At 38.3% G+C, this 72,089-nt stretch overlaps 3 non-coding genes across 3 annotated transcripts; 2 read left to right on the top strand and 1 right to left on the bottom strand.

Annotated features, from left to right (window-relative positions):
- Positions 1-2,936: 2,936 nt before the first annotated feature.
- LOC112746654 (small nucleolar RNA R71) lies at positions 2,937-3,043 on the top strand. The gene has a single exon (XR_003174525.1). It is a non-coding gene; the product is annotated as a small nucleolar RNA R71 (small nucleolar RNA).
- A 45,105-nt stretch (positions 3,044-48,148) lies between these two features.
- On the top strand, positions 48,149-48,256 carry LOC112746274 (small nucleolar RNA R71). The gene has a single exon (XR_003174166.1). It is a non-coding gene; the product is annotated as a small nucleolar RNA R71 (small nucleolar RNA).
- Positions 48,257-55,413: 7,157 nt separating this feature from the next.
- On the bottom strand, positions 55,414-55,521 carry LOC112745965 (small nucleolar RNA R71). Its single transcript, XR_003173868.1, has one exon. It is a non-coding gene; the product is annotated as a small nucleolar RNA R71 (small nucleolar RNA).
- Between the last annotated feature and the right edge of the window lie 16,568 nt (positions 55,522-72,089).

Raw genomic sequence — 72,089 nt, 5'->3', positions numbered from 1 at the left:
TAAGGTGGGGTGTAGTGAAGGGAGTGAGTGAGAGTGTTTTTGATGGGGTAAGAGGTATTGGGTTCCGAGAGTTAGAAGTACAAAGAATGAGAATTTGGAATGTGGAAGGGTATGGAATAAGAACCACTTATATAGGGAAGTGGTGAGTGAATGAAAGGTGTGGATTGATGGAGTGGGTGTATGATGAACGGATGGGCTTTAGCATGGGATGGGCACAAGGATCATCACTTTTATGAAGGGTGGTTGGTTCGATTTCCAAGCGTGTCACTCTTCCAATGTTGCATGGCAACATTTCCCAATGCAATCCCCTTGAAGACACGTACATAGTCCTCTCTTTTTGTGGTGGCCGAACCCTCCTTCAATTGTCCCATCAATTTTCCTACAAAATAAAAAAAATGTGATTAATAAAATTGTGGAGAGTGGCGGCAAAATTTAAAAAGTGGGGTAACTACTTTTTAAAGATTTTTGTTTCTAATTACTAAGTGCTATTCATGAGTGCAAACCAACTAACCAACCAAATATCCATGTATGCAACATTGGTGACACCAAACTTAGTTTGGGGCTATGTGGTGTAAATGACTTGTTCAAGGCTCTAAGTGTGACATGATATGAGTTACATTTATGTTCTCTTAGTGTGCCTTGAGCACCAAACTTGTTCTTCACTATATGTTGCATAAAAGGAATCATTCAATTGTATGTCAAAGTTGATTTGAAATTCATGAACCTTGCTTTATTAACTACTTTAAAAGCATGTAAAACATGGATTGCCTCCCATGAAGTGCTTCTTTAGCGTCACTAGCTTGACGTTCTGCCTTTGTCAGGGTGTTTGGTAATGCTTCAGATCTTCCCCTCTTGCAGTAAACCTATATCCATTGGCTTCATCAAGGATCTCCACATGTTCTAGGGAGAGAACTTTGTTGATGGTGAAAACCTTAGGTAACTGAGATGGGATGGTGGGGAGATGAGGTGGGATGTCTAGAAAGTAAGCTGAGATCACTTTATCCCCTGGAGAGAAATCCTCTATAGGGATCTTCTTATTCCTCCATCTCCTTGGTGCCTTCTTCGTTGTTTCTTTTGTTGATGCCCTGCTCTTTGTGGTCTCTTTTCCTAGGGAGACTATGTTGCTGGTCTCATATGATTCTGGTGGTTTTGGCTCCACTTGAGTTTCCTTTAGCTGTGGTAACTGCTGACTGTCTTGTTCATTAACCAAAGGAATTCCCTGTGCTTCAATGCTTGTTTCTTCCACCAGTGCTTTGTCATGCCCTTTCCTTGGTTCCTTGTTTTCCTGATCTCCCTCTTGTGAGGGTTTGAAGATATTGAATGTGAGTTGTTCATCATGTATCCTCAGTATTAGCTCTCCTCACTCCACATCTATGAGCGTTCTGGCTGTAGCTAGGAACAGTCTTCCCAATATGATTGGGTGGGGGTGACTTTCTTCCATTTCCAATATGACAAAGTCTGTAGGAAGGAAGTAGTTCCCAACCTTTACCAACATGTTTTCAACCACTCCCACTGCTTGTTTTTGAGTTTTGTCAGCCAGCCTGATGACTACGTCTGTAGGTATTAGCTCATTGATCTGCAACTTCTTCATGAGAGATAAAGGCATTAAGTTGATGCTTGCTCCTAGATCACAAAGTCCTTTGTCAAACATTGTTTCTCCTATGGCACAGGGGATGTGAAAACTCCCTGGGTCCCTCCTTTTTATAGACAACTCTGGTTGAATGAGAGCACTGCACTCCTTATTCATCACTATTATATGCCCTCCTTTGAGTGAGCTTTTCCTAGTCAGCAGCTCTTTCATATACTTAATGTATGAGGGAATTTGTTGGAGAGCCTTGATGAATGGTATGTTTACATGGAGAGATGCAAACATATCAAGGAACTTTGAGTATATTCTTTTTTCTACACTACCCTTGAGTCTTTGGCGAAAAGGTGCATAGAGTTTCAGCAGCTCCTTCTGTGTGAGTGTGGTTTCTTGGTGATCCTCTTCTTGTGTCTCTACTGAGGTATCTCCAGGTTGTTTTAAATGTTTGTTCAGCTCTTCCTCCATACCCGTATCACTTATAGTGACCATCTTGCAATCTTCCCATCTGACCTTCTTTGCTTCACCTCTCGGGTTCTTCTCTGTGTCACTTGGGAAGCTATCAGTAGGTTTGGGAATCTTCTCAGAGAGGTATCCCACTAGAAACTCCAACCTCTTGATAGTGTCTCCCTGGTTTTTGATATTGGCTCGCACCTCCTCTTTGAACACTTTGTTATCTTGGATTTTCTTACATATGCCTTCAAGTAGAGTCTCAATCCTTGATAGTCTTTTTTCTAATGATGCAGAGTTAAGATTGGAGGGATGAGAAGGGCCATTTTGGCTTTGGTATGGATGTTGAGATGTGTTATTAGGTGAGTGCTGATATGATCTTTGTGTGGGATGTTGGTGAGCTGCATTGTTGTTGGGGTTGTGGCGTCTCTGATCTTGGCCTTGGTCTTGTTGATTTCTCCACCCAAAGTTTGGGTGGTTCCTCCAGCCAGGATTATACGTTTTGGAGTATGGGTCATGGTTCTGCCTAGGTGAATTTCCAATGTAGTTGGCTTGCTCCTGACTACCCTTTGCTTCTTCATTTACTCCTTCTTGAGTTGCTACTGAAGTGGTGATTGCTGCTGCTTGATTCCTCTCCATCTTCTTGGTGAGGTCAGCCAATTACTTGGTAATCATCTTGTTTTGAGCTAACAGTGCATCCATATTGTTTAGCTCCATCACTCCTCTAGTGTTGCCTCTTTCAGAAGCATAGAAGTAGTCATTCTTAGCTACAGTCTCAATGACATCTATGGCTTCTTCAATGGTCTTCTTCTTGTTCAGAGATCCCTCGGATGAGTGGTCTACTGCCTTCTTTGATTCATAAGAAAGACCTTCATAGAAAATGTGCAGCTACATCCATTCATTGAACATATCTGGCGGGCATCTTCTTGTCAAGTCTTTAAATCTCTCCCATGCTTCATATAGAATCTCACCATCTTGCTGCCTAAACGTTTGAACCTCAGCTCTCAACCTGTTGATTCTTTGAGGAGGATAGAATCTCCCCAAGAATTTGTTTACCATATCTTCCAAGGTTGTTAAGCTCTCCTTCGGGAAGGATTCCAGCCATTTAGATGCCTTGTCCTTGAGTGAGAAGGGGAGTAGTAGTAGTCTGTAGGTGTCAGGATGAACACCATTAGACTTTACAGTGTCACATATCCTCAGGAAGGTGGTTAGATGTTGATTGGGATCTTCTTGAACACTTCCTCCGAATGAACAATTGTTCTGAACAAGGGTGATGAGCTGTGGCTTTAGTTCAAAGTTGTTGGCATGTATGGTTGGCTTTTGGATGCTACTTCCACAGTTTCCTGGGTTTGGATTGATGTAGGATCCTAGAACACTTCTCTCTTGCCCAGCATGATGCGCTGGACCTTCTCTGCCATGGTTGTGAGCCTCTTCTTCATGATGGTTCTCCATGTTCTCATCCATGTCTAGTTCAAAGTACTCTTCCTCTTCCTTAGCACCAACTACTCTCTTCCCTCTTGCTTCTCTCCTTAATCTAAGGAAGGTCCTCTCAGGTTTAGAATCAAAGGAAGTTGAAGCCCCGCTTCTTCTACCTGTCATACAACCAACAAGGCAAAGGCAAGAAGGGTATTTGTAGACATTATTTTCTACAGAAATGCTGTTAGTATGAGTGATGCAATATATCAAACAGTTAGTGGGTCAGTGGACCAAATAGTAAAAAAAATTGATATGCAGATAGCACCACAAATGGGTGAGAGGTAAAGGAAATGAAATAACTAAAATTGAAAGTAAATTACTCAGATTGAATTAAATCATAGAAAAGAAAAGTGCTCAATCTAGTTATCCACCAATTTAATCATTGCTGATACAAAATCAATCCCCGGCAACGGCGCCAAAAACTTGATGCACGAAAACTTGTCTCTCAACAGATTTCCCTCGGCAAGTATACCGAATTGTCGTCAAGTAAAAACTCACAATAGAGTGAGGTCGAATCCCACAGGAATTGATTGGTCAAGCAACTTTAATTGGAGGAATGTTCTAGTTGAGATAAGTAGAATTTGATATGAGAATTGTAGGAAATTAAATGGCAGGAAAGTAAATGACAGAAACTAAAGAGAATGGGTAAGATTAGAAACAGGAAATTCATTGGGCTTAGGAGATGTTGCATTCTCCGGATCAAGTTCATTCTCATCTCTTCCTCAATCAATGCATTCATTGATCTCCTTGGCAATCTTAAGTAATTGAATTCCGATTTCTTGGTAACTCAATCTCTCAAATCTTGAGCAATAGCCAATTCCTTGGTCTAATTGCTCATGAGAAGAGATGAGGTGCGGTCACTGATTATACCACATGTATTTCCAAATCAAAGTATTGGGAGAATTATATGTCACCATATCCACCCAAACCCCAATTTGGTCCAACATGAGAAAGCATTTCTAGCATGATCTCTTCATTCCTCTTCCAAGGTTCAGAAGAGATCCAAGTATGAATAGTTTCTTTTCCAAGACAACTATCCAATTGGATGAAGATTGAAAGCTTTCAAGTAAAATCAAGAGAAAAGAAAGAAGAAGAATAATGAAAACTATTATTGATCCATCAAATTACAACAGAGCTCCCTAACCCAATGAAAGGGGTTTAGTTGTTCATGGCTCTGAGAATGGAAAGCAAAGATGGAGAGTACATTCTAAAGTAAAACTAGAAATTGCAGAGAAAGTAAAATGATACAGAGAGTAGTCCTCTCAATCTCAAAAGCTCCTCTCTAGTTCAAAACTACCCCTATATATACTACTCTTCTAATCTTCCAGTTGGCTCTTCAAGTCTTGGATATGGGCCTTTGGATCTTGAGTTGAAGCAGTTTGGAATCTTCAGTGGGCTTAGCTTTACTTGCAGAGAAAGTGTGAAGTAGGCATGGACTTTGGCTAGGACGTTAGTGGCGTTAACGTTAAGTGAAAATGTGGGTTCGAGAACATTAGTGACAATCACCTTTTGCACTAACGTTCCTAGCCCAAGATGAGTTACATTAACTTCAACGTTAGTGGCACTAACGTGATCGCTAACGTTGCTTCTTGATCCATCGCGAGCATTATTGGCGTTTACCTTTGCCAATAACGTTGCCCTTGGCCCCTTCTTCCCTACGTTAGAGTTCACGTTAGTGTAGCTAACGTGACTCTTAACGTGGGTATGCCTCAACTTCGAGAGCGTTAGTGACACTTACCTTTGTCACTAACGCTCCAAACACCCTTCTTTCCACGTTAGAGTTCACGTTACTTAGTTTAACGTGACTTCTAACGTGGTAGTGATAGCCATCTCCAATGTTAGTGACAAAGGTGAGTGTCACTAACGTGGCTAATAGAGGCTTAGTCCAACGTTAGTGACAAAGGTGAGTGTCACTAACGTTGGCTCTTTATTGCTTCTCCCACGTTAGAATTCACGTTAATGTAGTTAATGTGACTCTTAACGTGGCTAAGTGTGCCCCTCTCCCCAATGTTAGTGGCATTCACTTTTACCACTAACGTTGGAGCTTTACTTTTCTTCCACGTTAGCTTCCATGTTAACGTAGTTAACGTGGACACTAACGTGGGCTATGATGGCTCACGAAAGCGTTATTGGTGTTCACTTTTCTCATTAACGTTGTAAGCTAGCCTCCTTTCCACGTTAATGGTCACGTTAGTTGAACTAACATGGCTATTAACGTGGCATCTTCCTTGCTTTCTTTGTCCTGAAATCAAGCAAATAAAGTGCATCAAAGATAGGTTCTAACCCATGAGATCATGCATCATTCAATTTATCATTCAATTCATGCATAATTCTCATGAAATCATATAAAATTCACAATGTTTGCTTGAATCAAGATGTAAATGATTATTTACCCAAAACTTTATTTCCTAAGAAAGTGCATGAAACTTCCATAAAACCATAAAGAAAAGGTCAGTGAAACTGGCCAAAATGCCCTGGCATCACGTATCGGTTAGGAGTTTTGATTCGGTTTTTCGTAAATAGTCTCAGTTTGACAAACCGGACACGATTTATGAGAGAAGAGAGATAATAGGATGATATTATCATTATATTAGTTATAGAAGCTTCTTGAATGATATTATACGGTTACCTACTCAGTTTTAGTTAAAAATGGAAAATCGGTTTAACTGGGTTCACAGTTTACTGGTGCAGCTTAGCACCAGCACACTCTGATGACTTTAGCAATGCTAAGGCCTCATTATACATGTTTTATTCTCATAATATATATGTTACTAGTGTCATTTATGCTAGTATCTCAAAAAATAATTTTTAGAGATGTTTTTACAAGTGTTCTGATACATCTAGTTTTAGTAGTTATACACCTGAGATATTTTAATATTATTTTAATCCACCTCCAAGCCAACCAATCACAACTCACCCTACACCCCCCAAAACCCCAAGGCTGGCTCATTTTCACTTTGTGGCCGAAAATAGGAAGAGAGAAAAAGAGAGAAAAGTTCTTAGTTCCAAATGTTCAAAGCTTGATTTCTGCTGAACTAAAACTCAAACCAAAATTCCAATCCGACCAAAATGATCCTCTCTTCTTTCTCTACATGATCATATGACTTATCAAGGCTGGAATCAAGGTGAGTTGGCTACACCATCTCTCTTTTGATTTGGTTTCAAGGAAACATGCTTAAATATGTGTTTTCTTGACGTTCTTCCTTAGGAATCATGCTTAACTTGACTTGAGGGCCAAGAAACGTGAACTTTCAGCAAGTATAAGGTTAGAAATAACTTCCTAACATGCTGAGTGAGATTTGGTTAGTTGAGGGTTTTTGGATTTAAAGTTGTTCTTGATGTGATTTAGGAGGAAAAAGTGCTTAAGGACCACCTGAAAGTCTAACTGAATTAGGAGCAGCAAAACCAGGTAGGGTGTCATGAAATTAATCTTGATTATTTGTGTTTGAGTTGTGTGAATGTTGTATAATTTGGCTGTGCTAAAAATTGGTTGCATATATGATTGATTCTTGGTGAAAATTTGGTGAAATTTTGATGAAATTTGATAAAATTCAAGCCTTAAAGTTCATGTTCTTGGGGCAGCTGGAAAAACAAAAACCTAGGCTTAAATTGAGGTTCAATTTGTGTAGAAATTATGTAGAAAAGATGGGGTTTTAGTGGCTGCTAATTTATTATGAATTTTAGAAAAAATCGGTTGCTAAAAAGGCTGAAAAACGGGTAAAAACAGAGAAAAAATTTGAAGAATTTATGAAGAACAGGCTTTAGATCCTTAAAAGGGCAAGGAAATAAAAATTTTGGTGTTTAAGGGGTTATTTAGTAATTTCTGAAAGTTAGGGTGGTAAAAGTAGATATATTAAAAGTTACGGGTGGTAAAAGATAAATTTTAAAGGTTAAAAGTAAAAGGTAAGTTAATTTTAGAAAATTAATGATAAAATAATAAATAATAATAAAAATATTAAATAATAATATTTAATTAAAAATAATATTTTAATAAACATAATAAAATAATACAGAAAAGACAGTTTTTTGTAAAAGCTTTAGAAAGACAACTTTAAGCGCAGAATCTCATAATTACCTTCATAAAACACTTAGGGAGTGGTAAGAACATATTAGTGAGGCAAAGATAAATAAAAGATAAAAAGTTGAAGAAAAGATTAAAAAATCGAAGAAAAAGTCTGTAAAATTTTAATGACAGAAAAACAGACAGAGACTAGCGAACAAACTAGGTGATGAGTATTTTGGTGAAAAATAAATTTCTCCCAAAACACACAAATCTAACCGGCAAGTGCACCGGGTCGCATCAAGTAATAAAAACTCACGGGAGTGAGGTCGATCCCACAGGGATTGAAGGATTGAGCAATTTTAGTTTAGTGGTTGATTTAGTCAAGCGAATCAAGATTTGGTTGATTGATTGGTGATTTGCAGAATTTAAATTGCATGGAATTAAAGAGAGCAGGAAATTAAATTGCTGAATCTTAAAGAACAAGAAATTAAATGGCAGAAACTTAGAGTGCAAGAAATGTAAATTGCGGAATCTTAAAGTGCAAGAAATGTAAATTGCTTGAAATGTAAGGGGACTGGGACGTGGATTTTCAGAAATTAAACAAGGAAAAGTTAAATTGCATCAAACAGAAGAGTAAATGGGAATTGGGATTGGATCGGATCTTATAGCAGAAAAGTAAATGAATAGGGAAAGCAAGAAACAGAGAATGTAAAATTGAGATCTCAGGGCCCAGAGACTAGAAAACCAAGTCTAGATCTCAATGCCTTCCTAGATCCAACAAGAACAATTGCAAAGAAAATGTAAATTGCAAAGAAAAAGAGATGAAGAGCAATTAACAGAAAATTAAATTCAATTATGCAGTGAGTAAAGCAGAGAGATCCAAGATTGAGATTGAAACAGAATTTCTTCAATTCTCCAATCCAAGATCCAAGACAAGTGTAATTGAAATTGAAAGCAATAAAACTAAGAGGAAGAGAAGTGAATTCTCCTTCCCCAAGACAAAGAAATTAAAGATCACTCAATACCCAAAGCTCTCCGAAAACTATTATGAAAATTCCAAAAGAAAGCTCTCCGAAGAACTTGAATTCTATCTTATTTATACACTTTCTTCAAATGATCTTCAAGCCTTGAGTTGGGCCTTTGCTCTTGGTGGAATTGGGTTGAAAGAGGCCTTGGTTGATTGCTCTTGAAGTTTGAAGAAGAACCAAAGTGAACCAATTGAACCGGTTTTGAGGTTAGCAAAAGTTGGACCAAAAGTTTGAGCCAAAGTTAGGCTCCAACTTTTCATAGCAGCCAGCACAATTTGCTGGTATGAACGTTGGTGCCAACGTTAGGGGTCTAACTTTGACCCTAACGTTGGCAATGCCTTGTGTGCTAGTGGCGCCAACGTTAGCCACCAAGTTAGGGGGCTAACGTTGGCGCAAACTTTTGCTCCTTCCCCATTGTAATTCATGTGCCAACGTTGGATGGCCTGGGAGGAATTCATGTGCCAACGTTAGCCTCAAAGTTAGGGGGCTAACGTTGGCGCAAACTTTTGGTGCCCAGGGGAGAAATTCATGTGCCAACGTTAGCCTCAAAGTTAGGGGGCTAACGTTGGCGCAAACTTTTGGAGCCCAGGGGAGAATTTTCAAGTTCCAACGTTAGCCTCCAAGTTAGGGGGCTAACGTTGGGGCTAACTTTTCAACCAAAAGTTTGTACAAAAGTTTGATGCTAACTTTAGGTCCAACTTTTTGCTTCCTGGTTCAATTTCACTTATTCCATTGTCCTCTCTTCACTCTTAGCCATTCCTTCTTGCTTCAACCTTTCTCCAAGCTTTCTTCACCTATCATTAATCAACCAAACACATCAAAGCTATGCTCAAAATCATGAGATATTCATTCTTTCATAATATGCAACAAATATAGCATAAAACCTCATGAAATGGCATGAATTTATACATGGTTGATTCAATCAAGGGAAACATGAAAATCTACTCAATTAGCTTGCTTATGGTTCAAGAAAGTGCATAATTCTAATGAAAACAAAAGAAAAAGACTAGTGAAACTAGGCTAAGATGACTTGTCATCACTAGGGCAACATAGTTAGTTCTTGAGTTGCGACTAGGGTTAGGTATTATATGAAAAGTTAAACTGTTTCAGTATAGACTTAATGAACCTATACTTGGGACAGGCTAACTATTCTTACCGAAATTTACGTAAGCTTTACATACATACGTTAAACAGAAAAATCAGAACAGAATAAAGAAACACAGAGAATAGAGTAAAGTAAAGAGATAAAGAGAAAAAGAGTACTATAGATACAGAGGAAAGAGTAATTAGAGAAAAGCAAAGAGTTATAGAGAACAGAGTAACCAGAGCAGAGTAAAGGGATATAGAGAAAAGAGAAACCAGAACAGAGCAAAAAGATAAAAGAGATGAGTAATACAATAAAGAGATATTGTTTGCTTATTCGTTGCTTAATTCAACCCAAGAGATAATGTTTATTATCTGTTGCTTAAAGCAAACCAAGAGCTTCTGTAGGGAAACTAGGATACCTACAGTAATTTTCCGTTTACAAGAGCTTCTGTAGGGAAACAAGGATACCTGCAGAAATTTTCCGCTCCCAAGAGTATATTTCCTGCGAGTAGAAAATAGAGGCTGTCTCAATAGAGCTGCTAATAATTATATGAGCATTTATTTGAACGGAAAATCGTATCCGGGAAATCGGGATTACTCGTGACCGGATAAATGTTGGGATTGCGGGCAACTAACCGACACATGAGCTCATGGCCTGTACTAGGACTAGACATGCATCATTCTTGTCTGCGCATTATTCTCTGTTGCATTCCTACTTGTGTGTGATCTATTTCTTTATGTTGTTTGCTTGAGTGCTATGTCTGTGCTTTATCTTCTTGTATTCTTCTGCTTGTGTTCTGTTCTTTGTCCTTCTATCTATTTTTAACTTCTATTTACTACTTTACTGTATTCTATTATCCATCTGCTAATCAAAAATGAATAAATGAATGTAACTAACAACCCCGACCCTACTAAGAACTCCCCAGTTCTTACCCCTTCTCTCCCTTCCTCCCCCTCAGATGGAGACGGACGTGATCTTCTATGAGTTCAAGGACCCTTACGTCTACGAGTATCCGGTACATCACAGTTACTTCATTATGGGTTTGGAGCCTCTTATTAGACGATATGCGTTACCTAATCAAGCTTTTCAACATCCTCTATCTAGCCCGCAGTTTGACCCCGATGCTCCTTACGACTTTCCCTTATCCTGGTTACATCCTGACGTACCTGGACATCATTTTCCTGATGATCCCGAACTCCCTATACCAGCTCAACCTTTGAATGAGGCGGTACCTGAGCCTATCATTCCTGATGAGCCTGAGTTAGCTGGTGACTACGTACCTGTGATACCACCAGAGTGGGATTTTCCCCCTGAGCTGATCCCCGACTTTCCACAGCCTGATGAGCCGGCACTACCGGACGGTGGGATAGCTCCTATATACGCGAACAGACCCGTGCTCGCGAATGGTTTTATACATAGTGACAGCAGTGCTTCTAGTAGATCTGAGGATATAGTTGTAGCTGCGGACGATGAGGAGGAGGAGGATCCAGAGATAGAGATAGAGCAGGATGAGGAGATGGACGAGCCTCATGGCGAGTCTCCGAACGGCCATGTGTAGATATAGTTTGACTGCGGAAGGGGCATTCTTTTGATGACACTCTAGTCTGACATTATCTATTAGTTAGTCTTTCACTTGTGTTAGTACACCCGAGAGCTAGGAGCTATATAGTGGTTAGGCTAGCCTGGGCCCCAGTTTAGCGACTTTCTGTATGGACCAAGCCCTTGGAGTGTCGTGTATATATTAGCTACATAGGATGACGAGGATGTAAACTGACTTAATCTTGTGTAAACGCTACATATTTTGCTATAGTGTACATGATGTATATTATCAGCTGTGCTTCTATGTTTATTTATGCTTTCTTTCTATTTCTCTCAACGTATGCCTGTTTATTTTACCTTGTTATCCTCAATGATATATATAAAAAAAAAGTTACTCGTAAAGCTGGCATCGCTCTAACAAGGAACAGGCTCATATATTAAATAATAGTTAATAATTAGGAGGGATAAGTTAGTAACACTTAGCTTCTTGTATGACCATGGCATACTGGGAGTTGGGTCGTTACAATTTGGTATCAGAGCAGTTCATTCCCAATAGAGCCTGGGGAGTGGACTGACTATGCTTCATTGTATACTCTGCTTGTGTGTCTCATGCTGTTAGGGTATCTTCAAGATACATTTGGCATGAATGTCTATGAATGCTCATTTTGGAAATATTCTTGCTTTACTTGAGATAAAGACTGATCACCTTAATATTGATTGTTTGGTGCGGATAGGACCTTAATGATTGCGAATAGGCATAGTTTAATCGAGCTCTGAACGATGAATCGATGCGAGGCACAGCTATCCTCATAGCTGTTATGATCTCCATGGCTATGGCTATGTTAGATTTGGATGCTGTAAGGAACGAACGCTTGTTTTACTTGTGAGGAATCTGGACACACAGCTAGGATCTACCCAAGAAAGTTTGTTCGGAATCCAGTACGAACCCAACAACAAGGTCGAGTGTTTGCCATGACTGCTGATGATGCTATGCAATCAGACGCCCTGATCCAAGGTCAGTGTTACGTCAAGAATCGATTTCTAACTATATTGTATGATTCGGATGCATCGCATTCCTTTATTTCTTTAACTATTGCTCGTGAGTTGGGACTAGATTTCTCTGAGTTGAACTTTGATCTAATTGTCTATACACCTGCATCCCAAAATGCTTTGACTAGTTTAGTGTGCCTGCAAGTACCATTCACTATTAGGAACAGAACTTTTATACATGATCTAATTTGTTTGCCTCTATGTGGTTTAGAAGTTATTCTAGGATTAGATTGGTTGTCCAAGTATCATGTTTTCCTTGATTGCTATGAAAGAACTGCTGTTATTCCGTCTGATAGTTTAGATATTAAACCATTTCTGTCTCATACTTTATATCTGAATTTTGTAAGAGTTACTTTAGACGGGAGTGATTGTGAGGGGTACGTTCTGTTAGCGGCTAGCTCGAATGACAGTGAACTAAGCTTAAAACAAATCCAAGTGGTGAAGGAATTTCCTAATATTTTCCCGGACGACATACCTGGGTTTCCTCCTCAGTGAGTGATAGAATTCAGCACTGAACTAGTACTTGGAACCGGACCGATTTCCATAGCACCATACCGGATGTCACCACTGGAACTTGCAGAGTTGAAGAAGCAGTTGGGTGAGCTACTTGGAAAGAAATTTATTCGTCCCAGTGCATCACCTTGGGGAGCTCCGGCGTTGCTAGTAAAGAAGAAGGATGGTGGAATGAGACTTTGTGTAGATTACCGACAGCTAAATAAAGTCACCATCAAGAACAAGTATCCACTTCCACGAATAGATGATTTGATGGATCAGTTAAAAGGTGCAACTGTGTTTTCGAAGATTGATTTGCAATCAGGCTATCACCAGATTCGAGTGAAAGAGTCAGATATACCTAAGACTGCATTTAGAACTCGATATGGTCACTATGAGTATACGGTTATGTCATTTGGACTAACTAATGCTCCTGCAATTTTCATGGACTACATGAATCGTATTTTCCGTCCGTACCTTGATCAGTTCGTAGTAATTTTTATAGATGATATTCTCATCTATTCGAAGACAGAAAGAGAGCATGAAGAGCATCTAAGAACTGTATTGCAGATACTAAGGACTCGGAAGTTATATGCTAAACTATCAAAGTGCGAGTTCTGGACAGAGAGGGTAGCATTTTTGGGACATGTTATATCACAGGGAGGAATTGCAGTGGACCCTTCAAAAATTAAAGCAGTAGTGCAATGGGAACCACGTACGACCGTTACAGAAGTTTGGAGTTTCCTCGGACTTGCTGGCTATTACCGGAGGTTCATCAAAGGATTTTTACAGATAGCCTTACCTTTGACTTACCTTACACGAAAGGAAGTTCCATTTATCTGGACAGCTGAGTGTGATAGAAGCTTCAAGATGCTTAAGGAAAAGCTAACAACTACACCAGTACTAGTACTACCCGACCCGCAGAAACCTTTTGAAGTATACTATGACGCCTCTCATAAAGGACTCGGATGTGTGCTGATGCAAGACAAAAATGTGGTGGCTTATGCTTCCCGTCAGCTGAGACCTCATGAACGAAATTATCCGACGCATGAATTGGAATTGGCTATGACTGAGACGTCAAGTGGAGTGCGTTTGGCGCAGTTGCATATAACACCAGATTTTAAGATTAGGATTCAGCAAGCACAAGCACAGGACTCATAAATGATGACGATGCTGAGACAGATGAAAGTAAAGGAACCAGAAGCCATAAAACTATATCGTAGCAGTCTCTGGAGATACAAGAACAGAATTTGTGTGCCTAGTTCTGGAGATCTGCGGCAAAGGATTCTTGCAGAAGCTCATCAAAGTAAATTTTCTATGCATCCTGGAGTAACAAAGATGTATCAGGATTTGAAACAAATGTTCTGGTGGTCGGGCTTAAAGAAAGAGGTAGCTGATTATGTCTCAAAATGTTTAACCTGCCAGAAGGTGAAGGTGGAACACCAGAAACCATTAGGAACCTTGTAACCCTTAGAAATACCACAATGAAAATGGGAGCAGATCACTATAGATTTTGTCACGGGATTGCCAAGGACCTCAACAGGACACGATGCCATTTGGGTAATTGTGGACAGCTTGACAAAGTCAGCGCACTTCCTTCCGATTTGAGTTAACTATACATTAGAAAGGCTGGCACGGATATATATTCAAGAAATCGTACGATTGCATAGAATACCTTCGTCAATTGTTTCAGATCGAGATTCGAGGTTTACTTCCAGATTCTGGGGAGCTTTCCAGAAAGCTTTAGGAACAGAATTGCACATGAGTATAGCATACCATCCTCAGACAGACGAACAATCAGAGCGAACAATCCAGACATTGGAAGACATGCTAAGATCTTGTGTGATGGATAACCAGGGCAGTTAGGATAGGTATTTGCCGTTGGTCGAGTTCATCTACAACAATAGTTACCAACAAAGTATCGGGATGGCACCTTATGAAGCTCTCTACGGAAGGAGATGTCAGACACCATTGTGTTGGAATGATGACGGAGAAGCTAGTGTCTTAGGTCCAGACTTAGTGCAAAAAACTACTGAAAAGATATAGGGGATTCGCCAGAAGATCCAGACAGCACAGAGCCATCAAAAGAGCTATGCCGATAATAGACGTAGACCCTTAGAGTTTAGTGAGGGAGACCATGTCTTTCTTAAAGCAACCCCGACTACTGGAGTAGGTAGAGCCCTTAAGACTAAAAAGCTTAACCCTCGATACATAGGACCTTTCCAAATACTTAAAAGGGTCGGTCTAGTAGCTTATCAAGTAGCCCTTCCTCCATATCTATCAAACCTTCATGATGTTTTTCATGTCTCGCAACTTAAGAAATATACTCCCAACGAGAGTCACATTTTACAACCAGAGACAGTACAGTTACGAAACGATTTGACATATCAAGCATCACCAGTTCGGATCGTAGAAAGAAGTGCTAAGCAACTAAGAGGCAAAACTGTTTGCTTAATCAAAGTAGCTTGGGGACAAAGAGAAGAAGAAGAGCACACTTGGGAACTGGAGGATAAGATGAAAGCTGATTACCCGCATCTATTCTCAGGTAACTAAAATTTTGAGGGCAAAATTTTCTTTTAGGAGGGTAGAATGTAACAACCCCGGTTTTCGAGTACGCAAGATCTTTTCTGGAAGTACGGATTTCTCCGGAGGATCAGTAAGGGGAGAACCTTGAATACATCATCAAGTATCTCAAATCTCATTGTCATTATGTTATCTTTAAGCTATAACCTTTTCCGAGGCAAGCTCGATAATGCGGTCACGAAGAACCTAGTTTTTGAACCGTATCAGTTAGGAGTTTTGATTCGGTTTTTCGTAAATAGTCTCAGTTTGACAAACCGGACATGATTTATGAGATAAGAGAGATAATAGGATGATATTATCATTATATTAGTATTAGAAGCTTCTCGAATGATATTATAAGGTTACCTAGTCAGTTTTAGTTAAAAATGGAAAATCGGTTTAACCGGGTTCACAGTTTACTGGTGCAGCTTAGCACCAGCACTCTCTGATGACTTTATCCATGCTAAGGCCTCATTATACATGTTTTATTCTCATAATAAATATGTTACTAGTGTCATTTATCCTAGTAGCTCAGAAAATAATTTTTAGAGATGTTTTTACAAGTGTTCCGATACATATAGTTTTAGTAGTTATACACCTGAGATATTTTAATATTATTTTAATCCACCTCCAAGCCAACCAACCACAACTCACCCTACACCCCTCAAAACCCACAAGGCTGGCTAATTTTCACTTTCTGGCCGAAAATAGGAAGAGAGAAAAAGAGAGAAAAGTTCTTAGTTCCAAATGTTCAAAGCTTGATTTCTGCTGAACTAAAACTCAAATCAAAATTCCAATCCGACCAAAATGATCCTCTATTCTTTCTCTACATGATCATATGACTTATCAAGGCTGGAATCAAGGTGAGTTGGCTGCACCATCTCTCTTTTGATTCGGTTTCAAGGAAGCATGCTTAAACGTGTGTTTTCTTGATGTTCTTCCTTAGGAATCATGCTTAACTTGACTTGAGGGCCAAGAAACATGAACTTCCAGCAAGTATAAGGTTAGAAATCACTTCCTAACATGATGAGTGAGATTTGGTTAGTTGAGGATTTTTGGATTTAAAGTTGTTCTTGATGTGATTTAGGAGGAAAAAGTGCATAAGGACCACCTGAAAGTCTAACTGAATTAGGAGCAGCAAAACCAGGTAGGGTGTCACGAAATTAATCTTGATTATTTGTGTTTGAGTTGTGTGAATGTTGTATGATTTGGCTGTGCTAAAAATTGGTTGCATATATGATTGATTCTTGGTAAAAATTTGGTGAAATTTTGATGAAATTTGATGAAATTCAAGCTTTAAAGTTCATGTTCTTGGGGCAGCTGGAAAAACGAAACCCTAGGCTTAAATTGAGGTTCAATTTGTGTTGAATAAATGTAGAAAATATGGGGTTTTAGTGGATGCTAATTTATTATGAATTTTAGTAAAAATCGGTTGCTGAAAAGACTGAAAAACGGGTAAAAACAGAGAAAGAATTTGAAGAATTTATGAAGAACATGAAGAACACTTTGAGTGTGATGAAGAACAATGAATAACAGGCTTTAGATCCTTAAAAGGGCAAAGAAGTAAAAATTTTGGTGTTTAAGGGGTTATTTAGTAATTTCTGAAAGTTAGGGTGGAAAAGTAGAAATATTAAATGTTACGGGTGGTAAAAGGTAAATTTTAAAGGTTAAAAGTAAAACGTAAGTTAATTTTCAAAAATTAATGATAAAATAATAAATAATAATAAAATATTAAATAATAATATTTAATTAAAAATAATATTTTAATAAAAATAATAAAATAATGCAGAAAAGACAGTTTTTTGTAAAAGCTTTAGAAAGACAACTTTAAGCGCAGAATCTCATAATTACCTTCATAAAACACTTAGAGAGTGGTAAGAACATATTAGTAAGGCAAAGATAAATAAAATATAAAAGGTTGAAGAAAAGATTAAAAAATCGAAGAAAAAGTCTGTAAAATTTTAATGACAGAAAAACAGACAGAGACTAGCGAACAAACTAGGGCAACATAGTTAGTTCTTGAGTTGTGACTAGGGTTAGGTATTATATGAAAAGTTAAACTATTTCAGTATAGACGTCATGATCCTATACTTAGGACAGGCTAACTATTCATACCGAAATTTACATAAGCTTTACATACATACGTTAAGCAGAAAAATCAGAACAGAATAAAGAAACACAGAGAACAGAGTAAAGTAAAGAGATAAAGAGAAAAAGAGTACTATAGATACAAAGGAAAGAGTAATTAGAGAAAAGCAAAGAGTTATGGAGAACAGAGTAACCAGAGCAGAGTAAAGGGATACAGAGAAAAGAGATACCAGAACAGAGCAAAGAGGTAAAAGAGATGAGTAATACAATAAAGAGATATTGTTTGCTTATTCGTTGCTTAATGCAACCCAAGAGATAATATCTATTATCTGTTGCTTAAAGCAACCCAAGAGCTTCTGTAGGGAAACTAGGATACCTACAGCAATTTTCCGCTCCCAAGAGTATATTTCCTGCGAGTAGAAAACAGAGGCTGTCTCAATAGAGCTGCTAATAATTATATGCGCATTTATTTGAACAGAAAATCGTATCCGGGAAATCGGGATTACTCGTGACTGGATAAATGTCGGGATTGTGGGCAGCTAACCGACACATGAGCTCATGGCCTGTACTAGGACTAGACATGCATCATTCTTGTCTGCGCATTATTCTCTGTTACATTCCTACTTGTGTGTGATCTATTTCTTTATGTTTGTTTGCTTGAGTGCTATGTCTGTGCTTTATCTTCTAGTATTGTTTTCTTGTGTTCTGTTCTTTGTCCTTCTATCTATTTTTAACTTCTATTTACTACTTTACTGTATTTTATTATCCATCTGCTAATAAAAAATGAATAAATGAATGTACCTAACAACCCCGACCCTACTAAGAATTCCCCAGTCTTACCCCTTCTCTCCCTTCCTCCCCCTCAGATGGAGACGGGCGTGATCTTCTATGAGTTCAAGGACCCTTACGTCTACGAGGATCCGGTACATCACAGTTACTTCATTATGGGTTTGGAGCCTCGTATTAGACGATATGCGTTACCTAATCAAGCTTTTCAACATCCTCTATCTAGCCCGCATTTTGACCCCGATGCTCCTTACGACTTTCCCTTATCCTGGTTACATTGTGACGCACCTGGACATCCTTTTCCTGATGATCCCGAACTCTCTATACCAGCTCAACCTTTGAATGAGGCGGTACCTGAGCCTATCATTCCTGATGAGCCTGAGTTAGCTGGTGACTACGTACTTGTGATACCACCAGAGTGGGATTTTCCCTTTGAGCCGATCTCCGACATTCCACAGCCTGATGAGCCGGCACTACCGGACAGTGGGATAGCTCCTATATACGCAAACGGACCTGTGCTCGCGAATGGTTTTGTACATAGTGACAGCAGTGCTTCTGGTGGATCTGAGGATAAAGTTGTAGCTGCGGACGATGAGGAGGAGGAGGGTCCTGAGATAGAGATAGAGCAGGATGAGGAGATGGACGAGCCTTACGGCGATTCTCCGAACGGCCACGTGTAGATATAGTTTGACTGCGGAAGGGGCATTCTTTTGATGACACTCTAGTCTGACATTATCTATTAGTAAGTCTCTTACTTGTGTTAGTACACCCGAGAGCTAGGAGCTATATAGTGGTTAGGCTAGCCTGGGCGCCAGTTTAGCGGCTTTTTGTATGGGCTAGCCCTGGGAGTGTCGTGTATATATTAGCTACATAGGATGACGAGGATGTAAACTGACTTGATCTTGTGTAAACGCTACATGTTTTTCTATAGTGTACATGATGTATATTATCAGCTGTGCTTCTATGTTTATTTATGCTTCATTTCTATTTCTCTCAATGTATGCCTGTTTATTTTACTTTGTTATCCGCAATGATATATATTAAAAAAAAAAGTTACTCGTAAAGCTGGCATCGCTCTAACAAGGAACAGGCTCATATATTAAATAATAGTTAATAATTAGGAGGGATAAGTTAGTAACACTTAGCTTCTTGTATGACCATGGCATACTCGGAGTTGGGTCGTTACACAGAGCATTCGAATCTGTGAGATTAGAACCTTCGTGGTAAAGGCTAGAACCAATTGGAAGCATTCCTGAGATCCGGAAAGTCTAAACCTTGTCTGTGGTATTCCGAGTAAGATCTGGGATGGCATGACTGTGACGAGCTTCAAACTCACGAATGTTGGGTGCAGCGACAGTGTGCAAAAGGATAGAGAGATCCTATTCTGACACAAGTGAGAACCGACAGATGATTAACCGTGCGGTAGCTGTGCCTGGTATTTTTCATCTGAGACGAGAGATCCGACAATTGATTAGCCGTACAGAAACCGTACCTGGACCATTTTCACTAAGAGGACGGATGGTAACCATTGACAACTGTGATCCACTAACATACAGCTTGCCATGGAAGGAAGCCATGCGTGTTTGGAGAAGAAAATAGTAGGAAAGCAGATATTCAAACGACAGAGCATCTCTGGAACCTCAACCTGTTCCTCATTACTAAATCACAAGTATCATTCATTTCATGTTATTTACTTTTCATAAACAAAATCATTTTTATCACTAATCTCCTGACTAAGATTTACAAGATAACCATAGTTTGCTTCAAGCCAGAAATCTCCGTGGGATCGACCCTTACTCATGTAAGGTGTTACTTGGACGACCTAGTGCACTTGCTGGTTAGCTATACGGAGTTGCAAAGGTGTGATTGCAATTTTGTGCACCAAGTTTTTGTCACCGTTGCTAGGGATTGTTCGAGTTTGGACAATTGACGGTTCATCTTGTAGCTTAGATTAGGAAAAATTTATCTTTTTTGGTTTAGAGTCACTAAATTTGAGTCTTCTGTTTGAGTTTAGTTTCATGTTTTAAGTTTGGTATCAATTGCATGTTTTTATTTTCCTTCAATTTTTTGAATTGTATGATCTTTTTATTCTTCATATTTCCAGTTTTATGGTCCTTGTTTTTTTCTTGATCTTCAAGTTGTTCTTGTTTATTTTCCTTGTTTGATCTTTAGTTTTTTTTGTTTTATGTCTTTCCTTGTTTTTCTTGTGCATTTTTTAGTTATTAGTGTCCAAAGTATAAAAATTTTTAAGTTTGGTGTCCTTTGTGTTTTTATTTTCTTAAAGATTTCCAAAATTTGTTCTTGGTGTTCATCTTGATCTTCAAAGTTTTCTTGGTGTTCATCTTGACATTCAAAGTTTTTGGTGTCATTTTATTGTTTTTCTCTTTCCTCATTAAATTCAAAAAATATCATTTCCTTTATCTACTCATCATTTTCGAATTCCTTAGGTTGACTTAGTCAAAATTTTCAAAATTTGGTAGTTTCTTGTTAGTCAAGTTAAAATTTCAATTTTAAAAATTTATCTTTTTAAATCTTTTTCAAAACAAATTGTTTTTCATTTTTCTTTTTATATTTTTCGAAAATCTTTTATAAAATTTTTCAAAATCTTTTTCTTTTATTATAATTTTCGAATTACTTGTCCTATTTTATTATTTTGATTGAAAAATTTTAAGTTTGGTGTTTTCTTGTTAAGAAAGTTTCAATCTTTAAAATTTTAAAATCATATCTTTTTCAAATCCTTTCTTTTATTTATTTTCTTACAAGTATCTTTAATTTTAAGACATATCTTTTTCAAAATTTCCTAACCACTTTCTCTCTCTTCATTTTTCGAAAATTCTCACCCACAAATTTTCAAATCTTTTTAATTAATTAATTAATTTAGCTTTCTAATTTCTTTTATTTCTTTTTCTTTTCTTAATTTTTGAAACTTGCATTAATTTTTTTTATTTACTTTATTTTAATTTCTTTAATTTAAAAACAAAAGGAGAATAAAATTTTTATTTATAATCCACATCATCTCCCTTTCTCCATCATGGACCTAAGTGAAAATGAATAGTCCAGAAGGACTCTGGGGTCATATGCTAACCCCATTACTGTTTTATATGGAAGTAGTATCTGTATACCCCCCATCAGAGCCAGCAATTTTGAGCTAAACCCTCAGCTCATTATCATGGTGCAGCAAAATTGCCAGTATTCGGTCTTCCACAGGAAGAGCCTACTAAGTTTCTAGCACAGTTCTTACAAATTGCTGACACAGTACGTGATAAGGAAGCAGATTAGGATGTTTACAGATTATTACTGTTCCCATTTGCTATAAAAGATCAAGCTAAGAGGTGGTTAAATAACCAATCCATAGCAAGAATAAGAACATGGAAACAGTTATCAGACAAATTCCTAAATCAATATTTCCCTCCTAAAAGGATGACACACCTAAGGTTGGACATCCAAGGCTTTAAGCAAGAGGATAATGAATCTCTTTATAATTCTTGGGAGAGGTACAGAGAGATGCTGAGGAAATGCCCCTCTGAAATATTTTCAGAATGGGTGCAGTTAGACATCTTTTACTATGGGCTTACAAAAAAGGCCCAGATGTCTCTAGACCACTCAGCTGGTGGATCCATACATATGAGAAAGACAATTGAAGAGGCTCAAGAGCTCATTGATACAGTTGCCAGAAATCATCACCTGTACTCAAGTGGTGAGACCTCCATGAAAGAAGAGGCTGAGGCAGTATCCACGGAACTTAGTCCTCCAGAACAAATTGCTGAACTCAATCAGCAACTATTTTCTATAACAAAATAGTTAGCAGAATTTAAAGAGATGCTACTAGAAACCAAAGATGCTAACCAGAATATGGAAAAATAATTAAATCAGACAGGACAGTAGTTATCTAAATAGATAATAGAAGAATGCCAAGCTGTTCATTTAAGGAGTAGGAAGACATTGAATGTCTCAACTCAAAGCAGCGGAAAGCCAAGAAAGGAACAACTGACAGAGGATGAGCAAACCACTGCCAAAAATCCGTCTGAGGACAGTAAGAGCCCAGAGAGGAATGATTCTGGCATTCAAACGCCAAAAAAGGTTCAGAAGTTGGCGTTGAACGCCCAGTGGATGGCTAATTCTGGCGTTCAAATGCCAGAAAAAGGTGGCAATTTAGCGTTGAATGCCCAAATAGCACCCAGTTCTGGCTTTCAAACGCCAATGAAGGATCAGACACCTGCAAGTGCTGATAACAACCCCCTTAAGCAAGCATCTCCAACCACTTCTGTAGGAAATAAACCTGCAGCAACTAAGGTTGAAGAATATAAAGCCAAGATGCCTTATCCTCAGAAACTCCGCCAACCGGAACAGGATAAACAATTTGCCCGCTTTGCAAACTATCTCAGGATTCTTGAAATAAAGATTCTGTTTGCAGAGGCACTTGAGCAAATACCCTCTTATGCTAAGTTCATGAAAGATATCTTAAGTCATAAGAAGGATTGGAGGGAGACTAAAAAAGTTTTTTTCACTGAAGAATGCAGTGCAGTCATTTTAAAAAGCTTACCAGAGAAGCTCAAAGATCCCAGAAGCTTTATGATACCATGCACGTTAGAGGGTGCTTGTACCAAGATAGCATTATGTGATCTTGGGGCAAGTATCAACCTAATACCTGCATCCACTATCAGAAAGCTTGGTTTGACTGAAGAAGTCAAACCAACCCGAATATGTCTCCAACTTGCTAATGGCTCCCTTAAAATTCCATCAGGCATAATTGAGGACATGATTATCAATGTTGGGCCATTTGCCTTTCTCACTGACTTTGTAGTGCTGGAAATGGAGGACACATCAAAGGACTGCATGAGCACTGATATTATTGACTCCCTAGTGGAAGAGGTCAATATGACTGAGAGTCTCGAATCAGAGCTAGAGGACATTTTTAAAGATGTTCCGCCTGATCTAGATGAACCAGAAAAAACAGAAGAACCTTTGAAAACTCCTCAGAAAGAGGAGAAGCCTCCTAAACCCGAGCTCAAACCACTACCACCATCCCTGAAATATGCATTTTTGGGAGAAGATGACACTTTTCCGGTAATCATAAGCTCTGCTTTAGAGCCACAGGAAGAGAAAGCACTAATTCAGGTGCTGAGGACACACAAGACAGCTCTTGGGTGGTCCATAAGTGATCTCAAGGGCATTAGTCCAGCCAAATGCATGCACAAGATCCTATTGGAGGATGATGCTAAGCCAGTAGTTCAACCACAGAGGCAGCTGAATCCAGCCATGAAGGAAGTGGTGCAGAAAGAGGTCACTAAGTTACTAGAGGCTGGGATTATTTATCCTATTTCTGATAGCCGCTGGGTGAGCCCTGTCCAAGTTGTCCCCAAGAAGGGAGGTATGACAGTGGTTCATAATGAAAGGAATGAACTAGTTCCCACAAGAACAGTTACAGGGTGGCGTATGTGTATTGACTACAGAAGGCTCAATACAGCCACCAAAAAGGATCATTTTCCTTTACCATTCATAGACCAGATGCTAGAGACTAGCAGGTCATGAATACTACTGCTTTTTGGATGGTTATTCAGGTTACAACTAAATTGCAGTAGATCCTCAAGACCAAGAGAATACAGCATTCACATGTCCATCTGGAGTATTTGCCTACAGAAAGATGCCATTTGGTCTGTGCAATGCACCTGCAACCTTTCAAAGATACATGCTCTCTATCTTCTCTGATATGGTAGAAAAATTTCTAGAAGTCTTCATGGATGACTTCTCAGTATTTGGAGACTCATTCAGCTCCTGTCTTGACCATCTAGCACTTGTTCTGAAAAGGTGCCAAGAGACTAACCTGGTTTTAAACTGGGAGAAATGTCACTTTATGGTGACTGAAGAAATTATCCTTGGGCAAAGAATTTCAAACAAGGGAATAGAGGTGGATCAAGCTAAGGTAGAGGTAATTGAAAAATTACCACCACCTGCCAATGTTAAGGTAATCAGAAACTTTCTGGGGCATGCAGGATTCTATAGGAGGTTTATAAAAGATTTTTCAAAAATTGCAAAACCTCTGAGCAATCTGCTAGCCGCTGATACACCATTTGTCTTTGACACAGAGTGTTTGCAGGCCTTTGAGACTCTGAAAGCTAAGCTGGTCACAGCACCAGTCATTTCTACACCAGGCTAGACATTACCATTCGAACTAATGTGTGATGCCAGTGACCATGCCATTGGTGCAGTATTGGGATAGAGGCATGACAAGCTTCTGCATGTCATTTATTATGCTAGGCGTATTTTAAATGACGCACAGAAGAATTACACAACCATAGAAAAGGAGTTGCTTGCAGTGGTTTATGCCATTGACAAGTTCAGATCTTATTTAGTAGGATCAAAAGTGATTGTGTACACTGACCATGCTACTCTAAAGTATCTCCTCACAAAGCAGGATTCAAAACCCGGACTCATAAGATGGATGTTGCTTCTACAAGAGTTTGATATAGAAATAAGAGACAGAAAAGGGACAGAGAACCAAGTAGCGGATCACCTGTCCCGGATAGAACCAGTAGCAGGAGCATCCCTCCCTCCTACTGAGATCTCTAAAACCTTTCTAGATGAGCAACTCTTTGCCATTCAGGAAGTACCATGGTTTGTAGACATTGCAAACTATAAAGCTGTGAGATTCATACCCAAAGAGTACAGTAAGCAGCAAACAAAAAAATTGGTTTCTGATGCAAAGTATTACTTGTGGGATGAACCATATCTCTTTAAAAGATGTGCAGATGGAATAATCCGTAGATGTGTGCCTAGAGAAGAGGCACAGAAGATCCTATGGCATTGCCATGAATCACAATATGGAGGACATTTCGGAGGTGAACGAACAACCACAAAGGTTCTCCAATGTGGCTTCTACTGGCCTACTCTCTATAGAGACTCCTGAGAGTTTGTACGTAACTGTATGGGGCTTCTACTGGCCTTAGCAAGGGATCTTAGAGATTAAGTTGTTTGATGTATGGGGTATTGACTTCATGGGGCCTTTCCCACCATCATATTCAAACACTTATATTCTGGTGGCAGTAGACTATGTATCTAAATGGGTAGTGGCAATTGCAACACCCACTAATGATACTAAGACAGTGATGAAGTTCCTCCAGAAGCATATCTTCAACAGGTTTGGTGTCCCTAGGGTATTGATCAGTGATGGAGGCACTCATTTCTGCAATAAACAGCTTGACTCTGCTCTGATCCGATATGGAATTAACCACAAAGTGGCAACTCCATATCATCCACAGATAAATGGGCAGGCTGAAGTCTCAAATAGAGAACTAAAACAAATCCTCGAACGGACTGTAAGTACCCGTAGAAGGGATTGGGCAAGAAGTCTGGATGATGCTCTGTGGGCATACAGAACCGCATTTAAGACTCCTATAGGGACCTCTCCATACCAGCTTGTGTATGGAATAGCCTGTCATCTGCCAGTGGAACTGGAACACAAGGCCTACTGGGCAACCAGATTCTTAAACCTTGATGCTAAGGAAGCTTGAGAGAAAAGATTACTCCAGTTGAATGAGCCGGAGGAATTCAGACTCAATGCTTTCGAAAATGCTAAAATTTACAAGGAGAAAGCAAAAAGGTGGCATGACAGAAAGCTGTCATCTAGAGTCTTTGAGCCAGGACAGAAGGTTCTGCTATTTAACTCTAAGCTCAGATTGTTCCCTGGGAAATTGAAATCCCGGTGGAAGGGACCATATGTGATTATAAGTGTGTCACCATATGGATATGTAGAGCTTCAGGATATTGACTCTGACAAAAAGTTCATTGTTAATGGACAGAGAGTCAAGCATTATCTTGAAGGGAATGTTGAGTAAGAATGCTCAAGACTGAGACTAGATTAAAGCTCAGTAATGTCAAGCTATTGACAGTAAAGAAGCTCTTATTGACAGTAATTACTTTTTCATTTCATTTTCTTTTGTTATTTTATGTTTTCTTTAGGTTGATGATCATGTGGAGTCATAAAAATAGCTGCAGAATTAAAGCGGAATCAAAAACAGCATTAAAAATAGCACATCCTGGAGGACAGGCTTACTGGCGTTTAAACGCCAGTAAGGATAGCAGAATGGGCGTTTAACACCCAGTCTAGCAGCATTCTGGGCGTTAAATGCTAAAATTGGCAGATAGACTGGCATTTAACGCCAAAAAAGGGTGTCTGGCTGGCGTTAAACGCCAGAAAGGGGCATCAGCCTAGCGTTTAATGCCAGGAAAGGTAGCAGACTGGCATTTAAATGCCGAAAAGGGCTGCCAGAAAGGTGCAGGGACCAGAACTCCTTGAAACCTCAGGATCTGTGGATCCCACAGGATCCCCACCTAGCCCCACTCATTCAAATTCAAACCATCTCCCTTCCAAACCCAACCCCTATTACAAGAATTCCCTCTCCACTCTACTCCTATATAAGCCCCTCATCACTCCTTCATTTTCACACCTCATAACCACCTAAAACTCCCTTGGCCGAACCATTCACACACCTCCATTTCCTCCATCTCTTCTTCCTCTAATCCTTTCTTTCTTCTTTTGCTCGAGTACGAGCAAACCGTTTAAGTTTGGTGCGGAAAAAAAATCTCTGCTTTTTGTTTTTCCATAAACATTAATGACACCTAAGGCTGGAGAAACCTCTAGGAAGAGAAAAGGGAAGGCAATTGCTTCCAACTCTGAGTCATGGGAGATGGAGAGATTCATCTCAAAAGCCCATCACTAGAAAGAGGATGGAGCAAACAAGAGAGCCCGCTCATGGACCTCAACAAGAGCATGAGGAAATTTCTCATCAAGAAATCCCTGAGATGCCTCAAGGGATACACTTTCCTCCACAAAACTATTGGGAGCAACTCAACACCTCTTTAGGAGATTTGAGTTCCAACATGGAGCAACTAAGAGTGGAATACCAAGAGCACTCCATCATCCTCCATGAAATCAGAGAGGACCAAAAGGCCATGAGAGAGTAGCAACAAAGGTAAGGAAGAGACATAGAGGAGCTCAAGAACTCCATTGGTTCTTCAAGAGGAAGAAAAAGCCATGATCACTAAGGTGGACCCATTCTTTAATCTCCTTGTTTATTTTCTTTTCTCTTTTTGGTTTTTACGCTTTATGTTTTGACTATGTTTGTGACTTCATTACATGATCATTAGTGTTTGGGGTCTATGTCTTAAAGCTATGAATGCTCCATGAATCTTTCACCTTTCTTAAACGAAAAATATTTTTTGAAAAAGAAAAAGAAGTACATGAATTTTGAATTCTAACTTGAAAATAGTTTAATTATCTTAATGCGGTGGCAATACTTTTTGTTTTCTGAATGAATGATTGAACAGTGCATATTTTTGATAATGAAGTTTATGAATGTTAAAATAGTTGGCTCTTGAAAGAATAATGAAAAAAGAGAAATGTTATTGATAATCTGAAAAATCATAAAATTGATTCTTGAAGCAAGAAAAAGCAGTGAAAAACACAAAGTTTGCAGGAAAAAAAAAAGAAAAAGCAAACAGAAAAAGCCAATAACCCTTTAAACTAAAAGGCAAGGGTAAAAAGGATCCAAGGCTTTGAGCATTAATGGATAGGAGGGTCCAAAGGAATAAAATCCTGGCCTAAGCGGTTAAATCAAGATGTCCCTAACCATGTGCTTGTGTCATGAAGGTCCAACTGAAAAGCTTGGGACTGAGTGATTAAAGTCGTGATCCAAAGCAAAAGAGTGTGCTTAAGAACTCTGGGCACCTCTAACTGGGGACTCTAGCAAAGCTGAGTCACAATCTGAAAAGGTTCACCCAGTTATGCGTCCGTGGCATTTATGTATCCGGTGGTAATACTGGAAAACAAAATGCTTAGGGTCACGGCCAAGACTCACAAAGTAGCTGTGTTCAAGAATCAACATACTAAACTAGGAGAATCAATAATACTATCTGAATTCTGAGTTCCTATGGATGCCAATCATTCTGAACTTCAAAGGATAAAGTGAGATGCCAAAACTGTTCAGAAGCAAAAAGCTACTAGTCCCGCTCATCTAATTGGAACTAAGCTTCATTGATATTTTGAAATTTATTGTATTTTCTCTTCTTTTTATCCTATTTTTTTTTTAGTTGCTTGGAGACAAGCAACAATTTAAGTTTGGTATTGTGATGAGCGGATAATTTATACGCTTTTTGGCATTGTTTTTAGGTAGTTTTTAATATGTTTTAGTTACTTTTTATTATATTTTTATTAGTTTTTATGCAAAAATCACATTGTTGGACTTTACTATGAGTTTGTGTGTTTTTCTGTAATTTCAGGTATTTTTTGGCTGAAATTGAGGGACCTGAGCAAAAATCTGATTCAGAGGCTGAGAAATCACTGTAGATGTTGTTGGATTCTGACCCTCCTGCACTTGAAGTGGCTTTTCTGGAGCTACAGAAGACCAATTGGAGCGCTCTTAATTGCGTTGGAAAGTAGACATCTTGGGCTTTCTAGAAATGTATAATAGTCCATACATTGTCCGAGATTTGATAGCCCAAACTGGCATTTAAATGCCAACCAGAGACCCTTTTCTGGTGTAAAACGCCAGAACTGGCACTAGAACTGGAGTTAAATGCCCAAACTGGCATCCAAGCTAGCGTTTAACTCCAGAAAAGGCCTATGCATGTGTAAAGCTCAATGCTTAGTACAAGCACACACCAAGTGGGCTCCGGAAGTGGATTTCTGCACTCTCTGCACTTAGTTTCTCATTTTCTGTAAACCTAAGTTACTAGTTTAGTATAAAAACTACTTTTAGAGATTCATTTTGGTAACGTATGACATCTTTCATCGTATAAACTTGCACTTATTCCCTTGAATAGCATGCTTTTGAACTTTCCTCCCAATTTATGCTTGATTATGAAAATATGCTCTTTTGTGCCTAATTTCATATATTTTATTCCATTTTCCTTCCATTCGATGCCTTGATGTTATTTGTGAGTGATTTCTGGTGTGTAAGGTATAAATGGTTTGGAGAAAATGGAAGAAGAGCATGCAAAGTGGAGGAAGCATGAAGAATCAAAGGAGATGAGCTCAGTGATGTGTGCATACGCATAGGCCTGCGTGCGTACACACAGCCGCCAAATCAGAGCACGTGGATCACTTCGAGCGTGTCGCATGGTCATTCAGAGTATCGCCTAGTGTGCGTGCGCATAGCTACTTGTGCGTACACACAGGAAGAGATTTTCGGAAAGTGTGCGGACGCACAAGTCTATGCGTACGCAAAGGTGTCCGCACTTGCCTTCATTAAAATAGCATGTGACTCGCGATTTTGGTAGATTGGAGGCCCGTTTCTGAAGCCATTTATCTCATATTGAAGGGGAAATAAAGACCATAATATAGAATATCATTAGGATAACTTAGGAGTAGGAATAGGAAGCTTTAGTATAGTTTTTCTCTAAGTTTTTCATCATCTCTATTAGGGTTTATATTAGGGTTTTACATTCAAGTGCCATTTCCATTTTTGATCTTGGATTTTGCTAGCTTCCATTGTAAGGATCTCTTTGTTATTACTCTTTATAGTTACATTGTTCTTACTCTTTCTTATAATTCAAGTTATAGTTCAATTTTACTTCACTTTTGCAATTTCAAATTCTTGTTGATGAATTTGATGTTTGATGTTTGTTTCATGCTTTCTTGTGTTATTCTTGTTGATTGAGATCATTTGTTGCTTTTAGTTTCAAGCTTTTTCTCATTTTTCCCATGTTTAATGTTTTTGCCCACCAAGTGTTTGACAAAATGTCAACCATGGTTTTAGGCTAAATTTTCGGCTCTTGGCTTGGGAAAAGTGAGCAATTGGATTCCTAGAGTTGGAATGTCCAACATTTAGTGTCAATTCTTGGATTGTTAATTTTTCTTGTTCCCACTAACGCTAATTTGTTGCTAAGGCAATTAGCAAGCAATTTAGGATTTGTGGGTTAAGAACACATATGCTCATTTAACTTACTCTCCGATGTGAGGGTTGATCAAGTGAGACTAATCCATTATAATTGTCATAGTTATGGTTCCAACAAGGAATGGACCCTTAGCTCACTCCAAGCCAAGACCCTTTTTACGCTTTCAATCTTTTATACACACCTATGTTAATCTCTTTTATACTTTACTTGTTTATAGTGCATAGTTGGTTCTTTCATTTCTTCATTAGTTCAATCATTACAATTTTGTATATTCTTTTATTGCTTTATATGTTCATTTCTTCATTGAAAACCCCTTGATTACTACAACCGGAATTGTACACTCATTGATCTCAAGTGTCATTGGGAGACGACCTGGGAATTAAACACTCCGAGTTATTGTGTTTTGATTGTGACTATATTTTGAATTTACATTTGATTAATGATCAATTGTTGGGTTTGGACTATACTTGCAACGTCAATCCTATTTTAGTGCGAAAATCCAAACCTATGCTTTTGGTCATTGTCAATGGGCTCCCAAAGTTGATTCTCTTTGTGTGATCTAGGATCCCACACTTTGTTTTGACACCCATCTTCTAATTGATCATCATTGTTCCATCTGGGTGGTTTACAAGCCGAATTCTCAATGAAACCCCCAAACAACTTCCTAGACCCATGAAATTTGGTTCTACACCAACCATTGCTATTCAACCTTGAGCATGCAACCATCATGAACCTAGAGTGATGTTTCCAACCACTAATCATCTCCCTTTTACTCTTAAAGCCACAAAGAGTTCTAAGTTAACCATCCGTCTCAAGCAATCCATATTCAAGTGGGATAATAAAGCTTAGAGATAAGAGATTTACCCACTTGAATGAAAGGATGGATGGTGGTTTAGGGAGGAAAACCTCCCTACACTTAGGCAATGCGATGTTCACTCTCTTGTGCTCTTTCTTGACTACCTCTACCTCCTTGCAAGCATCTTCAAATTCAACCTATTCGTCTTGGTAGCTTCCTTCCAATTCAATCTCTTCATCATTGCTCACCAAGGGTATGGGAGGTGAGGTATCTTCTTCTTTGATCTCCATGTCAAGTCCAATGGGAGAGGATTCAATTGTAGATAGGAATTCATTAATGATTGAATCCATCTCTTGATCAACCTCTTCAAAATCTTCAACCATGATATGCCTTGGAGGTTGTGTGTCCTCCTTAACATCGCTTTATAGCCCAATGGAAGAAGGTTCAACAAGATCATCAAGGGGATTGATCAATGTGGACAAAAAATCACTAATGATGTAATGAGTGAATAATTTATACCCTTTTTGCCATTGTTTTTACATAGTTTTTAGTATGATTTAATTACTTTTCATTATATTTTTATTAGTTTTTATTCAAAAATTACATTTCTGGACTTTACTATGAGTTTGTGTGTTTTTCTGTGATTTCAGGTATTTTCTGGCTGAAATTGAGGGACCTGAGCAAAAATCTGATTCAGAGGCTGAAAAAGGACTGCAAATGTTGTTGGATTCTGACCCGGCTGCATTCGAAATGTATTTTCTGGAGCTATAGAAGCCCAATTGGTGCGCTCTTTTCAATTGCGTTGGAAAGTAGACATCCAGGGCTTTCCAGTAATATATAATAGTCCATACTTTGCCCGAGATTTGATGGCCCAAACTGGCGTCCAAAGCTAGCCTAAAACATCTTGGCGTAAAATGCCCAAACTGGCACCAGAATTGGAGTTAAACGCCCAAACTGGCACCAAAGCTGGCGTTTAACTCCAGGAACAGCCTATGCACAAAAAAGCTTCAATGCTCAGCCCAAGCACACACCAAGTGGGCCCCAGAACTGGATTTCTGCACTATCTGTACTTAGTTACTTATTTTCTATAACCCTAGGTTACTAGTTTAGTATAAAAACTACTTTTAGAGATTTATTTTATGTCTTTTCTTCTTTGATCGAGCTTAGGCTATCATAGACCATGGAGGCTGGCCTCACGGCCATGCTTAGACCTTTTTTATTTATGTATTTTCTACGGTGGAGTTTCTACACCCCATAGACTAAGGTGTGGAGCTCTGCTGTTCTTCATGAATTAATGCAAGTACTACTATTTTTCTATTCAATTCACGCCTACTTCTTCTCCAAGATATACTCTCGTACTTAATTTAGTTAAGTCAGAATGAAGGGGTGACCCGTGACAATCACCCAATCTTCGTTACTCGCTTAGCCAAGATCGCGTGCCTGACAACCACAAAGCAGTCTACATGATTTTCAACGTAGCCATTGGACGACAGCCGTAGTATATTCTCTTGGATATCTAATACACGGACCGAGTCTGTGAGATTAGTATCTTCGTGGTATAGGCTAGAATTATTGGTAGCCATTCCTAGGATCCGAAAAGTCTAAACCTTGTCTGTGGTATTCCGAGTAGGATCTGGGAAGAGATGACTATGAAGAGCTTTAAACCTGTGAATGTTGGGCGCAAGTGACAGTGTGCAAAAGGATCAATGGATTCTATTCCGACGCTAGCGGGAACCGACAGATGATTAGCCATGCAGTAGCTTTACCTGGTATTTTTCATCCGAGACGAGAAATCTGACAGTTGATTAGCCGTGCAGAAACCGTAGAGAACCATTTTCACTGAAAGGATCTTACAGCTTGCCATGGAAGGAAGTAACGCATGGTTGGAAGGAGGCAATAGGAAAATAGAGGTTCAGAAGCAACAAAGCATCTCCATACGCTTATCTGAAATTCCCACCAGTGAATTACATAAGTAACTTTATCTTATTTTATGTTTTATGTATATTTTAATTATCAACACCTCATAACCATTTGAATCCGCCCGACTGAGATTTACAAGGATGACCATAGCTTACTTCAAGCCGACAATCTCCGTGGGATCGACCCTTATTCATGTAAGGTTTATTACTTGGTCGACCCAGTGCACTTGCTGGTTAGTTGCACCGGAGTTATGAAAAGTGTGAATCACAATTCCGTGCACCAAGTTTTTGGCGCCGTTGCCGGGGATTATTCTAGTTTGGACAACTGACGGTTCATCTTGTTGCTTAGATTAGGTAATTTTATTTTATGTTTAAGCTTTTTATTTTTATTTTTTTATTTTAAAAAAATACAAAAAAAATATATAGTTTTCGAAAAATTCAAAAAAAATTGTGTATTCTTCAGAATTTTTAAGAACAAATTCTAGAGCTTCATAAGAAGCCTGGCTGGCTGTTTAGCCATGTCTAATTTTTTGGACCAAAGGTTTCACTGGCTGGCCATTTGACCACGTCTAATTCTTTTGGACCGGAGCTTTAGACTAACATTGCATGATTCCTGGAATTCTTAATAAAAATTTTGTATCTTTTTATTTTCTTTTTCCAACATAATTTTCGAAAAATCCAAAAAAAAAATTTATAAAATCATAAAAACCAAAAATATTTTGTGTTTCTTGTTTGAGTCTAGTGTCAAATTTTAAGTTTGGTGTCAATTGCATGCCTTTAATTTTCTAAAATTTTCGAAAAATTCATGCATGTGTTCTTCATTGATCTTCAAATTGTTCTTAATGATTTTCTTTGTTTGATCTTTACATTTTCTTGTTTTGTGTCTTTTCTTGTTTTTCATATGTATTCTTGAATTATTAGTGTCTATAGAATAAAAATTTTTAAATTTGGTGTCTTGCATGTTTTTCTTTTCTTAAAAATTTTCAAAACTACGTTCTTGGTGTTCATCATGATCTTCAAAGTGTTATTGGTATTCATCTTGACATTCAAAGCGTTCTTGCATGTATTTGTTGTTTTGATCTTAAATTTTTATGTTTTCTGTTATTTTGGTGTTTTTCTCTCTCCTCATTAAAAATTCAAAAATAAAAAATAATATCTTTCCCTTATTCTTCTCATAAATTTTGAAATTTTGAATTGATTTAGTCAAAAAATTTTAAAATTTAGTTGTTTCTTATTAGTCAAGTCAAAATTTCAATTTAAAAATTTTATCTTTTCAAATCCTTTTTCAAAAATCAAATCTTTTTCTTTTTTCTTCTTAATATTTTCGAAAATTTTAAAATTGATTTTTAAAATCTTTTCCTTATTTTTATTTCATATTTTCGAAATTAATGCTAACATTTAATATTTAGATTCAAAATTTTTCAGGTTGTTACTTGCCTATTAAGAAAGGATCAATCTTTAAATTCTAGAATCATATCTTTTAATTTCTTGTTAGTCAAGTAATCAACTTTAATTTCAAAAATCAAATCTTTCTAATCTCCTTTTCAAATCTTTTTCAAAACTTAATTTCAAAATCTTTTTCTAACTTCTTATATGTTCAAAAATTGATTTTCAAATCTTTTTCAATTAACTACTTGACTTTTTGTTTGATTTTAAAAGTTTGCTATTTCAATCATATCTTTTTCAAAATAACTAATTTTCGAAAACAACTAACCCCTTTTTCAAAATTCTTTTTAACTAACTAATTGTTTTAATTTCTAATTTTATTTTATTTCTCTTTTTAATTTTTGAATTCTAATTAATTAATTAAATAAAACTAAAAATATTTTTCTTCTCCCTCTTTTTAAATTTGAATTTCTTCTCTCTCTCATCTCTTTCTATTTATTTTATTTATTTACTAACACTTCTCTTCCGTTTATAATTCGAACCCTCTTCCCCTCTCTGTGTTCAAATTCTTCTTCTCCCTTCTTCATTCTATTTCTTCTATTCTTTTACAAATATAAAGGAATCTCTATACTGTAACATAGAGGACTCCTATTCTCTTATGTTCTCTTCTTTTTCATATGAGCAGGAACAAGGATAAGAACATTCTTGTTGAAGCTGATCCTGAACCTGAAAGGACTTTAAAGAGGAAGTTAAGAGAAGCTAAAGTACAAAACTCTGGAGAGGACCTAACAAAAATTTTCGAAAAAGAAGTAGAGATGGCAGCCGAAAATAACAATAATGGTGGAGATGCAAGGAAGATGCTTGGTGACTTTACTGCACCTACTTCTGACTTCTATGGAAGAAGCATCTCAATTCCTGCAATTGGAGCAAACAACTTTGAGCTTAAGCCTCAATTAGTTTCTCTAATGCAACAGAATTGCAAGTTTCATGGACTTCCATTGGAAGATCCTCATCAGTTTTTAGCTGAATGGGGTTATTCCTGAGGTCTACAGACTTATGCTTTTCCCCTTTGCTGTAAAAGACAAAGCTAGGACATGGTTGGACTCACAACCTAAGAAAAGCCTAAACTCTTGGGAAAAGTTAGTCAATGCTTTCTTGGCCAAATTCTTTCCACCTCAAAAGTTGAGCAAGCTTAGAGTGGAATTCGAAACCTTCAGACAGAAGGAAGGTGAATCCCTCTATGAAGCTTGGGAAATATACAAGCAATTGATCAGAAGGTGTCCTTCTGACATGCTTTCAGAATGGAGCATCCTATGTATATTCTATGATGGTCTGTCTAAATTGTCCAAGATGTCATTGGACCACTCTGCTGGTGGATCTCTTTATCTGAAGAAGATGCCTGCAGAAGCCCAGGAACTCATTGAAATGGTTGTAATTAACCAGTTCATGTACACTTCTGAAAAAAATTCCTATGAATAATGGGACAACTCAGAAGAAAAGAGTTCTTGAGATTGATACTCTGAATGCCATATTGGCTCAAAACAAAATATCGACTCAGCAAGTCAACATGATTTCTCAGAGTTTGACAACAGTGATCCACCAACATACATCTTGCCATGGAAGGGAGCACGCATGATTGGATGAAGATAATAGGGAAGCAGAGGTTCAGAAGCAACAAAGCATCTCCAAACGCTTATCTGAAATTTCCACCAATGAATTACATAAGTATCTTTATTTTAATTTACGTTTTATTTATCTTTTAATTATCAAAACTCATAACCAATTGAATCCGCCTGACTAAGATTTACAGGATGACCATAGCTTGCTTCAAGCTGGCAATCTCCGTGGGATCGACCCTTACTCGCATAAGGTTTTATTACTTGGACGACTTAGTGCACTTGCTGGTTAGTTGTACCGGAGTTGTGAAAAGTGTGATCACAATTCCGTGCACCAGGACCATGTTGCTAACGACTTCCGCTACGGTAGCCGTCACGGCTTCTAGCTTCTTGAGCTTCTCCTCTTGCCTTTGGACATAAGAGCTAATGTCTCTTTGTTGTTGTAGCTTTAAGGCATTGAGAGTTTCACCCATTGGAGGTGGTGTAAGAGAGGGTTCATTGTTTGGGAGAAAGGATTCATAATTCGAAGGTGGAGATGGTGCGTATTTAGGTGGTTCTTGAGAGTGATCGTGCTGGAATTGTAGTTGTTCTATATATGGTTCATATGGCTCTGAAGAGAGAACTTTTGCGTGGTCTAGAAATTCACAGATAATTCCTCATTGCAGGTATAGCTTCTAAACCAACAAAAGTCCTTTCTTACAAACGTTTTGGTTGTCACAAGTAACAAACCCCTTTGAAATTGATAACCGAAGTATTTAACCTCGGGTCGTCTTCTCAAGGAATTGTAGGAAAGTATGATTTATTATTGGTTATGGAAAAAGATATATTTTTTAGGGTTTTAATGTATAAGATAAAAAGCAAGAATAGTAAATGGCAAGAAAGTAAATTGTAAGGAATTAATTTAAATAAATAATAAAACTCTTGGCAAGGTATAAGAACTGGAAGTCCTATCCTAGTTATCCTTATCAGATGTGATGAGAATTGAGTTTTAATCCCACTTAGTTAACCTTTACTAAAGCAAAGAAAAGTCAAGTAGACTAATTAGTTTGATCCTCAGGTCCTAGTCAATTCCTAAGAAAGGACTAGAGTTATTGGAATTAGCAACTCCCAATTTCAACCACTGCTTTATTTGACAACTCAAGTGTTACCAATTACTTAACCAAAATCAAAAGGGAAGAAATTCTACTTGAATGAAAATAATTTGGATAAATCGAGAGCATTAATAAATTAAAGAGAGCAATCATAAGTCTAAAATACCTCAAATTGTATTAAATAAAGAAGATCCTAACATGAAAAGATTCATAAGCCAATTTGGCAACATAAATACTTAAACAGAGAAATAGACAGGTCAAAGCACTAGAACAAATAAAAGTAAAAGAGAATTTAAATTAAAGGAACATTGAACCTGTGATTGAAGAGATCATAGCTTAAACTTAATAAAAATCCTAAATCCTAATCCTAAGAGAGAGGAGAGAACCTCTCTCTCTAAAAACTACATCTAATCCTAAAATTATGAATTATGAGCTGATGATCATGAATGAATGGATTCCTCCATTTTATAGCCTCTATTCTGTATTTTCTGGGCCGAGAACTGGGTCAGAAACAGCCCAGAATTCGCTGGTTGCGAATTCAAACACGCTGATTTTTCGTCACTGCGACGTGTCCGCGTGGAGCGCGCGTTCGCGTCGCCAAGCGTCAGGGCAACTATAACATATTATATATCAAATCGAAGCCCCGGACGTTAGCTTTCCAACGCAACTAGAACCACATCATTTGGACCTCTGTAGCTAAAGTTATAGCCATTTGAGTGCGAAGAGGTCAGGCTGACAGCTTTGCAGTTCCTTCAACTTCTTGTATTCCTTCCACTTTTGCATGCTTCCTTTCCATCCTCCAAGTCATTCATACCCTGTAATCTTTGAAATCATTTAATGCACATATCAAGGCATGGAATGGTAATAAGAGAAGATTAATAATTAGCAAATATAAGATCAAAGAAACATGTTTTCAGTCATAGCACAAAATCAGGAAGGAGAATGTAAACTCATGCAAATAGTATGAATAAGTCGGTAAAGAGTTGATAAAATCCACTCAATTGAGCACAAGATAAATCATAAAATAATGGTTTATCAGGCTCATAAGGTGGTTGGTATGGTGGATAAGGTTTAGGGTCACATGGAGGTGTTTGGTGGTATGAGGCTTGTGAGTATAGTGGTTCGAAAGTAGGTTGAGAGGGTGGTTCATAGGCATATGGTGATTGTGATTGACAATCACAATGAGGGTCACCACATCCATTAGATTGATATGCATTAGGAGTGGAATTATACCTATAAGAAACCGAAGGTTGTTGCCACGAAGAATGGTTAATTCCTTGAGGCTCCTCCCATCTTTGATTGTTCTATCTTTAATGCACATCCTCATTGAAGCTTCTATTCCCTACAACATAGTTTGAACCAAACTCATAGCCAGAGGGGTGAGAATTCATAGTGGCAAATAAAAACAAAAGCTAGCAAAAATAAGCAACAAAATTCTAGTCCTAACAAAAACTAACAAATAAGCAAAAGACAAACATATTCACATATTCACAATAGCCAATAACATAACACCATTGCAATTCCCCAGCAACGGCGCCATAAATTTGATACAAGAATTTATACCAGTTCAGAAATTCCATAAATAGTTCCGTTGATAGTATAGTCCAAACCGATAGTCAATCCTCAAATCAAATTTAGTTTTGGTTATCACAGAGTACAAACCCCAATAAGAATTAACCGAAGTATTTAAACCTCGAGTCGTCTCACAAGGAATTGCAATGAAGTGATCAGTTATTGGCTTTGAAGAACAAGGGGTTTGGTTTTTTATTTTTATACAAGAAAACTAAACAACAAAAACTAAACAAAAGAAAGGGGAAAGAACCCTTGGCTAAGACTCGGGAAATTGAGATCACCATCCTCGTCAACAAACCCTATATTGACAATTATGAGAGAACAACCTATTAAGTCTAACTCCAAGGCTTTAAGTACGTATAAAGTCTACTCCTAAGCTTGAAGTACGTCGAATAAGTGATAAACCCCAATTTTGTGGTTTATCTTGTGCTTAATTCAGGGGATTTTATCACCCTTTTCCTACATTTATTCAATGAAATAGCATGGTTTTATAATTCTCCTTGATTTTGTGCTTAAGAGTGAAAACATACTTTTTAGGTATTTAAATTGCTAATTTTTATTCACTTTAATTCCATTCGATGCCGTGAAATATTTGTTGAGTGATTTCAGAGTCATAAGGCAAGTATTGGATGGAAGAAATGAACAGAAAAGCATGCATAGTGGAGAATCCATGAAGAAACAAGGATTTGGAGTGCTTAAAGTGACGCGCACGTGTGAGGACGAGGTCGCATGGCGATGCGTACGCGTACATAACGCGTACACGTGGATTACAAATTGCCAAGCGACGCGTACGCATGACTCACGCGTACGTGTCGGTCCTCGCACGTGACCTCATTAAAGTGAAAATGCTGGGGGCGATTTCTGAGCTTCCCAGGCCTAAATCAACCTCGATTTCTGAGGGCAATTTCGGATCAAGTTCATTTTCATCTCTTTCTCAATCAATGCATTCATTGATCTTCTTGGTAATCTTAGGTGATTGGAGTCTAATGTCTTAGCTCACCAATCTCTCTAAGCTTGAACAATTGCCCAATGTCTTGGTTTAATTGCTCATGGAAAGAGATGAAGAATGGTCTCTGATTATACCACACACCTTCATAGATCAAAGTATTGGTAGGATACATGTCACGATATCCATCCAACCCCCAACCTAATCCAATGTGAGAAAGAATTTCTAGCATGATTTCCTCATTCCTCTTTCAAAGCTTAAAGGAAATCCAAATATGAACAACTTTTTTGTTGAGACAATTGTTCAATTGAATTAAGATCGAAAGCTTTCTAGCAAAATCAAGAGAAAAGAAAGAAGAAGAAGAATGAAAACTAGTATTGATCCATTGAATTACAACAGAGCTCCTTAACCCAATGAAAAGGGGTTTAGCTGTTCATAGCTCTGGGAACGGAAATTGAAATTGAAAAGTACATTGCAAGTAAACTAAAATTGTAGAGAAAGTAAAATTGTGCAGAGTTACAATGCACCCATTGTCTCAGTGTGTCCTAACTAACTTCAATTCTATCTATTTATACACTTTCTTCATTCAGTCTTAAAGTCTTTGGATGTGAGCTTTGGCCTTTGTTGAAGCTTAGTTGAGAGTGGCCTTTAGTAACGTTGATGAGGACATTTGAAAGTTAACGTTCATACTCTGCATGGGTGCCATTTTGCCTTGAAGTTGGACTTGACGTTGGAGTTCACGTTGGGTTCAATGTTTGAGCACAAACATTAGGTCAAACTTTGCAAAATAGGGCTGGAGCATTTGCCATTAAGTTTGACCCAATGTTGGACCCAACATTGGTGCATCAATGTTGCTCACCCACGCATGCGCGTCGCCCACGCGTACACGTCATAATAGCGTTTTGCGCGCGTGCGTCACCCATGCATGTGCGTAGCTTGTTAAAATACTCATCAACGCATACGGACCATTGATGTGTACGCATCACTGCACGTTTTTCCAACTCCAAAACTTGAAGATTATCAAGCACATTGGAGGTAATGTTGGACCACCAATGTTCCCTTCAACGTTGGTACCTTCTTCCCTCAACGTTGCCAGCAACGTTGGACCACCAACTTTGGCTCCAATGTTGCACCATGAGCTTAGTAGTTTGAGGCATAGTTAGAGTCCAACTTTGGCGCCAACTATGCACCTTTCACATGGCCAACGTTTGAGGTCCAACTTTGGGCTCAAACATTGCCTTATTGCTTAGTAGTTTGAGGCATAGTTGGAGTCCAACTTTTGCTCCAACTATAAACTCCTGAATTGAGTAGTTTGAGGCATAGTTGGAGGCCAACTTTAGCTTCAACCATGCACCTTTCTTAGCCAACGTTTGAGGCAAAGTTGGAAGCCAACTTTGGCTCCAACTTTGCACCTCTGAGCATGAACGTTTGAGGCAACGTTGGAGGCCAACTTTGGCTCCAATGTTTGTCTTTCCTTCTCTTCATCAATGTTTGAGGCAACGTTGGTGAGCCAACTTTGGCTACCAACGTTGCTTCCTTTTGCTCCTTTTCATGGCCCTTTTGTTGCTTGTTTGCTTCCCCTTCCTCAGCTTCTTTTCCACTTATTATCAATCAAACAATTACATCAAAGTTTTTTATAATGATAAGATGTTTGCATCATTCAATCATCAAGTAAAATTTGCATAAAATCTTATGAAGAGCACATAAATAACCAAGTTTAATTGAATCAAGGATTTGTGCAATTCTTACCCAAATACTTGCTTATAGCCCAAGAAAGTGCATAAAACCTAATGAAAACAAATGAAAAAGGCTTGTGAAACTAGCCTAAGATGCCTTGGCATCACAATCCCAAACTTAAATCTTGCTTGTCCCCAAGCAAGCACTAAAACATGAGAAAAATGAATGAAAACAGAGAAGGATATGAGTCCTTATTGGAAAGCAATTAAACTTAGTTCGTGATGTTTCATTCAGGATACTTTTGCAGCTCAACTTTTATTAGTTTCCAGGCGTGAGATGTCCCTCTAAGTTCCAACTAAGGTGCTGCTATGAACCTTGTTATTCATTGATCCTTGGTGTTTACTTTTTTCTTTGAAACTTATTCTTTAATTCTAGCTCAATGCTCTGTGTTGAGGCAACTTTTTAGATAAGATTTTAATCAACACTCCCGACCCAGATGGCTCAAGGTGTTGGGTGATGAAGCACCCCTCAGACCTACTAACTCAAGCCTCTCCTCAACACATACACACTACATACACTTGGCTCAAATTTCATCCTAGAGACATTAGTGCCCAGCACCTCTTTGGGTCACTAAATACCTTGTAACTAGGTTGCTCTTGATAGTGGACTTTTGGTTGATTTGGGATAGTTAACCCAAGTTACCAAGTGTTAAGACACTCCTTAGAACCTATTCATCCAAGCATATCCTAGTACAAACACACTACAGGAATGTGTCTCAAGGTTTAAGTTATTGGTGCCTAGCTTATTGATGAGCGGATAATTTATACCCTTTTCCGCATTATTTTTACGTAGTTTTTAGTATGTTTTAATTACTTTTTATTATATTTTTATTAGCTTTTATGCAAAAATCACATTTCTGGACTTTACTATGAGTTTGTGTATTTTTCTATAATTTCAGATATTTTCTGCTTGAAATTGAGGGACCTGAGCAAAAATCTGATTCAGAGGCTGAGAAAGGACTGCAGATGCTGTTGGATTCTGACCCTCCTGCACGCGAAGTGGATTTTCTAGAACTACAGAAGCTTAATTGGCACGCTCTCAATTTCATTGGAAATTAGATATCTTGGGCTTTCCAGCAATGTATAATAGTCCATACTTTTCCCGAGATTTGATGGCCTAAACTGGCATTCAAACGCCCACTAGAGACCCTTTTCTGGTGTAAAACGCCAGAACTGGCACCAAAACTGGAGTTAAAAGCCCAAACTAGCACCCAAGCTGGTGTTTAACTCCAAGAATGGCCTATGCATGTGAAAGCTTCAATGCTCAGCCCAAGCACACACCAAGTGGGCCTCGAAAGTGGATATCTGCACTATCTGCACTTAGTTACTTAGTTTCTGTAATCCCTAGTAACTAGTTTAGTATAAATAGCACTTTGGTATGCGAAATTGTTACTCAGGTTGTAAAATTTATTGTTCGTTCTCTCCCTGGCAATGGCGCCAACACACTGGTGCCCAATACCATGGTCCAAACATAACTTCACAACTTCGCACAACTAACCAGCAAGTGCACTGGGTCGTCCAAGTAATAAAACCTTACGTGAGTAAGGGTCGATCCCACAGAGATTGTTGGTATGAAGCAAGCTATGGTCACCTTGTAAATCTCAGTCAGGCGGATATCAAATGGTTATAGTATTTTCGAATAATAATAATAAATAAACAGAAAATAAAGATAGAAATACTTATGTAATTCATTGGTGAGAATTTCAGACAAGCGTATAGAGATGCTTTCGTTCCTCTGAATCTCTGCTTTCCTGCTATCTTCATCCAATCAGTCTTACTCCTTTCCATGGCAAGCTTTCTATAAGGGCATCATCGTTGTCAATGGCTACATCCCATCCTCTCTGTGAAAATGGTGCAAATGCTCTGTCACGGCATGGCTAATCATCTGGAGGTTCTCAATCATACTGGAATAGGATTTACTATCCTTTTACGTCTATCACTACGCCCAGCACTCACGAGTTTGAAGTCCGTCACAACCATCCCTTCCCAGATCCTACTCGGAATACCACAGACAAGGTTTAGACTTTCCGGATCTCAGGAATGGCCATCCACGGGTTCTAACTTATACCACGAAGATATTAATAACTCGGACTCGGTCTCCTGTATTAGATATCTAAGAGACATTCATTCTAGCTTGTTTGCATGTAGAACGGAAGTGTTTGTCAGGCACACGTTCATGAGTGAGAATGATGATGAGCGTCATATAATCATCACATTCATCAAGTTCTTGGGAACGAATGGATATCTTAGAAGCGGAATAAGTTGAATTGAATAGAAAACAGTAGTACTTTGCATTAAATCATGAGGAACAGCAGAGCTCCACACCTTAATTTATGGAGTGCAGAAACTCTACCGTTGAAAATACATAAGTGATAATGGTCCAGGCATGGCCGAATGGCCAGCCCCCATGATCTAAGAACTAAACAACCCCAGATGTAAATACAATAGTAAAAAGTCCTATTTATACTAAACTAGTTACTAGGGTTTACAGAAGTAAGTAATTGATGCATAAATCCACTTCCGGGACCCACTTGGTGTGTGCTTGGGCTGAGCTTGAAGTTTACACGTGGAGAGGTCATTCTTGGAGTTGAACACCAGTTTGTAACGTGTTTCTAGCGTTCAACTCTGGTTTGTGACGTGTTTCTGGCGTTTAACTCCAGACTGCAGCGTAGAATTGGCGTTCAACGCCCTTTTGCATCATCTAAACTCGGTCAAAGTATAGACTATTATATATTTCGGGAAATCCCTGGATGTCTAATTTCCAACGCAATTGGAAGCGCGCCATTTTGAGGTCTGTAGCTCCAGAAAATCCACTTTGAGTGCAGGGAGGTCAGAATCCAACAGCATCAGCAGTCCTTCTTCTACCTCTGAATCTGATTTTTGATCAAGTCCCTCAATTTCAGCCAGAAAATAATTGAAATCACAGAAAAATACACAAACTCATAGTAAAGTCCAGAAATGTGAATTTAACATAAAAACTAATAAAAACATCCCTAAAAGTAACTAGATCCCTCTAAAAACATACTAAAAACAATGCCGAAAAGCGTATAAATTATCTTCTCATCACAACACCAAACTTAAATTGTTGCTTGTCCCGAAGCAACTGAAAATCAAATAGGATAAAAAGAAGAGAATATACTATAAGTTCCAAACTATCAATGAAACATAGGTCCAATCAGATGAGCGGGACTTGTAGCTTTTTGCCTCTTGAATAGTTTTGGCATCTCACTTTATCCATTGAGGTTCAGAATGATTGGCATCTATAGGAACTCAGAGTTCAGATAGTGTTATTGATTCTCCTAGTTCAGTAAGTTGATTCTTGAACACAGCTACTTTATGAGTCTTGGCCGTGGCCCTAAGCACTTTGTTTTCCAGTATTACCACCGGATACGTAAATGCCACAGACACATAATTGGGTGAACCTTTTCAGATTGTGACTCAGCTTTACTAAAGTCCCTAATTAGAGGTGTCCAGGGTTCTTAAGCACACTCTGTTTTTGTTTTGGACCTTGACTTTAACCGCTCAGTGTCAAGTGCACAAGCACATGGTTAGGGACAGCTTGGTTTAGCCGCTTAGGCCAGGATTTTATTCCTTTAGGCCCTCCTATCCACTGATGCTCAAAGCCTTAGGATCCTTTTTATTTACCCTTGCCTTTTGGTTTTAAGGGTTATTGGCTTTTTGCTCTTGCCTTTTGGTTTTAAGAGCTTTTGGCTTTTTCTGCAAGCTTTTGTATTCACTGCTTTTTCTTGCTTCAAGAATCATTTTTATGATTTTTCAGATTATCAAATAACATGTCTCCTGTTCATCATTCTTTCAAGAGCCAACATATTTAACATTCTAAAACATCAACTTCAAAAGACATATGCACTGTTCAAGCATTCATTCAGAAAATAAAAAGTATTGTCTCCACATCAAAATAATTAAACTAAGTTCAAGGATAAATTCGAAACTCATGTACTTCTTGTTCTTTTGAATTAAAACATTTTTCATTTAAGAGAGGTGATGGATTCATATTCACTACTTTAAGGCATAGATACTTAGATACTAATGATCATGTAATAAAGACACAAACATAGATAAACACTTAACATAAAGAAAACGAAAAACAGAAAATTTGAGAACAAGGAATGAGTCCACCTTAGTGATGGTGGCGTTTTCTTCTTGAGGAACCAATGATGTCCTTGAGCTCTTCTATGTCTCTTCCTTGTCTTTGTTGCTCCTTCCTCGAAGCTCTTTGATCTTCTCTAATTTCATGGAGGATGATTGAGTGCTCCTGATGTTCCACCCTTAGTTGTCCCATGTTGGAACTCAGTTCTCCTAGGGAGGTGTTGATTTGCTCCCAAAGGTTCTGTGGAGGAAAGTGCATCCCTTGAGGCATCTCAGGGATTTCTTGGTGATGAGCTTCTTCATGCGTCTCTTGAGATGAATCTCTCCATCTCCTATGACTTGGAGGTGGAAGCTTTTGTCTTCTCTTTTCTCTTTTTAGAGGTTTCTCTGGCCTTAGGTGCCATTAATGGTTATTGAAAAACAAAAAAGCTATGCTTTTACCACACCAAACTTAGAATATTGCTTGCCCTCGAGCAAAAGAAGATAGAATAGTAGAAGAAGAAGAAGATATGGAGGTGAGTTGATGGTTTGAATTTGAGTGGGTGGGTGTAGGTAGGTTGTATGATGGTTTTAGGGGAGTAATGGATGTGAGTGGGGAAGGGTGATATAGGATTATGAGGAGGTAAGGTGAGTGGAGGTATGTGGGGATCCTGTAGGGTCCACAGATCCTGAGGTGTCAAGGATTTGCATCCTTGCACCAATTAGGCATGTAAAACACCTTTGCATGCAATTCTGGCGTTTAAACGCCGAACTGATGCTTGTTCTGGGCGTTCAACGCCGAGATGTAGCATGTTTCTGGCGTTGAACGCCAGCTCCATGCTTGTTTTGGGCGCTCAGCGCCCAGATGCAGCATATTTCTGGCGTTGAACACCAGTTCTATGCTTGTTTCTGGCGTTCAGCGCCAGCTTTCCACAGTGTGCATTCCTGGCGTCTGAACGCTAGGATGCTGCTTGTTTTAGGCGTGTAACGCCATATCCATGCTCTATTATGGCGTTGAACGCCAGCCAGATGCTCCTTACTGGCGTTTAAACGCCAGTAAGTCCTTCCTCCAAGGTGTGATTTTTCTTCTGCTGTTTTTAATTCTGTTTTTGATTTTTCTATTTATTTTGTGACTCCACATGATCATGAACCTAATAAAACATGAAGGAACAATAAAAATAAAAATAAAATTAGATAAATAAAAATTGGGTTGCCTCCCAACAAGCACTTCTTTAATGTCAATAGCTTGACAGTGGGCTCTCATGGAGCCTCACAGATGTTCAGAGCATTGTTGAGACTCCACAACACCAAACTTAGAGTTTGGATATGGGAGTTCAACACCAAACTTAGAGTTTGGTTGTGGCCTCCCAACACCAAACTTAGAGTTTGACTGTGGGGGCTCTGGTTGACTCTGTTTTGAGGGAAGCTTACTGTGCCTCTTTTCCATGTTTACAGAAGGATGTCCTTGAGTTTTAAACTCAAGGGAGTCCTCATTCAATTGAAGGACTAGTTCACCTCTATTAACATCAATCACAGCTCTTGCTGTGGCTAGGAAGGGTCTTCCAAGGATGATGGATTCATCCTCATCCTTCCCAGTATCTAGGATTATAAAATTAGTAGGGATGTAAAGGCCTTCAACCTTTACTAATATGTCCTCTACTTGTCCATAGGCCTATTTTCTGGAATTGTCTGCCATCTCTAATGCGATTTTAGCAGCTTGTACCTCAAAGATTCCCAGTTTCTCCATTACAGAGAGTGGCATGAGGTTTATTCCTGACCCAAGATCACATAGAGCCTTCTCAAAGGTCATGGTGCCTATGGTACAAGGTATTAGGAACTTTCCAGGATCCTGTTTCTTCTGAGGCAATCTCAGTTGATCCAATGCATTTAGTTCATTGGTGAACAGGGGAGGTTCATCTCCCCAAGTCTCATTACCAAATAGATTGGCATTCAGCTTCATGATTGCACCAAGGAACTTGGCAACTTGCTCTTCAGTAACATCCCCATTCTCTTCAGATGAGGAATACTCATTAGAGCTCATGAATGGCATAAGGAGGTTCAATGGAATCTCCATGGTCTCTAGATGAGCCTCAGAGTCCTTTGGTTCCTCAAAGGGAAACTCCTTATTGATCACTGGACGTCCCAGGAGGTCTTCCTCCTTGGGATTCACGTCCTCCCCTTTCTCCTTGGATTCGGCCATGATGGTTATATCAATGGCCTTGCACTCTCCTTTTGGATTTTCTTCTGTATTGCTTGGGAGAGCATTAGAAGGGGTTTCAGTGATCTTCTTACTCAGCTGGCCCACTTGTGCCTCCAGATTTCTAATGGAGGACCTTGTTTCATTCATAAAACTCAGAGTGGCCTTAGATAGATCAGAGACTAAGTTTGCTAAATTAGAGGTATTTTGTTCAGAGTTCTCTGTCTGTTGCTGAGTGGATGATGGAAAAGGCTTGCTATTGCTAAACCTGTTTCTTCCACCATTATTAAAGCCTTGTTGAGGCTTTTATTGATCCTTCCATGAGAAATTTGGGTGATTTCTCCATGAGGGGTTATAGGTGTTTCCATAGGGTTCACCCATGTAATTTACCTCTGCTATTGCAGGGTTCTCAGGATCATAAGCCTCTTCTTCAGAAGATGCCTCTTGAGTACTGTTGGATGCAGCTTGCATTCCATCCAGACTTTGAGAAATCATATTGACTTGCTGAGTTAATATTTTATTCTGAGCTAATATAGCATTCAGATTATCAATTTCAAGAACTCCCTTCTTCTGAGGCATCCCATTACTCACAGGATTCCTCTCAGAAGTGTACATGAACTGGTTATTAGCAACCATGTCAATGAGTTCTTGAGCTTCTGCAGGCGTTTTCTTTAGGTGAATGGATCCACCTTCAGAAGTATCCAATGACATCTTAGCTAATTCAGACAGACCATCATAGAATATATCCAGGATAGTCCATTCTGAAAGCATGTCAGAAGGACACTTTTTGGTCAGTTCCTTGTATCTCTCCCAAGCTTCATAGAGGGATTCACCTTCTTTCTGTCTGAAGGTTTGAACATCCACTCTAAGCTTACTCAACTTTTGAGGAGGAAAGAACTTGGCTAAGAAAGCCTTGACCAGCTTATCCCAAGAGTTCAGGCTATCCTTAGGTTGAGAGTCCAACCATATTCTAGCTTTGTCTCTCACAGCAAAAGGGAAAAGCATGAGCATGTAGACTTCAGGATCTACTCCATTAGTCTTAACAGTATCACATATCTGCAAGAATTCAGTTAAGAACTGAAAAGGATCTTCAGATAGAAATCCCTGAAACTTGTAGTTCTGCTGCATCAGAGAAACTAATTGAGGTTTCAGCTCAAAATTGTTTGCTCGAATGGTAGGGATGGAGATGCTTCTTCCATGTAAATTGGAATTTGGTGCAGTAAAGTCACCGAGCATCCTCCTTGCATTATTATTATTTTTGGCTGCCATATCCTCTTCTTGTTCAAAAATTCCTATAAGGTTGTCTCTGGATTGTTATATTTTAGCTTCTCTTAGTTTCCTTTTCAGAGTCCTTTCAGGTTCAGGATCTGCTTCAATAAGAATGTTCTTGTCCTTGCTCCTACTTATATGACAAAGAAGGGAATAACAAAGAAAATATGGAATCCTCTATGTCACAGTATAGAGATTCCTTTGTGTGAGTAGAAGAAGAAAAGAATGTAATGTAAAAAAAGAGAAGGGAGGAGAATCCAAACACAAGGGTGAGGGGAGCAGAGATATGAGATGAAGAGAAGTGTTAGTAAGTAATAAATAAATAGAAGGAGATGGGAGAGAGGGAAGTTTTCGAAAGTTAAAAATTAAAATTTAAAGTTAGATTTCGAAAATAGTTTTTTTGAAAAAAAGTTAGTAATTTTTGAAAATTAGGAATGAAATAAAATTAAAATTAAAAATTGAAAACAATTAAAAAGAATTTTTGAAAAAGAGGGAGGTATTTTCGAAAATTAGAGAGGGGAAGTTAGTTAGGTAGTTTTGAAAGAGATAAGAAACAAACAAAAAGTTAATTAGTTAGTTGAAAAAGATTTGAAAATCAATTTTGAAAAGATAAGAAGATAAGAAGTTAGAAAAGATATTTTAAAATTAAACATTTTTGAAAAAGATATGTTTTAAAAAGATATGATAGAAAGATATGATTGAAATTAGTTTTGAAAAAGATTTGATTTTTAAAATCACAATTAATGACTTGATTCACAAGAAATCACAAGATATGATTCTAGAACTTAAAGTTTGAATCTTTCTTAACAAGTAAGTAACAAACTTGAAATTTTTGAATCAAAACATTAATTGTTGATGATATTTTCGAAAATATGATATAAAATTAAGAAAAAGATTTTTGAAAAATATTTTTAAAATTTTCGAAAATAAATAAGAAAAATGAAAAAGATTTGCTTTTTGAAAAAGATTTTGAAAAAGATAAGATTTTTAAATTGAAAATTTGATTTGACTCATAAGAGACAATTGAATTTTTAAAATTTTTGAAAAAGTCAATCCAAATTTTCAAAATTTATGAGTGAAAAAGGGAAAGGTATATTTTTTTGAATTTTGAATTTTTAATGATGAAAGAGAAAAACATGAAAAATGATGCAATGCATGAGAATTTTGGATCAAAGAATGTCATGAATGCAAGAACACTATGAATGTCAAGATGAACACCAAGAACACTTTGAAGATCAAGATGGACATCAAGACTTATGTTTGAAAATTTTTCAAGAAAAGAAAACATGCAAGACACCAAACCTATAAATTTTTCAGGTATAGACACTATGAATGCAAGAATGCATATGAAAAACAAGAAAAGACACAAAACAAGAAAATTTGAAGATCAAACAAGAAGACTGGCCAAGAACAACTTGAAGATCATGAAGAACACTATGAATGCATGAATTTTTGAAAAATGCATAAAAAATTTTTAGAAAAAATTTAATTGATACCAAACTTAAAAATTGACTCAAGTCTCAAACAAGAAACACAAAATATTTTTTGATTTTTATGATTTTATGATTTTTTTGGATTTTTTGAAAATTAGTGTGAAAAAGAAAAATAAGGATTCCAAAATTTTTAATATGAATTCCAGGAATCTTGTACTCTTAGTCTAAAGCTCCAATCCAAGGGTTAGACATGGCTCACTAGCCAGCCAAGCTTTAGAAGATACAAATCAGTCATACAACAGCAGGTGGATTAGGAACAGCTAGCTTGCTCTTGTGATGATGGTTTGGAAGCCTCAGTCCAAAAAAATTTAGACATGGCTTTACAGCCAGCCAGGCTTCAACATGTCACCATGAAACTCTAGAATTCATTCTTAAAAATATAGAATAATTTTCGAAAACAGATGAGAAATTTTTGAAAGATTTTTGAAAAATTTTTTTGAAAATAAAATAAAAAAAGAAAATTACCTAATCTGAGCAACAAGATGAACCATCAGTTGTCCAAACTCGAACAATCCTCGGTAATGGCGCCAAAAACTTGGTATGCAAAATTGTTACTCAGGTTGTAAAATTTGTTGTTCGTTCTCTCCCTGGCAATGCCGCCAACACACTGGTGCACAATACCATGGTCCAAACATAACTTCACAACTTCGCACAACTAACCAGCAAGTGCACTGGGTCGTCTAAGTAATAAAACCTTACGTGAGTAAGGGTCGATCCCACGGAGATTGTTGGTATGAAGCAAGCTATGGTCACCTTGTAAATCTCAGTCAGGCAGATATCAAATGGTTATAGTATTTTCGAATAATAATAATAAATAAACAGAAAATAAAGATAAAAATACTTATGTAATTCATTGGTGAGAATTTTAGACAAGCGTATAGAGATGCTTTCATTCCTCTGAATCTCTGCTTTCCTGCTATCTTCATCCAATCAGTCTTACTCCTTTCCATGGCAAGCTTTCTGTAAGGGCATCACCGTTGTCAATGGTTACATCCCATCCTCTTTGTGAAAATAGTCCAAATGCTCTGTCACGGCATGGCTAATCATCTGGAGGTTCTCGATCATACTGGAATAGGATTTACTATCCTTTTGCGTCTGTCACTACGCCCAGCACTCGCGAGTTTGAAGTCTGTCACAGCCATCCCTTCCCAGATCCTACTCGGAATACCACAGACAAGGTTTAGACTTTCCAGATCTCAGGAATGTCCATCCACGGGTTCTAACTTACACCACGAAGATACTAATAACACGGACTTGGTCCCCTGTATTAGATATCTAAGAGACATTCATTCTAGCTTGTTTGCATGTAGAACGGAAGTGTTTGTCAAGCACGCGTTCATGAGTGAGAATGATGATAAGCGTCACATAATCATCACATTCATCAAGTTCTTGGGAATGAATGGATATCTTAGAAGCTGAATAAGTTGAATTGAATAGAAAACAGTAGTACTTTGCATTAAATCATGAGGAACAACAGAGCTCCACACCTTAATCTATGGAGTGCAGAAACTCTACCGTTGAAAATACATAAGTGATAATGGTCCAGGCATGGCCGAATGGCCAGCCCCCATGATCTAAGAACTAAACATCCCCAGATGTAAATACAATAGTAAAAAGTCCTATTTATACTAAACTAGTTACTAGGGTTTACAGAAGTAAGTAATTGATGCATAAATCCACTTCCGGGGCTCACATGGTGTGTGCTTGGGTTGAGCTTGAAGTTTACACGTGGAGAGGTTATTCTTGGAGTTGAACGCCAGTTTGTAACGTGTTTCTAGCGTTCAACTCTGGTTTGTGACGTGTTTCTGGCGTTTAACTCCAGACTGCAGCATAGAACTGGAGTTCAATGCCCTTTTGCGTCGTCTAAACTCGGCCAAAGTATGGACTATTATATATTGCTGGAAATCCCTGGATGTCTACTTTCTAACGCAATTCGAAGCGCGCCATTTTGAGTTCTGTAGCTCCAGAAAATCCACTTTGAGTGTAGGGAGGTCAGAATCCAACAACATCAGCAGTCCTTCTTCTACCTCTGAATCTGATTTTTGCTCAAGTCCCTCAATTTCAGCCAGAAAATACCTGAAATCACAGAAAAACACATAAACTCATAGTAAAGTCCAGAAATGTGAATTTAACATAAAAACTAATAAAAACATCCCTAAAAGTAACTAGATCCCACTAAAAACATACTAAAAACAATGCCAAAAAGCGTATAAATTATCTGCTCATCACACTTTTACTATTGTATTCGCAGTTTTGGAACGAGGCTTATGCCATTATTCACATTTGCGGAGGCTGGCCATTCGGCCATGCCTACACCTTTCTCTTTTATGTATTTTCTACGGTGGAGTTTCTACACCACATAGATTAAGGTGCGGAGCTCTGCTGTTCTTCATGAATTAATGCAAGTACTATTGTTTTTCTTTCAATTCACGCTTACTTCTTCTCTAAGATATACTCTCGTACTTAATTCAGTTAAGTCAGAATGAAGGGGTGACCCATGACAATCACCCACTATCTTTATTACTCCCTTAGCCAAGATCCGCATGCCTGACAACCACAAAGCGGTCTACATGATGTTCAACGTAGTCATTGAACGACAGCCGAAGTATATTCTCTTGGGTCTCTAATCCACGGACTGAGTCAGGAGGTTAGAACCTTCGTGGTATAGGATAGAACCAATTGGCAGCATTCTTGAGATCCGGAAAGTCTAAACCTTGTCTATGGTATTCCGAGTAGGATCTAGGAAGGGATGACTGTGACGAGCTTCAAACTCGCAAATGTTGGGCATAGTGATAGTCTGCAAAAGGATAGAGAGATCCTATTCCGACGCTAGTGAGAACCGACAGATGATTAGCCGTGCGGTAGCTGTACCTGGTATTTTTCATTCGAGACAAGAAATCCGACAGTTGATTAGCCGTGCAGAAACCGTACCTAGTATTTTTCATCCGAGAGGATCATACAGCTTGCCATTGAAGGGAGCACGCATGATTGGAAGAAGAAAATAGGAAATCAGAGGTTCAGAAGCAACAAAGCATCTCCAAACACTTATCTGAAATTCGCCTGACTAAGATTTACAGGATGACCATAACTTGCTTCAAGCCGACAATCTCCGTGGAATCGACCCCTTACTCACGTAAGGTATTACTTGGACGACTAAGTGCACTTGCTGGTTAGTTATGCTTAGTTGTGAAAAGTGTGATCACAATTTCATGCACCAAGTTTTTGGCGCCGTTGCTGGGGATTGTTCGAGTTTGAACAACTGACGGTTCATCTGGTTAAGTATTTACTATTTTTATTTTCGAAAAAAAAATAAAATACAAAAAAAATTAATAAAATCATAAAAACAAAAATATTTGTGTTTCTTGTTTCAGTCTTGTGTCAAATTTTAAGTTTGGTGTCAACTGCATTTTTTTATTTTCTTAAAATTTTCGAAAATCCTTGCATTGTGTTCTTCTTTGATCTTCAAGTTGTTCTTGATGATTTTCCTTGTTTGATCTTTAATTTTTCTTGTTTTGTGTCTTTTCTTGTTTTTCATATGCATTTTCGAATTATTAGTGTCTAAACATTAAAAAGTTCTAAGTTTGGTGTCTTGCATATCTTTCTTTTCTTAAAAATTTTCAAAAATATGTTCTTGATGTTCATCTTGACATTCAAAGTGTTCTTGGTGTTCATGCTGACATTCAAAGTGTTCTTGCATGCATTACTTGTTTTGATCTTAAATTCGTATATCTTGTGTCATTTTGTTATTTTTCTCTTTCTTTATTAATTCAAAAATAAAAAATAATATCTTTCCCTTATTTTACTCATAAATTTCAAAATTTTGGGTTGACTTAGTCAAAAATTTTCAAAATTTAGTTGTTTCTTGTTAGTCAAGTCAAAATCTCAATTTAAAAACTTTATCTTTTCAAATCTTTTTCAAAAATAAAATCTTTTTCATTTTTCTTTAATGTTTTCCAAAAATTTTTTAATTAATTTTCAAAATCTTTCTCTTAATTTTATTTCATAATTTTTGAAATAATTGCTAACATTTAATGTTTTGATTCAAAAATTTCAAGTTTATTACTTTCCTGTTAAGAAAGGTTCAATCTTTAAATTCTAGAATCATATCTTTTAGTTTCTTGTTAGTCAAGTCATCAACTTTAATTTTCAAAATCAAATCTTTTTAATTTCTTTTTCAAATCTTTTTCAAAATAAATTTCAATCATATCTTTTTAAAAATTTAGTTTCAAAATATTTTTCTAACTTCTTATCTTTTCAAAATTTATTTTCAAATCCTTATCAATTAACTACTTGACTTTTTGTTTGATTTTAAAAAGTTTTATATTTCTTATCTTTTTCAAAACCACCTAACTACTTTTCTCTCTCTCTAATTTTCGAAAACCACTAACCACTTTTTCAAAATTCTTTTTAATTAACTAATTGTTTTAAATTCTAATTTTATTTTATCTCTTTTAATATTTTCGAAACTAACATAATTAATTAAATAAAAATAAATTTTTTTTCTTTTAATTAATGTTTGATTACTCTCTCTCTTATCTCTTTCTATTTATTTTATTTATTTACTAACACTTCTCTTCTACTCATCTAAAAATTCGAACCCTCTTTCTTTGTGTTCGAATTTCTTCTTCCTTCTTCATTCTATTCTTCTTTTGCCCTAACACATAAAGGAATCTCTATACTGTGACATAGAGGATTTCTCTTCTTTTCTATTCTCTTCTTTTTCATATGAGCAAAAATAGGGATAAAGATATTCCTGTTGAAGCTGATCCTGAACCTGAAAGGACTCTGAAGAGGAAGCTAAGAGAAGCTAAAGCACAACACTCTGGGGAGGACCTTACAGAAATTTTTGAAAAGGAAGTAGACATGGCAGCCGAACCCAACAACAATGGTGGAGATGCAAGGAAGATGCTTGGTGACTTTACTGCACCAACTTCCGACTTCTATGGAAGAAGCATCTCAATTCTTGCAATTGGAGCAAACAACTTTGAGCTTAAACCTCAATTAATTTCTCTAATGCAGCATAATTGCAAGTTTCATGGACTTCCATTGGAAGATCCTCATCAGTTCTTAGCTGAATTCTTGCAAATCTATGACACTGTTAAGACCAATGGGGTTAATCTCGAGGTCTACAGACTTATGCTTTTCCCCTTTGCTGTAAGAGACAGAGCTAGGATATGGTTGGACTCACAACCTATACAAAGCCTGAACTCTTGGGAAAAGTTGGTCAATGTTTTCTTGGCCAAATTCTTTCCACCTCAAAAGTTGAGCAAGCTTAGAGTGGAAGTCCAAACCTTCAGACAGAAGGAAGGTGAATCCCTCTATGAAGCTTGGGAAAGATACAAGCAGTTGATCAGAAGGTGTCCTTCTGACATGCTTTCAGAATGAAGCATCTTATGTATATTCTATGATGGTCTGTCTGAATTGTCCAAGATGTCATTGGACCACTCTGCTGGTGGATCTCTTCATCTGAAGAAAATGCCTGCAGAAGCCCAGGAACTCATTGAGATGGTTGCAAATAACTAGTTCATGTATACTTCTGAAAGAAATCCTGTGAATAATGGGATGACTTAGAAGAAAAGGAGTTCCTAACATTGATACCCTGAATGCCATATTGGCTAAGAATAAAATATTGACTCAGCAAGTCAATATGATTTCTCAGAATCTGACTGGAATGCAAGCTACATTCGGCAGTGCTAAAGAAGCCTCCTCTGAAGGATAAGCTTATGACCCCAAGAATCCTGCAATGGAAGAGGTGAATTACATGGGGGAATCCTATGGAAACTTTTATAATCCTTCATGGAGGAATCATCCTAATTTCTTATCGAAGGATCAGCAGAAGCCTAATCAAGGCCTCAATAATAATAATGGTGGGAGAAATAAGTTTGGAAATAACAAGCCTTTTCCATCATCTTCTCAACAACAGACAGAGAATTTTAAGCAGAGCCTCTCTGACTTAGCAACCATAGTCTCTGATCTATCGAAGACCACTCTCAGTTTCATGACTGAAACAAGGTCCTCTATCAGAAATTTGGAGGCACAAGTGGGTCAGCTAAGTAAAAGAGTTATTGAAATCCCTCCTAGTACTCTCCCAAGCAATACAGAAAAGAATCCAAAGAGAGAGTGCAAGGCCATCAATATACCCAAACTGGCCGAACCTATATAGGAGGAAGAGGCAGTGATTTCCAGTGAGGAAGACCTCAATGGACGTCCACTGACCACTAAGGAGTTCCCTTCTGAGGAACCAAAGGAATCTGAGGCTCACACAGAGACCATAGAGATTCCACTGAACTAACTATTGCCATTCATGAGCTCTGATGACTATTCTTCCTCTGAAGAGGATGAAGATATTGTTGAAGACAAAGCTGCTCAGTATCTAGGAGCAATCATGAAGCTGAATGCCAAGTCATTTGGTAATAAGACTTGGAAGGATGAACTTCCATTGCTCATCAATAAACTGAATGCTTTGGTTCAACTGAAATTACCTCAGACGAAACCGGATCCCGGAAAGTTCTTAATCCCCTGTACCATAGGCACCATGACCTTTGAGAAGGCTCTGTGTGACCTGGGGTCAGGAATAAACCTCATGCCACTCTCTGTAATGGAGAAACTGGGGATCTTTGAGGTACAAGCTGCAAGAATCTCACTAGAGATGGCAGACAAATCAATGAAACAGGCTTATGGACTTGTAGAGGATGTCCTAGTGAAGGTTGAAGGCTTATACATCCATGCTGACTTCATAATCCTAGACACTGGGAAGGATGAGGATGAATCCATTATCCTTGGAAGACCCTTTCTAGCCACAGCAAGAGCTATGATTGATGTGGATAGAGGAGAGTTAGTCCTTCAATTAAATGAGGACTACCTTGTGTTTAAGGCTCAAGGATCTTCTTCTATAACCATGGAAAGGAAGCATAAAAAGCTTCTCTCAATACAGAGTCAAACAGAACCCCCACACTCAACTTCTAAGTTTGGTGTTGGGAGGCCACCAATAAACTCTAAGTCTCTGTGAAGCTCTCTAAGAGCTTCACTGTCAAGCTATTGACATTAAAGAAGCGCTTATTGGGAGGCAACCCAATGTTATTTAATTATATTTATTCATAGACATTTGTTTTCCATTGTCATGTTATGTTTTCTTTAGGTAGATGATCATGTGGAGTCACAAAAATAGCTGCAGAATTAAAGCGGAATAAAAAAAGTATCAAAAATAGCACACCCTGGAGGACAGGCTTATTTTCGTTTAAACGCCAGTAAGGATAGTAGAATGGGTGTTTAACGCCCAGTCTGGCAGCATTCTGGGCGTTAAACGCCAGAATTGGCAGACAGACTGGCGTTTAATGCTAGAAAAGGGTGTCTGGTGTCTGGTTGGCGTTATACGCCAGAATTGGCAGACAGAATGGCGTTTAGCGCCAGAAAAGGTAGCAGAGATGGTGTTAAACGCCAAAAATGGCACACAGAGGGTGTTTAAACGCCAGAAAGGTGCAGGGACCAGAATTCCTTGACACCTCAGGATCTATGGACCCTACAAGATTCCCACCTACCCTAATTCACTCTCTCTCCTCTTCACACCTTTCCATAACACTCTTCCCCAAATACCCTTGACCAATCACATCAATACCTCTTCCCCAAAATAACCTCCACCAATCACCTCCATTTCTCCTCCAAAACCATCATACAACCCACCTACCCCCACCCATTCAAACTCAAACCATCTCCCTCCCAAACCCAACCCCTATTACAAGAATTCCTTCTCCACTCCTGTATAAGCCCCTCATCACTCCTTCACTTTCACACATCATAACCACCTAAAACCCCCCTTGGCCGAATCGTTGTCACACCTCTATCTCCTCCGTCTCTTCTTCCTCTAATCCTTTCTTTCTTCTTTTGCTCGAGGATGAGCAAACCTTTTAAGTTTGGTGTGCAAAAAAGCTCTGCTTTTTGTTTTTCAATAACCATTAATGGCACCTAAGGCCGGAGAAACCTCTAAGAAAAGGAAAGGGAAGGAAGTTTCTTCCAACTCCGAGTCATGGGAGATGGAGAGATTCATCTCAAAAGCCCATCACTAAAAAGAGGATGAAGCAAATAAGAGAGGCCGCTCATGGACCTCAACAAGAGCATGAGGAAATTCCTCACCAAGAAATCCCTGAGATGCCTCAAGGGATACACTTTCCTCCACAAGGCTATTTGGAGCAACTCAACACCTCTTTAGAAGATTTGAGTTCTAACATGGAGCAACTAAGGATAGAGCACCAAGAGCACTCCATTATCCTCAATAAAATCAAAGAGGACCAAAAGGCCATGAGAGAGGAGCAACAAAAGCAAGGAAGAGACATAGAGGAGCTAAAGCACTCCATAGGATCTTCAAGAGGAAGAACTAGCCGCCGTCACTAAGGTAGACCCGTTCTTTAATTTCCTTGTTCATATTTTTCTATTTTTTGGTTTCTATGCTTTATGCTTTGTCTATGTTTTTGTCTTTATTACATGATCATTAGTGTTTAGTGTCTATGTCTTAAAGCTTTGAATGATTCCATGAATCCTTGACCTTTCTTAAATGAAATATGTTTTCTGAAAAAGAAAAAGAAGTACATGACTTTCGAAATTTATCTTGAAATTAGCTTAATAATTTTGATGTGGTGGCAATACTTTTTGTTTTCTAAATGAATACTCGAACAGTGCATATTTTTTATAATGAAGTTTATGAACGTTAAAATTTTTTGCTCCTGAAAGAATAATGAAAAAGTAGAAATGTTATTGATAATCTGAAAAATCATAAAATTGATTTTTGAAGCAAGAAAAAGCAGTGAAAAACACAAAGCTTGCGGAAAAAAAATGCAAAAAATAAAGAAAAAAAGAAAGAGAAAGAAAAAGCAAGCAGAAAAAGCCAATAACCCTTTAAACCAAAAGGCAAGGATAAAGAGGATTCAAGGCTTTGAGCATTAATGGATAGGAGGGCCCAAAGGAATAAAATCCTGGCATAAGCAGCTAAATCAAGCTGTCCCTAACCATGTGCTTGTGTCATGAAGGTCCAAGTGAAAAGCTTGAGAATGAGTGGTTAAAGTCGTGGTCTAAAGCAAAAAGAGTATGCTTAAGAACTCTGGGCACCTCTAACTGAGGACTTTAGCAAAGCTGAGTCACAATCTGAAAAGGTTCACCCAGTTAAGTGTCTGTGGCATTTATGTATCCAGTGGTAATACTTGAAAACAAAATGCTTAGGGTCACGGCCAAGACTCATAAAGTAGCTGTGTTCAAGAATCAACATACTAAACTAGGAGAATCAATAACACTATCTGAATTCTGAGTTCCTATGGATGCCAATCATTCTGAACTTCAAAGGATAAAGTGAGATGCCAAAACTGTTCAGAAGCAAAAAGCTACTAGCCCCGCTCATCTAATTAAAACTAATCTTCATTGATAATTTTGGAATTTATTATATTTTCTCTTATTTTTATCCTATTTTGTTTTTAGTTGCTTGGGGACAAGCAACAATTTAAGTTTGGTGTTGTGATGAGCGGATAATTTATACCCTTTTTGGCATTGTTTTTATATAGTTTTTAGTATGTTTTAATTACTTTTTATTATATTTTTATTAGTTTTTATGCAAAAATCACATTTCTAGACATTACTATGGGTTTGTGTATTTTTCTGTAATTTCAGGTATTCTCTGGCTGAAATTGAGGGACCTGAGCAAAAATCTGACTCAGAGGCTGAGAAAGGACTGCAGATGCTGTTGGATTCTGACCCTCCTTCACGCGAAGTGGATTTTCTGGAGCTACAGAAGCCCAATTGGAGCGCTCTCAATTGCATTAGAAAGTCGACATCCTGGGCTTTCCAGAAATATATAATAGTCCATACTTTGCCCGAGATTTGATGGCCCAAACTGTTCAAACGCCCACTAGAGACCCTTTTCTGGCGTAAAACGCCAAAACTGGCACCAAAGCTGGCGTTTAACTCCATGAATGGCCTATGCACGTGAAAGCTTCAATGCTCAGCCCAAGCACACACCAAGTGGGCCTCGGAAGTGGATTTCTGCACTATCTGCACTTAGTTACTTATTTTCTGTAATCCCTAGTAACTAGTTTAGTATAAATAGCACTTTTACTATTGTATTCGTAGTTTTGGAACGAGGCTTATGCCATTATTCACATTTGGGGAGGCTGGCCATTCAGCCATGCCTATACCTTTTTCTCTTATGTATTTTCTACGGTGGAGTTTCTACACCTCATAGATTAAGGTGCGGAGCTCTACTGTTCTTCATGAATTAATGCAAGTACTATTGTTTTTCTTTCAATTCACGCTTACTTCTTCTCCAAGATATACTCTCGCACTTAATTCAGTTAAGTCAGAATGAAGGGGTGACCCGTGACAATCACCCACTATCTTTGGTACTCGCTTAGTCATTGGATGACAGCCGGAGTATATTCTCTTGGGTCTCTAATCTACGGACCTAGTCCGGAGGTTAGAACCTTCGTGGTATAGGCTTGAACCAATTGGCAGCATTCCTGAGATCCAGAAAGTCTAAACCTTGTCTGTGGTATTCCGAGTAGGATCTGGGAAGGGATGACTGTGACGAGCTTCAAACTCGCGAATGTTGGGTGCAGTGACAATGTGCAAAAGGATAGAGAGATCCTATTCCGTCGCTAGTGAGAACCGACAGATGATTAGCCGTGCGGTAGCTGTACCTGGTATTTTTCATCCGAGACGAGAAATTTGACAGTTGATTAGCCATGCAGAAACTGTACCTGGTATTTTTCATCCGAGAGGATCATACATCTTGCCATGGAAGGGAGCACGCATGATTGGAAGAAGAGAATAGGAAAGCAGAGGTTCAGAACCAACGAAGCATCTCCAAACGCTTTTCTGAAATTCCCACCAATGAATTACATAAGTATCTTTATTTTAATTTATGTTTTACTTATCTTTTAATTATTAAAATCTCATAACCATTTGAGTCCATCTGACTAAGATTTACAGGATGACCATAGCTTGCTTCAAGCCGACAATCTCCGTGGGATCGACCCTTACTCACGTAAGGTATTACTTGGACGACCCAGTGCACTTTCTGGTTAGTTGTGCGGAGTTGTGAAAAGTGTGATCACCATTTCGTGCACCACTTATTCATTGTTTCTTTCATTTTTTGCTTGCCAACGTTAGAGCTGCCGTTGGAGGTCTAACTTTGCCTCCAACATTGGCTTTTCTTTACTTCCTTCTTGTTCTTTTTTCTTCCAAGGATTGTTAATTTCAAAGGTTTCATAAACAGCAACCAAGTTCATACTATAGAGGACATTCTACCCTTTTGTTTTTATTAGTGATCTTGCTAAACAATCAAACATAACCCACCACTTACCTTTATTCTATTTCCTACCAACTTGGACATTTACACTTCCTGTTTCAAAACATTTTTCTTTATTCAATTGAACGTAGAAAGGGGACCAGATATACATTCAAGCAAATTGAAAATGAAATAAAAAAGACACCTAGACTAGCACACTTATTAAAGAAAACAAACAAAAGAAATTTGCATGACTTCAATTAAAAACTAACTATCAACTAAAATTGGAAACATGTTCTTTCTTATTTAGATATGATAAACAAGGAGCAAGTCCACCTTTCATTCCTTAGCTTGCTTATCCTTCTTCTTCTTCTTCTCTTCCTCTTGCTTGCTAGTTTCTCCCTTGCCTTTTTGTTTCCCCTATAGCTTTGTCCAGAATCCAGCTTTCTTCATTTTCTTCTTCACTGCCTCTTCATGGCGTAATGCTCTCTCTACTTCCAAGTCACCTAGCTTCTCAAAGTCTTCATCATACCTCAGAATTGCTGGGTTTAGATCAGGCATATATTCCTGTACGTAGTTGAGCTTGGTTTGAGCATTCATGTCATAATCACATTGATTTTCATATCTTGCATTGTGAAGAGTAGTAAATTCCTTGAATGCTCTCATGCCATCAATGTGATGTTGGGTAAGCTCTTGCATTTATTTTTCTAAATGGTCCTGCCTCTCTATTACTTGGTTGATGGATTAAGAGAGTTGAGAGGATTGCTCATCATGTTGTTCCCTTAAATTCATCTTCAAATCTTTTTGTTGATTTATGAGAATAAATTGGAAGTGCCTCTGATGCTCTTGGCTTCACAAAAACTGCCTTGACAGCTCGTCAATGGCTTCTTGCATTCCACTCATATCTATAGAGGCATGTGTTGAGGCTTGAGCTGGTTGTTCCTCTTGTTGCTCCCTTTCTTGATGATGCTCTTCTTCTGGTGGTTCCTCCACTTGTTTTCCTCCCTCCTTTTTCCCCTTTTTGGTAATCTTTGTTGTTGAGCTGTGGTGACATGCGTCATTCGTTCAAGAGTGATCGGCATGCCCGGGTGTAACCAAACAGGATTTGTATCCTCTAAGGGCACCCTAGCCTTCATGTACAAGCGGATGATGATGCTTGGGTAGTGGAGCCAAGATTCAGAGGAGCTCTTTTCAGAAATCTTTTGAATATCATTAGCAATAAGCTCATGAACTTTAATCTCTCCTTCTACTATAATGCAGTGCACTATAGTGGCTCTCTTGATGTTAACCTCTGAGGTGTTTATAGTGCCTAAGATGGATCTCTTTACAAGTTCATACCATCCCTTGGCTTTTGGGATGAGATCTCCTTTCTTGAGGAACTTTGGTGCTCCATTAGCGTATCTCACTGGTGCACGAAATTGTGATCTCAGGCAACGGTGCCAGAAACTCTGTACGCACGTCTTAATAAATCGTTTTCCATTCACAACTTCAATATAACTAACCAGCAAGTGCACTGGGTCGTCCAAGTAATAAACCTTACATGAGTAAGGGTCGATCCCACGGAGATTGTCGGCTTGAAGCAAGCTATGGTCACCTTGTAAATCTCAGTCAGGAGGATAATAATTGATTATGGAGTTTTTGAAAATAATACTAATTAAACAGAAAATAAAGATAGAAATACTTATGTATATCACTGGTGAGAATTTCAGATAAAGGTATAGAGATGCTTTCGCCCCTCTGAATCTCTGCTTTCCTGCTGTCTTCATCCAATCAGTCTTACTCCTTTCTATGGCTGGCTTTATGTAAGGACATCACCGTTGTCAATGGCTACTTTTTATCCTCTCTGGATAATGGTCCGATGCGCTGTCACTGCATGGCTAATCATCTGGAGGCATCACCCTTGTCAATGGCTGCATCCTATCCTCTTGTGAAAATGGTCCAAATGCTCTGTCACAGCACGGCTAATCATCTGAGGTTCTCGATCATACTGGAATAGGATTCACCCTCCTTTTGAGTCTGTCACTACGCCCAGCACTCGCGAGTTTGAAGTTCGTCACAGTCATTCAATCCCAGAGTCCTACTCGGAATACCAAAGACAAGGTTTAGACTTTCCGGACTCTCATGAATGCCGCCATCTATCTAGCTTATACCACGAAGATTCTGATTAAGAGATCCAAGAGATACCCATTCAATCTAAGGTGGAACGGAAGTGGTTGTCAGGCACGCGTTCGTGGGGGAATGATGATGATTGTCACGTTCATCACATTCAGGTTGAAGTGCGAATGAATATCTTAGAAGCGGAATAAGTTGAATTGAATAGAAAAACAGTAGTACTTTGCATTAATCTTTGAGGAACAGCAGAGCTCCACACCTTAATCTATGGAGTGCAGAAACTCTACCATTTGAAAATATATAAGTGAATATAGCGTAAGCATGGCCGAGTGGCCAGCCTCCTATGGAGGTCTAGAGATCTAAAAATGATCAAAAGATGGTTCCAAAGATGTCTAATACAATAGTAAAAAGTCCTATTTATAATAAACTAGCTACTAGGGTTTACAGAAGTAAGTAATTGATGCATAAATCCACTTCCGGGGCCCACTTGGTATGTGCTTGGGCTGAGATTGAATGTTACACGTGCAGAGATCATTCTTGGAGTTGAACTCCAGTTTGTAACGTATTTCTGGCGTTCAACTCTGGCTTGTGACGTGTTTCTGGCGTTTAACTCCAGACAGCAGCGTAGAACTGGCGTTCAACGCCCTTTTACGTCATCTAAACTCGGCCAAAGTATTGACTATTATATCTTGCTGGAAAGCCCTGGATGTCTACTTTCCAACGCAATTAGAAGCGAGCCATTTTGAGTTCTGTAGCTCCAGAAAATCCACCTTGAGTGCAGGAAGGTCAGAATCCAACAGCATCAGCAGTCCTTCTTCAACCTCTGAATCTGATTTTTGCTCAAGTCCCTCAATTTCAGCCAGAAAATACCTAAAATCACAGAAAAATACACAAACTCATAGTAAAGTCCAGAAATGTGAATTTAACATAAAAACTAATGAAAACATCCCTAAAAGTAACTAGATTCTACTAAAAATATACTAAAAACAATGCCAAAAAGCGTATAAATTATCCGCTCATCACTCACCCAGTCAGCTCTGACCACACAAATATCGCTGGCAATCTCATCGCACTTCAGGTCGCCATTCATTTTCTCATGATAACTAGCTTTATCAAAACTTACTGCCTTTAGGTCGAGAGCCTTCATGATGGCTTTTGGACTAAAATCAACTTCTACACCTCTTACATAATTTTTGTAAGAGGTGTCAACTTTTGATGTCCTTCCTCGCTGCATTGGTATAGAACTCCTTAACTATGTTGATATTGATTTTTGTGATTAGAGTGGTGAGGGTATCCCATCTTCTTTTTGTGATATTCTCTCTGATCTCTTGGCATTCAATCTCAAGAAGTACGAATGAAATTTCTGCAAGTACTTTCTTGGGTCTCATCCATTCATAGTGTACTTCATGGAAGGCCGAATTGAATGTCCATTTATCATAGGGAGTTTCTTCTTCCTCCTCAACCGGTTCCTTTCCCCTCCTTTTCTTGAAGCTTGATGAAGTTGCCATGGTTGCCTTAGAGGTGGCCGAATAGAAGATGTAGACTGATGAGGAGGAATGGCTAGTGTGACTTGTGTAATATAGTACGAGAATGTGGCTTGGAGGTGAAGTAAAGTGTTGATGAACAGAAATTTCTCGTGTGGTCTAGAATTTCACAAATGAAATCTCGTTGCAAGTATAGTTCTAAACTAACAAACAATTCCCCCAATAAAAATAAACCAAGTATTTAAACCTCGGGTCGTCTCTCAAGGAATTGCAGGGAAGTGTTCTTGTTATTGTCTAGGAAAGGATATTTTGGGGTTTTTGGAATAAGGAACAAGAAATGTAAATGGCAAAAGAAATAAACTAACAACTAAGAAAGCTCTTGGCAAGGTGTGAGAACTAGAAGTCCTATCCTTATTATCATCATCAATTGTGACAAGAATTGTCCATTGCTCCACTTAGTTAACCTCAAACTATGAAGGAAAGTCAAGTGGATATCAACTTGAGACCACAAGTCCTAGTCAAATCATAATGAAAGACTAGCTTTAGTGGCATTCAAGTCAACTAGAAATTTTCAATTATCAATCAACAAAAGAGTTTGATAACTCAAGAGTCTCCAATTACTCAACCTAAGCCAAGAGGAGAAAAATCTACTCTAACATCCTTCCAAGCATTTTGTCAAACACTTTGAGGACTAAAGAAAGCGAAATTAACATGAAATACCACAAATTGCATTAAAGGAAATTGAAATTGACAAGAGTGTTTATAACATAAACATAACCAAAATGAGAAAATAACAAGAGAAGAAAGGAAAATCAAAGCACTACAACAAGGAGTTGTAAAGAGAATAAGATGAAAACATGAAATTAAACCTAGATCTAAGAGAGATTAACCTAATCATAACCTAATTCTAGAGAGAAGAGAGAGCTTCTCTCTCTAGAAACTAACTAAAGGCTCATCATAACTACACTAAGTACTCCCCCCTTTCTCAAGCTTGAATTCTGCATGAAATAGTCTCTGGAATCCATTGGATTTGGGCCTGGAAAGCTTAGAAATCCTCCCCAGTGTTTTCACTTTAATGAGGTCACGTGCGAGCTACGACGCATATGCGTGGGTCACGCGTACGTGTCACTTGGCATTTTGCTTTCCACGCGTACGCATCATGTCACGTGTACGCTTCGCCATGCGACTTCATCTTCCACGCGTGTGCGTATGTCATGCGTGGGCGTCGATTCATGCACTCCAAATCCTTGATTTTCCATGTGTTCTCCACTTTGCGTGCTTTTCTCTTCAATCCTTTGATCCATTCCTAGCCTTTTCGACCTGAATCCACTAACAAACACATTAAGGCATCTAGTGGAATCAAAGGGAATTTAAAACTAACAAATTAAAGGCCTAAAAGCATGTTTTTATACTTAAGCACAAATTAAGGGAGAATCACAAAACCATACTATTTCAATGAATAAATGTGAGAAAAATTGATGAAATCCTCTAAATTCAACACAAGATAAACCCTAAAAATAGGGTTTATCATGTGTATAACCAAGTGGAATAAGAAATGGTTTGAATAAAGGAAGGGCACGACTATGGTTAAAAGTGAAGAAAGGTTCTAAGAAGTAAACTATGTAGCTTGGGGTTGTGAAACTCGGTCTCATTAAAGCTTTTTATAGCAAGACTTAATGAAGAATGAATGGTGAGGATGCACTTGTGATGGTGAAAATGGATGGCTTGCATGTAAGATGGAGTGAAGACAAGGATTGCCTCCTTATTAGGGGGAGAGGGGAAGGTTCGGTCATTAAGGTGGCACACCTAACCACCCAATGTGCAGAATTTTGCTTCCCAAGGAGCTCTTCCATGGACATGTGACTTGCCTTTTCAGCCCTAGGATTGCCGTGCCACTCCCTTGGCTTGTCTTCTCCTTCAATCTCCTTTTCCATGTACCTATTCACCACAACAAAACAAAAAAAAATCAAAGTTCTACATTTAGCGGCAAAATAATAAAAGGTAATAACTAATTTTTGAAATTTTGGTTAAGTGTTCCTCATGAAACAATAACTAGCCGTGACTTTAATGCTCATATGTACAACCTTGGTGGACACCAAACTTAGTGTTTGGCGATGTGGTTCAAAGAGTTAATTCACTTCCTAGAATGCACATCCTATGAATCTTGTGCATCATCCTAGGTAAGTTCACACTAAGCTTGTCATCCACCAATTGATGCAAGTGAAAGCTTAATAAAATGCTTGTCACATTTGATTTAATCATCATAAGAAACACTTTATTTTCTACCTTTAAAGATGAACTCTAAAAGAATGTAAAACATGGTTGCACTCATGGAATTCAGGACTTAAAACAAATTTGACTATTTCTAGTTGTACTCATAGCATGTTTAGAACACCAAACATAAGGTTTGGCTATATATTTCAAGAAAGTACTTAAGTGTATGTCCCAAGATGGCTATATGATCATCATGTTAGAAGACCATCTTAGGGTGCCTTCAGGCACACCAAACTTAGAGATGGATCATATGCTTCAAAATGTTATATGCAAGTGTCAAATTTGTTTATGAAAGCTTGAATTCATGCTAGAAAACCATTGATTATTCACATTAAATCAGTAAAAGCAAGAAAGCTAAAGCAAGGGCTGCCTCCCATGGAGTGCTTCTTTAACGTCATTAGCTTGACGGTTGGCCTTTGTCAGGGAGGATTATAGTGTCTCAGGTCCTCTCCTCTCACAGTGAATCTGTCTTCACTTGCTTCTTTGAGAATCTCTACATGCTCCAAGGATAAGATTTTATTGACGATGTACACTTGAGGCAGCTGAGATAGAATGGTAGAAAGATGAGGCGGGATTAGTGGGTGGTGGATTGATATCACTTGATCTCATGGGGAAAAGACCCCTGTAGGGATCTTTTTATTCTTCCATTTCCTTAGTATCTTCTTCCCAATTCGTTTCTCTTCTTCAAGTGGTGTTTTGGTGATTCTTGTATCCGGAGGATCCTTGTTGATTGATTCTCTTGACTCTTCTGGTTTCAGCTCTTCCTCGGGATTCCGTGGTTACTATATCTCTTGAACTTCTTGTTTGTCGATGATAAACCCATTTGTAGGGTTTATCTTGTGTTGAATTTAGAGTATTTTATCAACCTTTTCTCACATTTATTCAATGAAATAGCATGGTTTCGTGATTGTCTCCTAATTTGTGCTTAAGTGTGAAAACATGCTTTTAGACCCTTGATTTGATAATTTTAATCTCCCTTTGATTCCACTAGATGCTTGATGTATTTGCTAGTGATTTCAAATTGAAAAGGGTTAGGAATGGATCAAAGGAGTGAAGAGAAAGCATGCAAAGTGGAGAAATCATGAAGAGCTAAAGATTTGGGACGCACCCATGGACGCGTACGCGCACTAGATGCATACGCGTGCTGTACGCATATGCGTCGATGCCCACACGTGACTTCTTTAATGAAATCGTGCCAAGAGATTTTTGAGGAGCTTCTGGCCCAAATTGGAGTTGAATCTTGGCGGGAAAAGGCTAAAAAGACCAAGGAATGAAGGGGAATGCATCTTGGATCATTCATTCTACACATTACACACTTTAGATCTAGTTTTAGTTTAGTTTTCTAGAGATAGAAGCTCTCTCTTCTCTCTAGAACTAGGATTAGGTTTAGATTAGAATTTTTTAGATTTAGGTTTTAATCCTTGCTTTCATCTACTTCTACCTTTCAATTCTTTGTTGTTACATCTTATTCTTCTATTCCTTTGTTGTAACTTCCTTTATTTTGTTCCTATGCTTTGTTGTTGATTTACTCTTGTTTCTTCTATTTTCTTTTAATGTAATTTGAGGTAATTCATGTCATTTGTGATTCCTTTAATTGTTGTTGTTGATTCTTTGCTTTAATTGTTGTTAGAAGTCATTCTTGTTGTAAATTTGCTATGCTTTCCTTTTGTGCCTTCCAAGTGTTTGACAAAATGCTTGGGAGGATGTTAGAGTAGAATTTTAGGTTCTTGGCTTGGGATGGTAGCTTAGGAATTCTTGAGTCACTAATGTCCAAGGAATTGATAATTGGAGCCATTAACTCTACTTCTCACTAATTGAATTAGTGGAGAGTTAGGACTTATGGACTTGGATTGATATAGCTCATTTGACTTTCCTTTACTAAGTTAGAGGATGATTTAATGGGATTGATCCTTGCAATTATCATGTTGTGGTTAGTGATAAGGATAGAGATCCTTGATCACCAAACCTTGCCGAGACCGTTTTATCATTTAAATTCCATTGCCATTTATTTTTCTTGTTTCTCATCCAAAACCCCAAAATATACAACCCATAACCAATAACAAGAACACTACCCTGCAATTCCTTTGAGAGACGACCCGAGGTTTAAATACTTCGGTTATTAGATTTATTAGGGGTTTGTTACTTGTGACAAACAAATTTTTGTATGAAAGGATTATTGTTGGTTTAGAAACTATACTTGCAACGAGATTTCATTAGTAAAATTCTATACCACACAATTTTCTCTTCATCAGTCCACCAAGGAGGTCTCCAGAAACTCTGCTTGTGGTTCACTACTTGTTTCCTCCAAGAATACTTCATTGTGCTCATCCTTCAACTCCTTGTTCTCTTTTTAAGATTCTTGTGAGGGCTTGAAGACATGAAAGGTGAGTTGTTCATCATGTATTCTCAATATCAACTCCCATTGCTCAATATCTAAGAGTGCTCTGGCAGTGGCTAAGAATAGTCTCCTCATAATGATCGGGTGGAAGTAGCTTTCTTCCATCTCTGGAACAATAAAATCTGTGGGGAGGAAGTACTTTCCAACCTTTACCAGTACATTTTTGCTACTCCTACTGCTTGTTTTTGAGTCTTGTCAGCCAGTTGGAGTATTACATCTATGGATCTCAGCTCATTAATTTACAACTTCTTCATGAGAGATAAAAGCATGAGATTTATGCTTGCTCCCAGATCACAGAATCCTCTGTCAATCATTATATCCCCTATAACATAAGGGATGTGAAAACTCCCTGGATCCTTCTTCTTTGTGGGCAAATCCTTCTAGATGAGGGCACTATTCTCCTTAGTCAACACTACTATTTGCCCACCCTTTAAGGTACTCTTCTTGGTTAGCAATTCCTTCATGCATTTGATGTATAATGGCATCTGTTGGAGGGTTTCAATGAAAGGAATATTGATATAGAGAGATGCAAACATATCTAGGAACCTTGAGTATGACTTCTCTTTCTTACCCCTAAGTTTCTGAGGGAATGATGCTTTTGGCACATAAGGTTTCAGGATTTCTTTCTCTTTTGGTTCCTTCCTTTGTGCAGGTTTAGTCTCTTGTTCTACCTCTTCCCATTTCTCCCTTGGAACTCATTGAGTGTGCTCTGATGGATTGCTAGATTCTTCTTCCACAGTCTCCTCACTTGTAAGAGTGATTGCCTTGCATTCTTCCCACCTTACATTCTTTGTATCTCCTCTTGGGTTTTTCTCAGCATCACTTGGAAAGCTGTCAGAGGACCTAGGAATTTGCTGAGACAGGTATCCTACTTGAGATTCAAGCCTCTTGATGGTGTCTCCCTAGTTCTTTATATTAGACCTTACTTCATCCTTGAATTCCTTGTGTCTTGAACCTCTTTGCAAAGATCTCCAAGCATAGCTTCAATCCGGGATAACCTATCCTCAGATGGTGATGGTGGGTTTAAATTGGGGGGGTTGAGAATGGCTATTGGTGCTTGATATGGAGATTGGTAAGATTTGTTGTGTGGGGCTTGGTATGATCTTTGATTGGGTTGTTCATAGGTGGAGTTGTTGTAATGGTTGGAATTGTGAGGTTTTTGGTCTTAGCTTTGGTTTTGTTGATTTCCCCATCCAAAGTTTGGGTAGTTCTTCCAACCAGGGTTGTAGGTTTTGGAATATGCATCATAGGGTTGTCTTGATGAGTTCTCAACATAATTGGTTTGTTCCCAATCACCTCATTCCCTTGCATTCAACTCTTCTTGGGCTGGTGGTTAAATATTGATTGCTGCAACTTGATTCCTCTCCATCTGCTTGGTGAGATTAGCCAATTGCTTAGTGATCAGCTTGTTTTGAGCTAGTATTGCATCCATGTAATTCAGCTCCATCATCCCTCTATTGGTGCTTTTATCAGAGGCATAGAAGTATTCATTATTAGCCACTATTCCAATGACATCAATGGCTTCCTCTATGGTTTTCTTCTTGGTGAGAGAGCCTCCAGAAGAGTGATCTAAGACCTTCTTTGACTCTTGTGACAGACCTTCATAGAAAATGTGCAGTTGTACCCATTCAATGAACATTTCCGGAGGACACTTCCTTGTCAGCTCCTTATATCTCTCCCATACTTCATAGAGAGTTTCACCATCTTGTTGCCTGAATGTTTAGACCCCAGCCCTCAATCTGTTGACTCTTTGTGGAGGGTAGAATCTTGCGAAGAACGTGTTCACCACATCTTCCCAAGTTGTAAGGCTTTCCTTAGGAAATGATTCTAGCCACTTTGATGCTTTGTCCCTAAGAGAGAAGGGGAACAAAAGCAACCTGTAGGTGTCAGGATGAACACCATTGGACTTCACAGTATCACATATTCTCAAGAACGTGGTTAGATATTGATTAGGATCTTCTTGGGCACTTCCTCCAAATGAGCAATTATTTTGGACAAGAGTGATGAGTTGAGGCTTTAATTTGAAGTTATTGGCATGGATGGTTGTTTTTAGAATGCTGCTTCCACAATTTCCTGGGTTTGGGTTGATGTAAGAACCTAAAACTCTTCTCTCCTGCCCAGCATGGTTGGCTGCACCCTTTCTAGCATGATTATGCACCTCTTCCTTATGATGGTTCACTATATCATTCTCCATATTCATATCTAGGTCCTCTTCTTCTTCCTCTGCACCAATGACCTTCTTTCCTCTTGATTCCCTCGTTAATCTAAGGAAGGTCCTCTCAGGTTCACTATCAAAAGAGGTTGATGTTTCTTCTCTTCTACCTGTCATACACTCAACAAAACAAACAGCAAACAGCAAGTGAAGAGTTCACTCTTAAAGAAATTTGTGGTTAGAGTGGTTAGAGCAATT

This window comes from Arachis hypogaea, chromosome 14, assembly GCF_003086295.3.
Source record: "Arachis hypogaea cultivar Tifrunner chromosome 14, arahy.Tifrunner.gnm2.J5K5, whole genome shotgun sequence".
NCBI classification, from domain to species: domain Eukaryota; kingdom Viridiplantae; phylum Streptophyta; class Magnoliopsida; order Fabales; family Fabaceae; genus Arachis; species Arachis hypogaea.
The sequence above is the reverse complement of the archived record's forward strand: the minus strand, read 5'-3'. Positions and strand labels throughout refer to the sequence as shown.